A 72,089-nucleotide genomic window follows, 5' to 3' on the forward strand; every position below is an offset into this window, starting at 1 on the left:
TTAGGCTTATAAAATAGCTTTTTTAATAAATAGGCCATAGGCCAATTTTGTCAAGCCCGGCCTACAGCCTTGTAGGCTGGCCTATTTAATTTATTAAAATAAAATAATAAAATAATATTTATTTTATGTGGCAAAGACACAAAGTGTCAAATACCAATATCTCTTACTTTTTGTGCTATTTTATTTTATGAAAGGAAAACTTGTCTAATGTCTCCAAATTTTACATGTTGTTGCAACTTAATACCATGGAACAATGGGTACCTTGCTGGATTATGATGTTACTGATGAAGATCTTTCAATAATACTCTTCTTTCCCTTGTCTTGATGGTGATTTAAAGAATTTTAGATGAATGACATTCTCTTGTAGACTTTATTTCAGCATCTAGTAATTGTATTTTTCTTATTTTTTCCATTTCTTTGACTCTATTCCTCTATGATATACATTCTAGAGCTGAGGTATTATGTTGACTCTTTCTTATTTGTCATTTTTTTCTTATGAGAAGTGCTAGTGCATGCATGAATAGAACTTTCTTTGCTCTATACAATTATTTTTTTTGCTTAGTATATATAGTGGGAGGCCTACAAGGCCTGTAGGCCATGTCAGGCTTTCTTATTTTTGAAAATGGGACGGGCTTGGCCTACAAATAAAGCCTTTAATAGGCCAGTAGGCCAGAAAGGCTAATTTTTTTTGACGTAGGCTTGGGCCAGGATGGCCAAAGCCCAGCCCAGCCCATTTACACCCCTAATTCCAAGGCTGAGGATTCGTTCATGTTTGATCGTCTTTACTTGAGTGGTTTGAGTATTTTCTTCATGCAGATTACTGTATCATTTTCCACCATATTTTAAATTCTACAATTGTGTCAAAGAAGATTTTTGGTATTTCTAATGCAAAAAAATTCACAAGAAAGAACATCACATGATATGGTAACGAGTGCTCGCTCAGCTCCTCCTCCATTTTCTCCCTCTCCTTGTGTTCGTTTGGCATGGAGAATCAAAAGTTGATTTTGATTATTCCCAATTGATTGAGAAAGGAAATATTAAGTTTGGTGGTTGATACCACCCTACATTAAGACCAAACAAGTTTTAGATAGCTCATGGTTTGCCCCAAATGGAACCCAGAGCACGTGGTCAAGTCATGAGTTAGGAAATTTTGGTATATTTTTTGTTTTTATTTTAATGAAGCTATTTCTTATCCAATTTCAATGCGTGCTAGCTAGCGCACTATCTTTCTTCCCACTTCCCCTGGTCACAACTCACAACTATCTATAGCTTTCTCTCTCTTTTTTCGGTAAATGCTATCTATCGCTTTTTACTTATACATGGTCACAACTCATAACTAAGTAATAACAAGGTTTATCTAGCTAAAAATATTGCTTTAGTCCACTAAAAGGTCTTTTTGTTAGGCTTTCATTAGACCCTTTATTTTAATAGGTAATCTTTGGTGGGGGAAAGTGGTATCCACTACTTAAAGCTAATTTTTGTTCCTTCATGTTTAAAATAATATTTTTTTTTCTCTAAAAGTTTTCTTAAAAAATTAACTTTTTTCACTTTGAAATATGCTAAGCAAAACATTAACTTTAACTCATAAAAGCAAGTCATTTGGTCTAGCGTGGGTCATTAAGGAAGTCAATTTCTTGCGGGGTTTGGTTGACATTTGTCACACAAACAATGGTTGGACGGCTTGCTTATTAAAAGTTCCCCCTCATTGCTGGCATTGGCAATGGGTTTGAAATCCCTATCAAATATGGGAACACAGAGACATAAATTCCTAAGAACTAAACAGAATGTTGAACCTGTTTCCATTGTGGGTTTTGTTATGGTTCTTACAAGCTCAGTTCTCTTATGTAAGCAAATTAATCCCCCCCCCCCCCCCCCCCAAACAACAACAACACACACCAAAAAAAAAAAAAAAAAACTGAAACCAAAGGTTAAAAGGCATTTAACGTATACTTTTTTTTTTGGTAAGTAATTTAATGTATACTTAGAACAAAAAGGGTACTCAATAGGGTCCTTCCATTTACCCTATTCTTGATTTGGACTAAAAAATTAGGGATTATTATTTCTTATATTATATGAGATAATTTTATCTCTTATACACACATAAAAGTACGTGGAACTTATATGAGACCATGTAAAGATAAGGGAGAGAAAAATATAACACGAGCCTCACATATTTTTATGTGTGTATAAAAGATAAAATTATCTCCTACAACATAAGAAACATTAATCCCGTAAAAATATTGCCAAGCATAAGGTAAAAGGATCCGGGCAATAGAACTACTGACTACAAATGAAAGAAAGAAACAAGAATTTAGAGCGTCCCCTTCCCTTTTGTTTTATTGGTGTTGTAGATAATTGGTTACTTTATCTTTTTCTAAATCTTTGATTTTTTTTTTCCTTTATTGAACATGAGCATAGATCCCAATTGATTCTTATTATATTGTAACAAATTATTTTTATAAGAGAAATGAGAAAAAAAGTTAAAAAAAAATTTCCGTCACAAATAATAAAGAAAAAACTTTTGGCCACTTTTTTTTGTTCGAAAGCAGTGGCCATTTTTAATTCAATTAATTGCCCATTCTCCGAATATTTGTTAAGAAATTTCAGCGTCCAGTTGTCAACCATAACCTTTCCAAAGGCCCTTTTTTTTTCTAGGATAATACGGTATATGATATAGGGACATGTTATATTTACAAATTTTTTTGTTTGCAAACTACACTAAGTACGACCGGTCATACTTTAATTATGCAGTGTACGACCGGTCGTACTTAGTGTAATTTGCAAAAAATAATTTGTAAATGGATACAATCCTTATAATATAAGCCATTTTATTGGACAACATTTTAACAGCTATTATCATATTTTTCTGTTACGTGTAAGTAATTAGTTGCAATTAGTTACATTCTAGTAAGAGTTTATTGTTATTTATTGTCACGTGTAAAGTGTAAAGTTATTAATATGTAGTTGTTAGTAAATATAAGGCTGGTGTCTTGTAGAAGAACTCAAGGATACAATTGTGGGTTTCTTTCTCTGTCAATGAGCTCTGCTTTGACAATTTTTGCAGTTAGTTACATTCTGTTGTAAGTAGGAGTTTACTGTTACTTACTATCACCAGGGGTGTCAAAACGGGTTCACACGACACGAATTTGACACGACACAAATTTGACACAACACGAATACATCAACACTAACACGATACAAATTTTTATTTGTGTCAAAATCTTCAACACCGACACGACACGAATTTTTTGCGGGTTGACATGATACGATACGAATAACACGCAAAATAGGGGTCAAAACAGTAATTGACAAAAACATTTAAAAAAATGCGTCGAAATTAAAAAAAATTAAAAAATAATAATAAAAATTAAAAATTAAAAAATTAAAAAAAATGGGTCAACGCGAACACGACACAAATTTTTTACGTGTCATTTTTCCCAACACGAACACGACACGAATTTTTTTGTGGATCAACTCGAACACAAATTTTCGTGTCGTGTCGCAGGTCGACCCACGTGTCATAACTTATATTGACACCCCTGACTGTCACATGTAAAGTGTAAACCTACTGATATGTAATTGTTAGTAAATATGAGTTAGTTACAGAAGGCTAGTGTCTTGAATAAGAACTCAAGGGACTCATTGAGGTCATCTTGGAATAACACAATACAATTATTGGTTTCTTTCTCTTTTATAGAGCTTTGCTCTAACATTTTCTCTGTATTAATAATATGAAATAGAATATGTCCAAATTCTAGAGTAGAAAACTCTATACCAACCTCTAAATTAACATGTAAGAAACGAGTTGATTCATTGAGAATGAGAGTGCAATTTTTTGACATTTCAACACTAAATTGCCTTGGCGTCAGAAAAGAAATGAAGTTGGCATTGTCATATGTGCATTTAGCATGACACTTAACATGTTATGTATATGTCTATGTTAACTTTAACTAATATCTTCAAGACTCGATGATTAATTTAAGAGAAATATGTCTCTTATATTGTATGAGATAAAATTATCTTATACATATATAAAAATGGGTGAGACACTGAGACCCACTTTTTTCTTCTTAGTGGGTTTCACTAGCTTATTTATGTGTTACATGAGACATAATCATTTCATGCAATATGAAAAATATATTTCCCTTAATTTAAGATGAACATTCAGAAAATTATACTATTAATTGCCATAGCCAAATAGGGGAGAATTTCACACATCAATGATGTTGAGCCACAATTCACAATAATTAAATTTTACACCATAACTCAACCTGAACAGTTTGATGTTAGGTTTATGGTCCTTATGTCATTATGAAAATGGTGTTTGATGCAAAAAAAAAAAAAAAATTGTAAAACGAAAATATGTGTTATATATATGACAAACTATGAGTACATATGCAATAATGAAAATATTATAAAATATGCAAAAACGAATATCACAAAACCTAAAAGGAAGCAATAACAGGAAAGGAAAAAAAAACAAGTCTAGTGTTGGATAATTTGTCCTTAAGGTGTTTTTGCCTTCCCTACGGTGCTTAAGATTGACGAATAAATATATTCCAAAATAGAATGTGTTACGATATGATAAATCGAGATGTTCAATCAGAGATTGGTATATTAATATAAGATTTGTTTGCCCTCTCTCAGGTACCTATGAAGGAGATACCCTAGAGATCAACGAATTGTCGTGCACAATATTATAAACGACATAGTCAAGGCATGAAGTGTGTGCACAGTGAAAAGCTAAGAGAGAGGGTTTAGAGTGTGGTACTTTATTGATTTAACCCCTTATTTATAGATGAGTTACCTGACAGAAGTGGACTTCTGGGCCTCTTAGGAGTATTGAGGATCCAATTATAGATCCACTGCTGCCGTAGTAGAATTAGTATAATTAAAAAATATTCTCTTAATTCCCTCTTAGCCGTTAGCCGTATTGGGGCCTTCTAGAATGTGGGCCTTTGTCAGGTCCATAACAAAATGTATATTTCTTTTAGTGGTGACACAACTAATCAAAATTGCGTCGACGGAATGAAACTTACTTTAACAATCACACACATACAGAATGAAGGCAGGGTTGAGAAATAAAATTGGCAAAAAGTTAATTTCCATAACAGTATATGTCAGGCAGGTCCAAAGGAAGCCCGTTGCGAGGGACCACCACGACCAACTACACCAAGTGAGTCCGACACCATATCTCAACCCAAAACTTTAAGGCATTGAGTTCATGGATCCATCCACATATAGTGGATCAAGATTTACCAAGGTCTGTAAAGGGGAGACACCCTAGGAAACCAAACTAGGTTTTATAAAACCTTGAGATTCCTTATGGTTGTTCAATATGAGACTTCTTCCCACACACCCCTTCACATGGTAGTTAAAATCTTGGTTTATCACTACGTTTTTATGTTTTTATGATTTTTTTTCATCAAAACATTTTTATCAATATTTCATGTGCTTTTATGTTTTTACGATTTTTTTTTACGTTACGATTTTATGTTTTATGATTTTTTATCTCCCTTTTATTTTTACGTAAAATCTCGTTTTTAACTATTTTGCCCCTTCATATTTCCAAATTAACTCTTCTTATTCATAATAACTTCTATAACACATATTCATTTTTTAGCTAATTCTAATATGATACGGGACGGAACATTATTACTCACCACAATCCCAACGAGCTCGTGAACAAATTAAATATCAAGTCGCTACAGTTTAATATTTTTTTTTTTTGAAATATTCCAATCAGTTCATTGCTTCGCAACTAATTCGATTCGGGACTGGTCCATGATTAAGGCTTTAAACTCCTCCCAAAAATGGTATGGTACTGGAGATATTCGAACACATGCTCTCATCCCACCCACCTGCTTAGCTCCCATGAACTAACTGAACTACCACCATTGGGGCTACATTTTAATACCTGAAATGCTTTATTCTCATCTAAACACAGAAAGGGTTTTGGACAAATGTGCTTTAAATCATGGAAAAGCATATATAGTAGTAATGATTGAAGTTACTGATATTTAAAATCATGAGAAGAAGTGGAGAACGTGTCCCACACTGATTTTCTGTGTCTAATATATGTAAGTTGCTCCATATACAGGGAGTGGAAGCAATGATTTTTCTTGCAAAGTCACATCGATCATTTGGCTTCCTATAATTAACCATGACTCATGGAATGCAGCACCTTTGCTTTCAAGAGATTTGCTTTGCCTTTATTTATTTTTATTTTTGCGTTTATTACTTTTTCTAATTTTGTTTTTTCTTCTTTCATCATAAAATTAAGGGAAAAATATTTATCTTTTTAAATGACACAACTTATATTCTTTCACTCTCACAAAGAGGTGAGACTCACACCATTGTTTTTTTTGTCAACTCTTTCTCTTTCTTTATCTATCTCTTTCTCTCTCTTAAAATGACACAACTTTACATCCTTTAAAATGACACACATTTTTCCCTAAAATTAATGGGTTATTGCACATCAAAATGTCTTTATCATAAAGATATACATCATATGTACGAAGTGATACCTCATGGAATATAAAGTGTTTTGTAGTGTGAAAAGTGCTAAAAAGCTCTTATTTGAACTTGTTTAATGGCAGTCTGCAGTGGTCTGGGAAAGAACCCATGGATCAAAATAAGTGTAGTGGGACGGGAAAAATCAATAGTAAATATTGAAAGGAAATATAGAATTTCATTCAATTTTGTGCACAACTTTTATATAGATTGTTAAGAAATATAGTCACACATTGATTATATGGGCAATTAATGTGGGACTATATTTCTCAACATTAGTTGCCCATACAACCAATCTGGGACTATATTTCTCAACACGCCCACTTACACGTGGAAATTCCACTACAAAGAAAGTGGGAGGCGGTGAGATTTCGAACGCTCTGATACCATGTTAAGAACCTTGAGGTCATCACCCCAAAAGCTAGCTCAAAGGTTGAGAGTGCCTAAGGCCTTATAAACCTCACATTAGTTGCCCCAAAAGCTAGCTCAAAGAGTGAGAGTGACTAAAGTTTTATAAACCTCACATTAGTTACTTATACAACCAATGTGAGATTATATTTCTCAACAATTTATATTAACATAAATAATAGTCTTGCATACTATCATTGTACAGAAGTTTAAAGTGATCGGAAGTTTCTTTGAATTATGTATAAAATGATAGTTGAAAATTTTTCATTCATTAATTTAAATTTTGTGAAATTTTCTAGAAAAAATCCTATGTAATTATAGATTTTAATTTCGAGTTTTGTTAACGAGTATTTTAATAATATTGATCAAGTTACCAAAAGTGAAAAATATTCAATTCGATTAAATTGTATTTAACAATTATTAGTAAAATCCCTTATTTTTAAGTCTATGACTCATGAGAACAGTAAAAATCAAAATCAACTGCATGTGAGATACAAATTTAAGATATTTAGTTATTGGCTTTAATGTTTCTACGGTGAATGTAGATAAGTTATCTACATTTGCTTTCAAAACGACATCGTTTTGGGTTGAAAAATTAAAAAAATTATAATAAAAAAGACTATTATAACCCTGAAATAAATTATAATTATAAAAATACTTGATTTCGGCATCAAAACGACGTCTTTTTAGGCTCAATGTAGATAAGTTATCTACATTTATTGTAAAAAAAGAGAACCCTTAATTATTTACAGAAAGAAACGAAGAAACACTCTGATTTTCTGAATTTCGGGAATCTTGTAACGTTTAATAAAAGAAAAAAAGTTTATCATTTTAAATGACATAAATTTTTATTATTTTAAATAAAATAATTATTTTTTAGTGCATATTTAAGGGTTTTTATATTCTCATCTACAGAATTAGAAGGAAAAAGTAAGAGAGAGAATGTATAAAATCACTAAAACATATTTGTTTCACTTAAAATGATAAAAAGTTATGTTATTTAAAATGACAAATTGTAAAATCTAAAAAAAAAAAAATCAATCATAAACAATACTCCAACATATACATTTCAATCACAAATAATTATAAATAACACTCCAAAAATATATAAATCAATCATAAATTAATATCAATAACACTCAAAAAATATATAAATCAATCAAAAACTATCATATACAACACTCCAAAAATATATAAATCCACCATAAATTATCATAAGCAAAATTTTAACACATTCCACATGTGAATTTTTTTCTTTAATGATTATTAGGTAAATAATATTTTACTATTAACATATTAATTTTTACCATTGACATATTAATAATTTTTCTATTAATAGAGATCTCATGAACCATTAGCTATTGCTTCAAAATTGAAAGAAATCAAGGAGTGAAGCGTGTTGGAAAATTTAGAGAAACTCTTCTAAAAAAGAGGGAGAGAAAAAGAAAAGAATTATAAAGTGAGGAAATAAGGAAGATAAAAGTAAATATTAATTAAGGGTGGGGATAACTTCTTTCTTTCTAAAATATGAACTCCAAGAAAATGTTATTTTATTATTTATTTTACTTTCCCTCTTCTTCCCGTACTAACCAATTTCGATGGAATACCACGTTCCAATTTATTTTATGCTATTTATTTCAGCAATTTACATATTGTAATTTATAATTTTGCACTTAATGTTTGGTCAATTTATATTATAGCAATTTATATTTCTGCACATTATATATATATATATATATATATATATATATATATTAATTTATAATTTCTACAATTTACGATGTTACATATTACAAGTATATATTTATGTATATATATTCTTTTTTTTATACAATGGTGGAAATCAAACACATAACCTAATACGAACTACTCAAATCCCTCACCACTAAATTAATCATAGTGTCTTATATTCTAATTTATATTGAAGCAAATTTAGAATTTTACAATATATAATTACCATTTATGTGCATAGTAATATATATGCTGCGAATAGAGCCGTATATGTATAAATATTGTACATGTATTATTTAATTGTTTTTTCATTTTTGCATGGTCATTATATTGATATGTTATCTTTAATTTTTATGTAAATTATCACTGTAAATTTCATACTGTGAAAATTATCATAACTTATATATTTTTTAGATTTATTGTAGTGATATAATTGTTCTTAATTTTATTGTGATGTCAAAATTTCTGTAATGGTGTGTTATGAATTACAATTTCTTTTATAGGATACTTTTGGAGGTATTCACATTTTGTCTACCTAAAGAGTTTAAAAGATTCCTTATAAAAGATTATCTAAATATGTGCATGGTCAATAAACTCAGTTCCTTGAGTCAATGAACATATTCTTTAGACAAGATACAACATGGGGACATCCTTGCAAAATCCAGAGTACAGACATACAGAAAAATAAATCCATGCTTATGAAAATGTTATGGAAAATAATGTTATATATGTATTTGTGATGCTAAATTTGTTTCAAAATAGTATGATGTTAACATTATTTACTTAAAATCATGGATAATTTTTTCATACTAAGTTGTGAATGTAAATACTACACTTTTGCGAAAACCTTTTAAATTGTTATTTTTATTGGGATAAAAATATCATTAAATGTGTGTTTGCATATTTGAAAGACAAAGTCCAAAGTAAATGCTATGTGTGTGCAAGGAAAAAATATTAGGCAATAAAGTCTACATTTCTATTTAGTTGTGAAGTTCTGTTCTAGATCATAATTATATTTGGGTTGCAGCCAGTGGCGGACCCAGAAAAACATTTTATGTCTGCACATTTAGAGCGGGGGTTCAGGGGCACCGGCCCTTATTTTTATTTTTTTAAAAGATCATGATCCAATTTTTGCTTCCACTTCAAAAGTAAAGCTTTAGTGAATCAACTAAAGTTCTAAGGAAATAATAGATAATGATAATTAAAAAATAAATAACACTACAAAAGACATTTGTAAAATATAGTATAATTATAGGGGTTAATAGATCAAAACTCACATATCTATTTGATCCAAAGTTGACCACTTTTGTTTTATAGAAGATCATGAAAAATTCTGTGTGATTCTCCTCCACTCTTTACCTTTTTCCTTTCAATCTTTCTATTTTTATTTTTTTTACTTGGCCTGAATCACACATTCTATGTGAAAAATTTTTTCTCTAATTTTTTTATGTCTGCAAATGTAGACAATGGCACCCAAATGGGTCCGCCATTGGTTGCAGCATTTGTGTTTTATAAGGGTTATTTAATGCCTTATGTTTATTTAATTGTTTGTACTTGGATATTCTAGAATAAAGTCAATTTCAATAAAACTTGCATTCCAAATCAAGTTTATTTAATTAGAGTTCAAAATAAATAGGTAATGTTCATTGTTTGATAATTGAAGGATATTAAACAAACACTTTTCCCTTAATGAAATATGTAAATCTATGAGCAGCTTCCCAAATTGAATTTGAAATTGAGTCCATTTTTATGGCTTTTTTCAGGTGTGTAATGGAAAAAGAACACAACAAAGTAGAATGTGAAGCAATGCCAATTCTACACTTTGATACTAGAAAATTTATGTAAAAGACCATTTAAATCCAAAATTTTAAGTTGTTGAGTGAGACTAAATTAATAATTTTATATTTCTCTAACGCATCCCTTCATACTTGAGTCAATTAAGAAACTCCACAATATTTTATTATTTTTATTCATTGAATGGGGGCAGTGAGGATCAAGCTTGTGATTTCATTTTGTCACGTCGACTCTGATACCATGTAAAGAACTATTTCAACCCAAAAACTTAAGTGTTGGGTGACAGTACATTACTAATTTTATATTTTTCTAATAATTTATCTCTTCAAAAGGTTTTTTAAAAACAAAAATAGAGGGAAAGGAGGGGAAATGAAAAAAAAATTGAGGAGAAGGAGCTGATATATATATCCTTTTATAGACATATATATTGAGGTGAATAAGTTACTATAAAATATAAGAGTAGTTAATATTAAATAAGTTATCTGAAAGTCACATCATTACTTAAAATAATTAAATAATTGTTTGTTTTAATATAAAAAATTCACGCAATATTTAATGATCTTGATTTATTCTTCTTATTCTCGCAGCATAATCTAAAAAACAACGTATAATACATTCTCATAAAAGAATTTTTGTAGCGTATCTAGAATTTTTTGTTAAAGTTACAACTCTTAATTTAACTAAGGGTTCATTTTTTTTTTTACAGATAAATTGTCTGCATTGAGCTCAAAATGAAGTTATTTTGTAACGGAAATCAGTCTATTTTATAATTTATTATAAAATTATAATAGTCTGTATTAATATAAATTTTTAATCTTTTAACCTAAAACAGCATCATTTGAAGGTGAATGTAAATAATTTATCAGCATTAACGGTAAAAACATTAAAGTCTTAAACTAATTAAAATATAAAATACTGTCTTTCAAATTTTTGGGATGAAAGAGGCGATTGTACACCCTATTTCGTTGATCCGCCCATGTATCATAGTTAAATGTTACTTATATAAGCTATATTAAAAAAAAAAAACTCACACTTATAACACTAATAATGATAAAAAATAATCGTTACTAGTGCAAGAATCAAGGTGCTTTGCATCTTTCAAAAACTTCACGGTGAAGTTATTATTTTCGTATCTTCGGAGCTTGTCACACTAGACACCGTCTTGTCCCTTAATTAACATATATTATATATTAAACAATTCAAGTGCTTAAATCCTTTTTGAAGTACTTCCAAAAGCCACCTGTTCTCTTTTTCATCTTTCGCTCACGTCCCCACTAAATTCTATGATGATTAGATTGAATTTTTTATAATTTTTTCAGTAAACAAAAAACTATTAAGATATTAAGGTAGTGATTTTATAGGATAATCTCCTTATGCTTTCGAATAATTAATAAGCAAAGTGAAATGCTTAAGAATGTCAACCCAACACCAATTTAAAATTTACCTAAAGTACTGGTATGCGCATGCGAGACTTACTTTTCTATACATAATTATTGGCATAATTACTTGTTTCACCACTTAAACATGCACTTAGCAATTATATGTCTACTAATATAAAAAATTTACTAATTATTAAGATGTATAATAAAAAAATTTATTCACCGAATTACTTAAGCTTCCAAGAGAATTGATTATGTGACATGATATTAGAAATTGTGACAAAAAGTAATTTAAAGCCTGATATTCTCATTCTATTGATAAAAAATAAAATAAAATTTCGGCACAAAATAACTAAAAAAAATAGTATGTATTAAGCGCTACAATGTTTTATCCCTACCACTGGAAGGATCTTTTATCCTTGCACAAGCTCATCTCACTACATAGGAGGTGCATATGCCTCGCATATATATACAACGAGGCTCATTCGGCAAAACAGTCTGATTAGTGAATATTTTTCATCTATAGATATCTCATCTTCAGTCGTTGAAGGAACATCTTAAATTAATCTATCATTTTATTAGATGTTGATATGCTAAAATATAGAGTTACCGTACCCTTTACACCATCCTCTCATCACCCTTCGTCTAAGATATTCATGGTGACTCCCTCATATTTGATTCATACCACTGCTTCTAAAAGCACTGTTTGGTTGAGATATTTAACCCTAATTAGGGAAACAAATATAATCTCACCACTAAATGGTTCAAGTGTATCTTTGCCAAATTAAATCCTTATAATTTGTGTTCTAGTGATGAAGATTATACATGTAACAACATATTTTAACTAATAATGTGTATTCCTTCTTACAATGAAACTCACATATGCTTATATATATCTCGGGGTGATTACGTACGGGTCAGATTGGATCGAGATATAATCAAAATTAAGACTAAATAAACTGAGTATAAATGAACAGGTTGGATTAGTTTATACAAAATTTCGTTGCTCAACGCAAACTGACCCGATCACATCTAAATTAGTTGTGTTTGACTCATCAGGTTATGTTCATTGCAGCATCCACAAAATTCCAAAAAAAGAAAATTATGGAGCGAAAAGAATAAAAAGTATAACCTAAACCAATCAGAAAAGTGATTAAGGGTGAAGTTAATGATAATTAGTACATATGACTACATGGATATTAAATATACTGATTGAGATGTTTATGAATGTTCCAAGTCATGATAGCTAATTAACATCATTAAATGTGGAATATGTATCTGGACAAGCATTTTCTGATGACCTAAAAAGATTGCATATTAAATTGACTTATAATAGTTTAAAGGTCTCACTGCACACCATTTTATGAAGTTGTAATAAGACTATACAAATTATTGTAAAGTTATCCATCAAAATATTAGTTGTTCTTAGGTAAAGTAGGCCTAAATAATTGATCATGGAATGAATAGAGATGAATGCTTGAGTAGAAATCCACAACAATTCTCTCCCAACTTGCCGCCGGGGTCCGTACCAAAGATTTAATTAAATAAGTATATGTTCAGGTGAGGCAGATTCCATCCAATGCCAATATGCATTACCCCATTGTCATAAAACTTTGTGGTGGGGAAGGTTCAAAAATAAAAATTAATGGACAAAAATATATCTTTTCGAACATGAGCATGCACAATGCATGCGAATGTTATAGTATCACTTATATATTAACATCCCGCGTACTCTATATTAAACCACGAATTATATTAAAATTAAAGGCTAAGTATATTAAAAAGAAGAAGAAGAAGAAGAACTTAAGAGTCTGGCAAATTCTGATGGCACCAACTATTTTGCAAATTGCATAAAGTTCTTTCAAGTACTCATATTATTAAAAAGTTTATCGGTAACGAGAATATAATTTATAATATCGTTGAGTTTGTAGAAGGTTCCACGAAACTTCATAGAAAAGACGAGGTTGTGGAGAAGTAGATTCATATATGCTAACTGTACTATTTAAGTTAGGTTATTCTTGTATATATTGATATATAATAATTTTAAAAATGTTTTTTATTTTTAATATGAGAAATTTAAAAATTAATTTAATAAAATCATTTTTTTTTGTTAAAAAATGTATCGGTAGCTACTAAATACTTTTTATTTTTATTGTTCCAATTCTGAGGCATAGAAATAAAAAATATTTTTATAAAAAAATCAGAAAATAAAATGATTGTCATACACAATTTAACAAAAAATATACAGATCGCATAGCTTAATTGAACGAAGAAAATAATCATAAAAATAAAGGTAATATAAACATGTTATATTTTATCATATTTAATAAATGATGTAACGAGTGCTTAGAATTTTCATAGTAGCTAAAAATATTTTCTTGGGAACACATTTTTAGTGCTGCGAAAGTACCTATTTCTTTACCGAAAAAGAGAGAGAGATATGTATGTAAAATTAATGTATAAAGATAAGGATAGTATAAATATATTAAATTTTATCATATTTAGTAAATAATATATTGAGTGCTCAATATTTTCATAGCACTAAAAATATTTTCATGGAAGCACATTTTTAGTGGTAGAAGAGTACCTACTCCTTTACCAAAAAAAGAGAAAAAAGATATAAATAAAAAAACCACAAATATAAATATATAACTTTTTACAATATTTAATAAAGGGAAAAGTATTTTCATTTTAAATGACAGAAAGTTATGTCATTTTAAGAGAGATACAGACACAGAAAATTTGAATTTTAAATTAAAAAAACCATTCACTTTCTCTCTCTCATGATTTCTGTTTTTCTGTATCTATCTCTCTCCTAAAATGACATAATTTATGTCATTTAAAATAACAAACAACAAACCCTTTAATAAATAATGTATTGTGTGGTCGATATTGCGGAAGCATTGAAAATATTTTACTCCTTGAGCGTCGAGACGTCGAAATAATGATGCATTGGACATTGGACAATGATTGCTGACTGTAGATTCTGGGGTACATATGATTGTTCCATGACATAATGACCTAAAGCAATTTTGTGATAAGGAAATTCCTCTCCCTAAAACTATTGGTAAGGAAAAAATCTATTCTATTACCGATGTATGTACACTAGATTAATAATAGCATGTCATGGCACTTATTTTTGTACTGAAAAGAGATAAAAAAAGTCATTTTTATATGGGTTTTATAATTCTCAAGTTACATGAAAATTAAAATTTTATGTTGTTGAGACAAAAAGTATGTGGGACCCACATGTTAGAAAAAATTGTGTGTAGGACCCACGTCAGCACGAAAATCGAAAGGTGTGTAGGAAAGTTTCAATTCTCATATTGAATGAGAATTATAAAACCCTTTTTTATATTTATACTATATATTATTAGTAATATAAAAAAATGTTATATTTATAAATTTTTTGTTTACAAATTATATTAAGTATGACCGGTCATACTTCAATCAAGAGTGTATGGCTGGTCATACTTAGTGTAATTTGTAAAAAAAAATTGTAAACAGATTCTTCCTTCAATGATGTATAGTGTAAATATCGATATCGTACCCACTGGTTGCTGCTACCGTAGTACCTATGTTATTAAAATCGGTCAGGTCATTGACCCGGTTGAGGTACTGAGTCACTAGTTCAATTGCATGACCCGATAATTATATGTAATTTTATAATTTATATTAAAAATTATAAACATACTCTAATATCTAAAAAAATGATAAAAATTTCAAATATTTTAATATAAAAAATAAAAAATCACATATTATCCAATAAAAGATAAAATAAAAATATAATGATCGTGATACGAGGCCTTAGGTTCAGAAAATGACATCTCTAATTATAAATCAAATCAAAATTTTCTACATAGTGCATAATTAAGATAATATTAGTGTTGTAGGTACATAACTTATGTAAGTCAATAAGCAAAAAAATATTCAAATATGTCCATTATGATTTTATTTTTTTTAAAAATTGAATTTTTTTTACCTTACCGGGTTACCGATTTTCATGAAAACTGGTCGGATCACACCAATTCTGATACATGACTTATCATTGTTTCAACCAGACCGGTTATATGATTGATTTTTCAGTTTTCGAGTTTATCCGGCCTATTCGATCCGATTTTATTAATACTGTCTAGTACAGAAAATGTGTTCATTTGTAAGGGATTGGACAAGGCCATTTGCTGAGACCATCGGACTAAACATGGCCAGTAGTTGCCTTGGTTCATCGCCAAGCACATGATCTCATTTTCTTTGCTCCATGAATATATATTTCTTACTTAAAAATGAAAAAATATAAGATATGAGTGAAAATAAATATAAAAGCAAAGGTAATATAAACTTTTTATTATATTTTATAAAAGGAATATTAGTACTCTGTGTTCCTAAATCACAGAAAATAATTCCCAAGCACGTGCTCTTGCTTTGTTAGAGAAAGTTTGATGCGAGATTGACTCAATAGAATAGCTTGATCAATTTAATCCTAAAGTTTGTGGAATTCAGATTCAAAAGATTCGACAATAATCCAATTTTTTTTAATTAATTTCATCTAAATGTATGGCCTGCATGATAATAATTATTCACTAATAGTGCCTCTTGGATGGGGGAGAGAAACTATTCTAATCTCAATAAGCCAACCACAATACATATACAATATGAGAATATAAGTCTCTCAGTAATATTTGTTAACATATCCATCATGGAAAATTGATCAGAGTTCACAAATCCAACACAATTTACATGAGTTTGAGTGCTTAAAAAAACTCAATAACAAAAGTAATACAGCAGTTAAACCAATACATACTCCACATATCTAACGTTTAATTAATTTAATTTTATTAAGAGTAAAGTCTCTTTTGGGTCCCAAACAAAAAATACGGTCAGTGGCGGAGCTGGGTTCTAATCGGAGCCCGGACCAAAAAATTGTATGTGTATTTATTTTCTTTTAATTTTAGTTATTTTATATCATAATATATTTAAATTATATTAAATACAAAATACCTGAGCAAGAAACATAAAAAAGAATTATAATGTTATTAAATATTTTTTAATTTTACTGAATATATTTTTATTTTTTTATATAAATGGAAATGGAACACATAACTTAATACAACTTACCTAAATCTCTCACAAAATATATTTTAATTTTTTGATAGGGCCATATTACAATTTTAGACTGGGCCAAATTATAATTAATTATATAATTATATAATTATATATTATAAGTACAATTGTTAAAATTTAGTTCGGACCGAGACCACAATACGGTCCCCATTTTTGTGCTTTACAAAAAAAAAATACTCATACTAGTCTTTTTAGGTATTAAATTGAGTTTTCATTGAATTTCTGAAGGACCACATTTTCAAAGAACTGAAACTGTAGAGGGACCAAAAGTTGACTTTTTTTTTATAAGGGACGAAAATTGAGACGATGTTTTTTTGTTAAGGAGCCAAAAGGATTTTACTCTTTTATTAAATACATGACTATGGCGGTTGTACTTTTAGTTTGAATTCATTTGGTACCGACCTTAATTAGTTTGGAGTAAAAATATTGTTGATGTTCATCTTGATATGAGTATTATGTTACTTGCATTAAAATTCCATTAGCTCTGTGATTGGTAACAGCAACGGAACCTCCAAAATATCGTGGTTATATTGCTTTCGTTGGGGACATTGCTGAAGTTCTCTATCGCCATTGGAGGGTCGACATCACACATTCTCTTCGTCAAGCTAATCATTGTGCAGAATCCCTTGCTAAAATAGGGGCTAAAGCTTCCCACTACATGATTGTTTAGCATGGGCCTCCAACGGGTTTGAGTCCTTTCTGGCTGATCCTACTATATCAAGCCTTAACCTCATTCATTTTTCCATTGTAACTAAAAAGGAAAACAAAAACTACCTGTTAATTAGTGATTAAATTAACAAATGACTTTCATGATTATATCTCATCTAATAATTATTATTAAATTTAGGTGGAGGACAGACAGAGAATAAAATGACAAAGTGAAACATCAACAAAGTCTGGCACAGTTGGTAGATAGTTATGTCCTTTAAATATGCTGACAGAAGTTCGATCGCTGGTCATGTGTATAGAAAAGGCTTTGTTGGAGAAGTTGTACCCACGATCGCGTAATCTCTCCGCCTTGAGGGTAGGGTTGGCAAAAACAAGTCAACCCATCGGGTTGGCTCGTAACCTGCCAAAAATGAGCCTGGTTGGGTTGGCAAAAATGAGCTGTCAACCCGAGCAACTCGACTCGTGCCAGCTCGTGAAAAAACGAGGCAACCGGCGGGTCAAACGAGCTAGCTCGCGGGTTGAGGTTTTTTTTTATTATTATAAAAAATTACAAAATATAATATACAAAATGGACAAAACCCATACATGCTGTCATCATTTTTCTTCCTTCTCTAAACCTAAGTCCCTAATCTTCTCACATTCCTGCCATTTTTATATTATTAGGCTGTGTTGGCTCTGTTTGGTTCAAATATCTTACCCATTTAGTAGCAAGTGGTTCTGATTGTTTCTTGATGTTGATGCAAATATGTTGTGAAGAAAATTCAAAACTAAAATATTTTGCTTTTATTTCTCACTTTAAAACCCTTTGTTTAAGCTGATGGAAGCCACATAGCTGGTGCATTAATACTACAGGATCATTTAAATAGGCTGAAAACGAGTCAACCCGCGAGCAATTTTCGAGCCAACCCGCGAGCCAATTTTCGAGCCAACTCGCGAGCTATTTTTTCAAGCCAACTCATGAGCTATTATTTCAAGCCAACCCACGAGCCATATTTTTGAGCCAACCTTAACCCGACTCGGTTCGGGTTGGGTTGGGTTTTCTGACTCGTTTTTTTTCGAGTCAACCCTAACCCGACTCGTTTTTTCGGGTTGAAAGTGGGATGGGGCGGATTGGCCCGTTTTGCCAACCCTACTTGAGGGGATTAGTCCTTGGCGTAAAATTAATCCAATTTGGGAATTTATCATCTTATGTGTTATTTAACATGATCATGTCATGTGAGACGATCCTAACCATTCTTATGCAAATCAATGATGATGGGGAATGGGAGAGAAAAAATATATTAGAAAAGGGAGTGATAAGATCGTAATCGTTAATTTATCCATGAATGGTTAGGATCCTCCTAAATAACATGGTCATGTTAATTAACATATGAGAGGATCCACTCCCATCTAATTTTTGGTTGGAATTTTTAAAAATATTTTATCTCAAATAAGTTTAGATAAGAACTAGTTTTTTAAAATTTAGGTTATTACCAAACAACTTATACCTAAAAGCTAGCCATATTTACTTGAAAGGTGACATAATTTAATCGTTAAATTGTAAGTTCCATTATTATTGTTCTCAACATCCGTACATAAATGAATGGTTTTCCTTTTATATTCGATGATTTAAAGATAAATTGATATAAATCATTTTAAATGATCAAATTAAAGTTGCAAATACTTTTCGGGGGGAGTGAAAAGGATATATACCTTTTTTAATTTAAATTTATTAATATTTTATTACATAATTTATTTATTTTTATTTTTAAAATTCCATGCATCACATAAATATTAATTGGATGGAAATAAAATGAAAATAATATACCATATCAAAATTATACTTAAAAAAGTTGTTGACAATTCTATAGTTGAATGAACAATATATATAGGGAATAACATTTCTTTAGTCATTTGAGATAAATTTATCTTCAACCACTTCTTATAAATATGTATTTCGAGGAGTATATAGTTATAATATTAAAGTTATTTTTTTTTCTCTCTCTAGATACTTGTCGGCTGACATGAAGGGAGAAAAAAAAGCAATTTTAATATTGTAACTATATAATATCTATGGTACATAGTCATAAAAAGGTGGATGGAGCTTGGAGATACGTTTATGTCAAGTGAATGAAGAAATATTTTTTTCATAATCGTTGTTATATCGTGCTATCCATGTTGTTATACAAAAGCTAAACTTTTACATTTTGGGTTCACTAATTATTTTCATTCCTAATTGAAATATTTAATTGAAATATATAGACTTGCACAAACTAGGGTTGGCCTGGGAAATATTCCGCAATTAAAAATTGAGTTGAACTCGGTTGGAGACTTGGAGCCCACAATAGTTGGTCATCGTCCCTAGCTAGCAGTCCGCGTGGTTAAGGAAGCCCACTTTATTGGTTGATTTGGGCTTTTGGAGCTAACTTTTCGAGGGCCCCACCTCGGAAGTGAACTTCCCCTTCAACCTTTGTCCCTAACCGATTATAAGGAATTAGAAAATAATACTAATAGAAGATTAAGAAAGAAAAACGTGTTTAGGGGTATAGGCTTATAGACTAGGTTAGATTCTAAATCCAGTTCCCATTTGAGAGGGACTAACTCCTGTTACTAAACATAGTATCTTTTTCAATTTCAAAGTTAGTCCATTGTTTTTTATGAGGTTAATCAATCCCCTTGTGCCATCACATTTTTGTATTTATAGCTTTCGGCAATCAGTAATTGCCTTTATTAGTTCATTAATACTTAATTTCTGTATTATTCTATTATTTTGAACTCTTGGTGTCATGAGCACAAATCACAATCCATGTTTTTTTTTTTTGGTGAGGGCACAGCCCCAAGACCAAACAGAATTTTTTTTTTTTTTACATCAACGAGTGTCTAGTTCTGTGAACAGAGCTAAAATCAGAAAAATACAGCCGATGGAACATAAAAAACTACAAAATCATCTTGATCTAGCTTCAGAAGAGGAAGGTTTACTAGCCAGTCCGCACAAACATTTCCTTTCCTGTAAGTATGAAGTAACCTGACAGTCTAATCCTTTGAGAGCCAATCCCGTATTCGAGTCACTAAATGGGACTCACAGGAATCATCATCAGTTTTGGTGAGCAAAGTGATAGCATAAGCTGAATTACTCTTTAAAATAATCTTTCTCCAACCACCAACCCAAGCTCTTTCCAAACCTTTTAGGATACCCCACAGTTCAGCTATAATTGCAGTACAGTAACCAATCTTATAAGAGATAGCTTCCAACCACTTACCATCAGGACCTCTAATCAAGCCCACCAATCCATGTTTTTTAAATTCTAATAATATTGTTCCTTGAAAGAGTGTGCAGTGTAAATCTTGCAAATCTTTTTTTTCATTTCATATTGCCTCCCCCTCTCCGTTAGGGCCTCTTGTAGATTTTTCCTAAAACTATTTTAGTAGTGGACCTTTATTTAAAAAGAAAAAGGTAATATAATCATACTATCTTATATGCAAAATTCAATTACTCAAGTTGAGCTAATTTCTATAAATTTTAATTTATACATATTTGACCATGTTATCCAAATTTTATACTTTTTAAAATAATGGTATAAATAAAAATATAATTTAATTATAATTTACGTGTAATTAATTTAAAGTCTTTTTTATACTATTATTTTATTATATGTGTTGCGGCAGAAAAACTTTATTTAGTATTAAATCTCCTCAGTCTGACTGTCTATGAATGAATTTTCTTACAGTAATGGCCTTGAGATGGTCAAATCTTCTAAGATGTGACTCAAGAAGGGAGAGAGGTGTGCAAGGAATGTATCTTATTTCACTTCAATGAGCATGATAGTTCAAGTGACAAAAGTGAGTATATATAAAGAGGGTTTAACTTTTTCGCTTTTGTTACAAAAATATTTCTCTGCCACACTCATAAAAATAAGTGGGTCCCATTGTGAAGAGAGAATAAGTTAGTGGGATCCACTCACACAAAAGAGAAATATTTTTTGCAGCAAAAGTAAAAATATTTTTCTCATATAAAGATCAAACATCATTCTTGTTCTTGATAAACCTCTAGTTTATCTTGTTTTTATAGATTAAATTAATATAAATTATCAAAATGAACAAGTCAAAAACTAGGGTTTTAACATAAAATCATGAACATTATCTGATTATTGATTAAATAAATAATATTTGCTATTTTTCAGGGATTTGAAGATAAAAGGAAACAAATATGAAGATATGATAGATGGAGATCAAAACTAAAAGATATGAAGATCTATCCAAAGAAAATCAAGATTATCAAGTTGTTGAAGAGGAGGCTTTAGCCTCCAATCTGAAGCTTAAGCGCCCCAAAATTTGTCACTTACTCTTGAGAACAAACCTGAAGCCAAAGTTTAAGATCATGTTACTCTTTAGTCATCATTAACTACAAATGTTCTCACCTTTTTTCTCAAACTAGCATGGGTATCTACCATCTATTTTTGTTCGAGACTCCTTGCGATTAACAAATGGTTATTTGATTTGGTGCTACTCTATTAACAACCCGAAGAGAAACTCCAAAATTAATAATAAAAATAACATAAATATGTATTTCTCATTTTTAAAATACTAATAATTCATTGGTGATTTTTTTTTGTTAATCAATTAATTATTTATTTTCTCGACTTTAATAGTTTATGTAATGGATCTTATATGTTGGTCAATTCTCTAATATTCAGGTAGCGAAACATATCAAGAGGGTATTTCACACGAATTTCATATTTTTTATTTCATAAATAACGATAATAAAATAATCTCAATCTTAAAATTTTGAGTTATCAGTAGTTAAAGGATCAGACCTCACTCATTGGAAAATTTAAGAATAATAACTATTCAATTAATTATTTACAATAAGCTCATTACTAAAAGCAATATCATAGATGGTGTTAACCGAATATTTTTTACAATATTTTCATAAAATGTAAATGTAAATTCACACCAATATTTTTACAATTATCTAAACAACTCATTTCATAAAACATTACGGTCTGAATAAAACACTCAACTTTATTTAACAATTGTGAATCTGTTTATCAATTGTGAGAACCTATGATTATGTCATCCATGAACGTATCCAATTGATCATACACCTTACAATTAACCCAGACCTTTATGTTTGTAAATGGAAATCGAAATGGAAATGGATCATATCATGTGTTATTTAATATAACCATATCATGTGAAATGATCTTAACCATCCATGAATAAATCAATAGTGATGATTTTATAACTTTCTATCCCAATATTGATTCACCCCTGTATGGTTAGAAATTATAATCCTATCACATGATATGGTCATGTTAAATAACACATGAAAGGATCCACTCACACTATAAAATTATGATACTAAAAAGTCTATTAAAAGATGCCAAAACTCCCTTAAATAAAAGTCTAACTCCAGTTTCCAGGGAAAGGGGAGTGAAACACACACAAAAAGTTTCTATTATGATTCAATACGTATATGTATTTACTTTTCTTTAAGTATGCACCATTGCGACATTCTTGTTCTTCACCAATCATGCTTGTATGCGAGCTATCATGTGGGACTCACAAACTCCATCACCTCTCTTGGTGAGCAAATTAATTTGTTGACTCATTTTCTAGAATAATATTCTTTGAATAACAACTCTTTACTTACTCCAAACCTTTAAGAACTCCCTAAAGCTCTATTGTGAAAACGTTGCATTGACCAATGCACTATGCAAAGCTACTTAACCATTGATCATATGCGTCCTCATGACACCACCACTGCATTGAGATGGCGTCCCTCAATCAGCACAAAAGCGAGTAGTTCGTCAAGTGGAGCACACCATCTCTGCATTTAATTGGAGATCAATCTACAGTAAGCAAGTCAACCCAATGCACAATAACAAGAAAACGCATAAAAATGAGAGAGATGAAGAAGAAAAATGAGACACAACACTTTTTAACAAGGAAACCCCTCCCCCCCCCCACCACGCTAATGAGTAAAAACCACATGATCTATAGCAAAATTTTCCACTATAAGAATAACATGATTACAATAATTCTTCCCTGGTAAGCATTAGAGGTACACACTCAAACTTCACATTAAAATGGTGGTATACAAGGTTCTTCTTTGAAAGAGGTCAGTCACTTAAACATTTTTTTCAAAAAAGTATACTTACAATAGCTAGAAAAAAATCACATATGATTTTCATTCCTTTTTGTATAAAGGGAATGTGTAACACCCCGTGTTAACCCGGTTTGTTAACATGTCATCGTATTAAGCCACGCTTAATAAAATTTGCGGAATATTCTTTGTCTTTTCATTTATGACGTCATTATTCTTACCAAGTTGAATTACTTAATTCATTTTCAAAACATTGCCTGTAGGTAAATTGTAAAAGACAGCTACTGAAATACCTCATTAATTAAAATAACAGATATATGTCTCTAGTCACGGAACTACAACACGTAGACCGGACCAACTAGCAGTTTATACAACTCAAGCTAAAAGTACTAACAATATAGTGGCATGGACAACTCCCATGCTCACCCAAATAAGGCAACAAAGCCCAACAAGTCTCAACATAGCAACAATATAAAATCAAGCTAAAAATATAATATCAACAGATATATCCAGCATCCAACCATGTCAGCATAACATCATATAAATCAACTAAGCTCCGGCCTCCTGCCGTTAGAGGTCCCAACCCCAGCATTACCTGAACCTGAAATATGTGCCCCAAACGTGGGGTGAGATCTCTAAAAAGAAATCTCAGTAAGACAAGGGGCCCTCAAGGACTCTTCCGCCCCAAGCTCACTTACAAGTATAATATAAGTTCAAAACCACTAATTTCAATGCATGTTCATGTTTAGGCATATATATCATGACAATGTAATCTCTTGCTCAATGAGCTAAATACTATACTCATTAATCATGTGATGTATGTAAATGCGGTTCGACTGGCCAGGGAACAGGATAGGGATTATGCACGTCTGCGACCTATCTAACACAAGAGTCGCAGTCTTATGCCTTACACACCAGAGTCGCTGTCTGATCGTGTAAGTGACAACATCACTTTCATACACCACATGCCTTACACACCAGAGTCGCTGTCTGATTGTGTAAGTAACGACATCATAATCACACACTACATGCCTTACACACCAGAGTCACTGTCTGATTGTGCAAGTAGTCAACAATTAACTTAATACATCTCAGGCATATATCAATGCATATTACATCTTTCATAAAAGCATACCATGCATATAAACCACCCTCTCATGGAGGTCGGTGGAACAAACAACAGACTAATCTGAGGACACGAAAACTTACCTTGCAATATCTCAATCCAATGCCAAGAGTCCAATCAAAGCTCAGAGCCCAAAACACAGCAGATAACAATCTGATGTAAGACCAGCAAGCATATCAACAACAAAGCTCAAAAGCATAAACATAAAGACTACGTTTTTCCTTTTACGTTTTACGTCTTAAGGCTTCAAACAAAGCCACAATCCTTTAAACACTTGATTCTGACTTAGTTCAATTAAAACAAAAGTTCAACTTCATCAATCTAGGGTCCACAAACCCCCAATAGCCTACTGTATGAACAGTGCAGCTACTGTTCTTCGAAATCACTGAAACTTCATTTGATTTGCCACTTATTTCCCATCTATATTTTACTTTAAACCAAACATAGACTTTATAAATCTTACCTAATTTGCCTGGTTAAATTTTTCCAACCAAACAACTTTTTTTACATTTTCCTACCAAACTCACTTTCCAACCATTTTCCTATCAATTATATTTCCCTAGTATTCAAAAAATTTCTCTTCAACCAAACGCCCCCTAAGTGGAAAAAATTTAACATGCTCCAGGCCCACCATTTATTTAGTGGTCCCTTTACTATAAATGGAAAATTTTCTTTCATTTTTACCCTTTTCTTTTTGATTTTTTCTCCCTCTGTCCCTCTTTTTTTGGGAGGGACCACCATGGTCCCGTCCCACAAAAAATCTTCTCCTCTAAGTGGAATCCATCACTGTTGTTTCATCATCTCTTTCTTTTAAAAATGGTGTTGGTTAGATTTTGATGCTAGAGGAGGAGTAGCCACAGGCAAAGTTGGAGGAGGTGATTACAGTACACCAATGTATTAAAAAATAGAGTAAATATCATTTTTGGTTCTCAGCAAATTATATGATGCCCGCTTTATTCTTTAGCAAATAAAAAGGTTATTGTGGTCTCTAAGAAATTCAAAATGACCTCATTTAGTTGAAATTGTGGTCCCTCCCAAATTCAAAAAAGACCCACATTAATCTCTCAAAAGTACTAAAATAGGTCCACTTTGATATTTTTTCCTTTAATAATTATAATCTAATTTGCTTTTTTTTTTAATTCTTCACCGATTAGTTGATTATTCAAAAAGCAACACAAAGCCCGTAAATTTCTCCCAACGAAAATTTTAAATTATCATTATTTAAATTTTTTAGAGATATTAGTTATTTTTTAATTATATCTTTATTGTTTTATTTTTAAATAAAATTGAAAATATTAATGAAGTAAATTGATGATTTAATCAAATATAGTTATATTTTTAGAGGAAGATTATACTTACAACTTTTTTTTACAACCTCTTACAACTATATCTTAACACCGTTAATTTTCGCCAATCAACAGTTATCATTTATTGTGAATTGATAATTAATTAATGAGTTTAATTTGCGAAAATCATAACCGTTGATTGACGGAAATCAACGGTGTTAAGATATGGTTGTAAGAGGTTGTAAAAAAAAAAGTTACAAGTATAACCTTCATCATATTTTTAATTTAAAATATTACTTTTTAATTTGATACAAAAATTTAAACAATAATCATTCAAAAAAAAATATTTTTGAAATGGTCACTAAAGAAATCATTGTATATTCTCTTCGAGTACATCTCCCGAGCATCAAAAAGTCATCATCGGTAATAACTATCAACAATGTCAAGGCTTCTTTCTTCCGAGTCATCTACTTATATGGCCTTCGTTTGTGAACTGTTATTCACTTGATAACATTTTTCAATGATTCGGTCACTCATTGGCAATTTGGGGGGTTCATGGGCCTGTAATATCTACTATTTAATGAGATGCTCAATTTACAATAAACTCAAAATATTGCTTTCTCTTGACCCTACATTAATTATAGTTATGGTTTGAAAATCAGTATCAGTTATATTATTTTTATTTCAAAAATACGAAATGATTTTCAAAAAAGTTTAGTTTTTAATTTTAATTTTTCTTGTAGTTATAATTTGGCGCCATGGTTTGACTTGCATTGTGTAATTACAACTACTGAAAGAGGTTTTCTGAGCTTTCAGCTGTTTTGAATGTGATCTTGTCACCCGCAGCAGGTACTTTTCAGTTATTCATGAGAATAATCTCGGATGGGCCGTTTTTTTTTCTTTAACCTGGCTCCGTAAAAATATATTAAAAATCACACTCACCTTATATTTGTTTTTTTTGAAGTTACCCAACCCTAATTATCTCTTTGAGGTAGTGTTTGGTTGAAGGTTTATTTTAGGATTGATGGGAAAGTGTAGGTGGATATTGGAAAATACCACGTTTGGTTCAGGTTTTTTCAAGAAATACCAGACAAATATGATAGATGGAAAAATGACTTTTGTGTTGATTTTTGGATGAAATTCACTGTTACAGAATACCACTTGAGATGTGATATTGTGAGATTACTGGGGAAGTGAAAAAACAGATACAAAGTTTCTCCCAAACATAGATTTTGCATATTTAAATAAATTTCCCTGGTAATATTTGGGTTAACCAAACAACTTTTTTTACATTTTCCTATCAAACTCACTTTCCAACCATTTTCCTATCAATTACATTTCCCTAGTAAAAAAAAATGTCTCCCGAACCAAACACTACCTGAGACGAGTTGGCTCCCTCCGGTATCCCCACGAGCTTCGAATCTTTGAGCCGGCTATGAGACTATAAGGCCTTGGGCACTCCCACCCCTTGAGCTAGCTTTTGGGGTGGTGACCTCAAGGTTCTTAAAATGGTATCAGAGCCTCACCGTCTCCCGCTTTAAAAAGTGGAATTAAAATAAAAAAAAAGCACAAAAAGGTAAACCAAAGATGGGCCTGTGCAATTTCCACGCTTCTAGCCTAAAGGGCTCTTGCGTGAGGGGGCGTGTTGAGATATATAGTCCCACATTGATTGGATGGACAACTAATATAGCCTTTATAAGGCCTTGGGCACTCCCACCCCTTGAGCTAGCTTTTGGGGTGGTGACCTCAAGGTTCTTAAAATGGTATCACCTCAAGGTTCTTTACATGGTATCAGAGCCTCACCGTCCCCCCGCTTTAAAAAAGTGGAATTAAAATAAAAAAAAAGCACAAAAAGGTAAACCAAAAATGGGCCTGTGCAATTTCCACGCTTCTAGCCTAAAGGGCTCTTGCGTGAGGGGGCGTGTTGAGATATATAGTCCCATATTGATTAGATGGACAACTAATATGGCCTTTATAAGGCCTTGGGCACTCCTACCCCTTGAGCTAGCTTTTGGGGTGGTGACCTCAAGGTTCTTTACAACTAATCCGGAGTGCGGGGGAACAGTGATGGCTAAAGGTTCAGCCCCCTGCTCAAGAATGCATTCAGCGGGAATCGAACACATATCCAACCCCACTAACTCAGCGCCAAGTTACCAACTGAGCTGCACCCATTGGTGAATACTGTAAACTAAATTTATATAATAATTAATCATAATTTTCAAATAAATCCATTTTTTATATAGATAAAAAATACTTTCAAGATAACTGTTAAAATAATTAAAATCAATCAATATAATTAACTCTTTTAGGTAGAAAAAAAGTTGAAGATGAGGGAAGATTCTCTTCATTTCAAGGTTAGGCAAACTACTATAGTCCTAGTAAAGATTTATAATGAGATTCTTCATGTAATCGTTATGATCGAAAGGTTTACAAATTACAAGTTAAGTAATCACGTTACCTATATATAATTAACTTTATTAGTAATTAAATTAAACATAATACTTTTTACAAAAAAAATAAAATGAAACATAATATTATTTTACAAAAGAAAAATACGGGACGAGACAAGACAAATTAGCTTTAAACTTGCACCTACACTAGCTCGTTTAATGGCTTCCAAAAAAAATGTTTTTTATGTCTTGCTTATTTTACAAGTGTTTTTTATTAAAACTAAAGCTATTTAGATTTTTAAAAAATTATTTGATTTTAAAAAAAATATATTTGACTTTTGACTTCTATTTTTTTAAGAAGTTAAAAATTTTAAATTTTTAAAAAAATAGGTTATTTTCTTTTTTTATGATTTTCTTTTAAAAACAGACATCAACACAAATATTTTTATGAGAAATGCTTTTTTTTCCTAAAAAAAAGTAGCTTTTAGAAGAAGAAAAAAGTCCATTCAAACGGACAACTTGCCATACGAGTTGAATCCTTGCAAGTTGAGATTAAATTGCCAAACTTACCAAATAATTATTGTCTATTTGAAAAAAAAATTATTATAAAGATTATTAAAATTAAAAAATAATCATTGACTATCTTGAAAAAGAAAGTACCAAAAAATTATTATGATAAAGTTAAAAAAGGTAAACAAAGAAATATTGTAAAATTCTTCAAATAGCACTTGTGCTGCGAAATAAATAAAATAAGTAACACTACTCTAAATAATTATTTAAGTGTGCATGCTCGATTGTGTGTGCAGATGCAAAACTTATAAAAATATTTTTTAAGTGCGCCTAATTTAAAATGTTAAAATATCGAGTCCGGTGAAATAATCAAATACATTTACCTAGTGTGGATATTATGTGTATTATACCATTTTTTGTAATTCATATATTTTAGAACAGTGAAGATGTCTAAAATTGAGAATGATGACATTTATAATTATTCAATTAAAACAGAATCTAAATTGAAATTTTAAAATTCAATAATAATTTGTGCCATTAATGGAATTAAATTAAAATGTAACTCCTCTAAAGTGAGAAGTTCATTTTTAAGAAAAAAAAAAACAAATCTATAGCAGTTCATTTGAAAATCAATTGAATAAATCAATTACTTTATGAGTTATTATATATGTGCATGCATGTCATCATTACCTTAATTAGCTGCTAGTTTTTTAATTAATAATTATAGGATACTTTTTTTTCTCACTTTAAAGGAGTCAAATCTATAAAATTAAGTTACTCTCACTTAAATGTACTTTAATTTAATAGATAGAGTTATATGCAAGGTCAGAAAAAAAAAAAACAGTTATTATGTGTGTGTATATATAAATGGAAATAATAGTGATAAAAAAAGAAAATAAAATCTTTGACTCTGTTTGAAAATGGGAAATATACCACTAAGGGGATGACGTCTCGTCGGATACGATTCATAAACCAACCGGGCCGGGTCGCTCCCATTGACCAATGAGAATGATCACCACTTGATATCTTCTAGGTTATTGTCTGTTAAAACAACTTTTTAACTGTAATTCATATCCTCTTGGATTTTTTTATTTTATTTTAACCAATTGAAAGTTCTTAAAAGGAATAATTATTTCCTGCAATCTACCCTTAATCAAACTTTCAATCTCCATTCTCCACTAATGTTGACGAACTTAGTGACGTTGCATCCGGGGGGTTAAATATGCATAAATCCTGAACTTTAATTAGCCAACAAATCAATATGATTTCTATGTGTATTTAGTACTCAGGAGGTGTTTGGTAAAAAGAAAAATTTTTTGTGTGTAAAAATCGAAAATATAATTTTTACGTTCAATTTACGATAATATTTAAAAATTTAAAATATAATGAAAAAAATCTCGTACCAAACACAACCTTTGAGTTTAAAGTAATAGCAAGAAATATATAATATATACACACATGTAAATTCTTGTACGAACCAAAGGAATAGGAATATATATACGCAGAGAGAGAGAGACATCACCATCCTTCTCACTCTCTCTCTCTCTCTGATGAATGCTGATTTAGCCCCGTAGTTGGCGCTCACCCTTCCGCTTAACCCTCCTCCATTGAACATATATAGAGAGAGAAGAATATTCATTCGCACAAGTGGATAAAACCTTCTTAGTCCGCTCCAAATTTTAAGGAAATTTCTTCACGAGCCTAATCCTTCTTTAGATAAGAGAGGTAAAAAAGATTACCACTGAACTCATCAGCCTAAACCTTCAACAGAGTGAGACTAGAAAGAGAGATACAAACACCTTCTCTTCCTAAGGGGTTGCTCTGTCTTGAGCTCAACCTTGTGGTTAATATTTATATATATATATAAAGTGGAAAAAGTTTGTTTGTTTTTTTCATTTCTTCTTGATTGCATTATTGATGGACTATTGGCTGCGAGAAATAGAAGGAAAGCAAGCTCATGACCCTTTATTCATGGACAAAATGAATAAAAAGTCATCATCATCAGCTGAGAGATTTGTGTGGGTTAAGGGTCCTGTGATTGTAGGAGCGGGTCCTTCAGGGCTTGCAGCAGCAGCATGTCTCAAAGAGAAAGGTGTCCCGAGTGTAATATTAGAGAGATCTAATTGCATAGCTTCTCTGTGGCAGCTTAAGACCTATGATCGCTTAAGCCTTCATTTGCCAAAGCAATTCTGTGAGCTTCCCTTTATGGGGTTTCCTTCTGATTTCCCAACATACCCATCAAAGCAACAGTTCATACACTACTTGGAGACTTATGCAGAGAGGTTTGGTATTAGGCCAAGGTTCAATGAGACGGTCAAGCATGCCGAATTTGATCCCAATCTTGGGCTTTGGCGTTTGAAGTGTTGTAACAAGGCGGAGATGACGACGGAGTATTTATGCCGGTGGCTGATTGTGGCCACCGGAGAGAATGCAGAGGCGGTAGTGCCTGATATTGAAGGAATGGGTGAATTTGGAGCACCCATTAGGCATACAAGCCTGTATAAGAGTGGTGACGAGTTCAGAGGGAAGAGAGTTTTGGTGGTTGGATGTGGAAATTCTGGCATGGAAGTGTGTTTGGATCTTTGCAACCATAATGCTACTCCTTTCCTTGCTGTCAGAGATACAGTAAGAACTCTTATCTCTCTGCCTCTCTCTGAAAATGGTTTTACAGTAAAAAAAGAAAATAGAAAAAATTGTATGCAGGTTTTTTATTTTTTTTCTTTCTTTTTTCAAAAGTTCATGTCCCTCCTGATTTGGAATTTCTGATTTAATATGAAAAGGTTAGTTTAAGTATTGCAACAAGACAACCACTTTTTGATTTCTCCTGCTTTTTTAATTGGTTTTGTGACTTTGTCAAATTTCAAACTATACACAACTTGGTTTGCAAAACCCCAGATGGGGAACTTGTTTTTTTATTTTTATTTTTTGCTCATACAAAAATTTCAACGTTCACAAAATATAATGTTCATAGTTCTTAAATGAATGACATAATACGCAAGTAAGATACATCCACAAGTTTGGCTTTTCTAGTCTCACAAACTTCATACTTATTACAAAACTTTTTTTTTTTTTTTTTGGTATACAAGGAGGGCATATATAAACCCTCGGCTTCAAGTTCCAATGGATTGTTAAAAGATGATTCAGAAACTTTTAAATATTCTTTTGCGGAACACAAATCTTAAAACTTGATGTTGCACTTTCTTGAGATTCTCGAGCATGCGCAACATGGTGTGGTATGATTCATGAATTTTTGTACTCAACAGTTCTTTTTCTCTTCTTTTCTTTCCTCCCCCATGAATTTTCTGGGTCTCTTTTCTTTTCTTTTCTTTTTTGTACATAGAGCATGGCCTGCAACAAATTAGGCCTACCAAGGGCCACAGTCCTAGTACATGAGCTCCTACCTTTTATTCCTTTTTGACCCCACTTTTTTTTTTTTTCTTTGGAGTGAAGTTATTTGGTTTTACAATGAACTAAAAATTGTTGGGAATTTTGTTTGGTTTGATTAAGGTACACGTTCTACCACGAGAGATGCTGGGAAAATCAACTTTCGGGTTGTCCATGTGGTTGATTAAGTGGTTACCCATGCGACTTGTCGATCGGTTCCTCCTCATCGTGTCGTGGCTTATGCTCGGTAACACTGCTCGATTCGGATTAGACCGGCCGCGTTTGGGTCCCCTTGAACTCAAAAACCTGTCCGGAAAGACCCCTGTGCTAGATGTCGGTACCCTTGCCAAGATTAAAGGTGGAGACATTAAGGTACTTCCTCCTTGCCTTTTTATCAAATCAAATCCAACTTTTTTTTATTATGAGCCCAAATCTTTCATTTTTTGAGGGGTCACGAGATCTTTCTTAATTACACCATGCTTTTTCTAAAAACTAATAAGGATACGTTTTTTTTTTTTTTTTTTTCCCCTTTTCTTTTGCTTTTCACTAGTGCAACTTACATTTTCTTCTTTTTTTATATCCAATGAAATGACCCCTTTCTTTTCTAATCAAGATTTTCCATCATTGTGTATTTTCCAATCAAATCTTGTGGACAAAGCACAAGGTTTTAAGAATTTTTTAGATTTTTCCAAAAAATTAAAAACTAAAAACCCGAAAGTTAATCGACAAAAAAAATAAAAATATGTTCATCATTAATCATGTTTGGTGGGGTTAATTATTTTCATTAGATTAGTTGTTTGAAGTTCAAAATTGCTGTAGGTGCGTCGAGGCATAAAGCGGCTAAAACTTCGTACGGTGGAATTCGTAGATGGAAGGACAGAGAATTTTGATGCCATCATATTAGCAACTGGTTACAAAAGCAATGTACCCTATTGGCTTAAGGTATGATACATAACACACCTCCATTCTTTTTTCAAATATTAAATACAAGTTTTTAACTGGTTTAATTAATTTTTGAGTGAAGAAAATATGAAATAAAGACACCTACTCTGTGTGAATTCTTAAATTGATAAGAAGCAAAACAAACTAACATATTTGAAATGGTTGGTGTATTATGTGCAGGAAGAGGTTATGTTCTCTAAGGAAGATGGGTTCCCTAGGAAGCCTTTCCCAAATGGGTGGAAAGGTGAAAATGGGCTCTATGCGGTTGGTTTTACCAAAAAGGGACTACTTGGTGCAGCCATGGATGCCAAGAAAATAGCTGAAGATATTGAACGGTGTTGGGAAGCTGAGGAGGCAAAGCATAGAACTGCTTTTGCTTGTTCACTTTTGCCGCAATCAAATTCATAAAATTGATATTTGGTTTCGGCTAAGTCAGGGACAAGAGAAAAGAGACTTATGGTCATGGAGGAAGAGATTGAAGCGAGTACATGAAATGGAAACAGAGGTTTTTTTATGGTACTATCTATGCTATCATCACAATTCACACATGTGCTCAATGCTAGTACCAAATTGGGGCTCCTCCGATCCATGCATGATGCATGGAGAAGTGGGCAAAAGCGAAAGGAAAATGTGGAAGATTATATCCTATGGTGCCCTTCACCTTAATGTTTAATGGATTAATCATCATACATACGGCTTGGGGTTGAGAAGAAGATATTGAATTGAAGTTGAAGGAAAGAAGGCTTGACTTTCTGCAGAGAGATAAAGAGTGCCAGAGATAGAGAGTGTCTGGTTTGTGATTGAGAAAGCTGTGATTGCGGTTTAACCTATATTTTCTTTTGAAATATAGTATAACATTCTGATGTTTCTTTGGTTGCCTGTTTGGCTCTCTGAATGCTTAAAATTGTTTGGTTCGGGCTTTATCTTTTCTATTCTATGTTTTTTTTTATGAACACTCTTTGGATTTGGAGAAGAAAGCGAAAGTTCAATGAGTAATGAAGGAAAAAACTTTCTTAGCATGGGATGAAGTGCTAGATTATGTACCATTTTCATTACCATTTCCATGCAATTTCGTTTTCGAAATGATTTCATTCCAAGTAGGATTCAGGACCACCCTTGCTTTTCAGCAGAAACTTAAGAATGTGCGTTAGAAAACAGGCAGGACCAAATTAATTGCAGTAGAACTGTTACAATATTTATTACACATTTCCCCTTCTCACCTACTTCATTAAATTAACACAGTTCATAAGAATTCAAGTAACAAGAAGTGACTAGGACAAGCCATATATGTGGCTTGGCTTCAATAGCAACCATCCCCATTAACATTTTACCACTTAGCTCAGTATGCTTCAGCTTTAATTTAGCTCTAAAAAGTGATTTCATGCCTTCCGCTGTGCTTTGTCAGAAAGAAAGCAGTGTACAGAGTCACACAACCCCACCTGTTATGTGCAAATTGAGGAAAATATAAAAGTGATTAAGCTCTAGCTAGTCACGTTGATTTGATTTGAATCTTTGCAATCATAATAAGAAAAAGGGTACTATTTAACCAGAAAAAGAAAAAGGGTAACAGCGTATGGGGTCAACGTCAATCTAGTGTCAAACTGTCAAATCTGGGAGGTTAGAATCGCAATGGATGGTAGATTGTGTTTATTCCTTTACAAGACTGGTTGACAGTGCCCAAATTTATGCTTCTAAAGAAGCTACCATTAATTTTACTTCCCCAACTTCGATTTTACCCCAAATTTAGCCCGACACTGTGTGATTTCAGCATGACACCCTCCTTAGAAAAATGAGTAGTCATATCCTTGTTTCCCTTTTTTATCCTTGAGTAATTACATTGTTATTTATACATAGCGGTACATCACTCACATAATTCATACTAATAGTTGGGTGAAATATAATAATAAAATAAAATTAGAAGTGGTGAAGATAATTATGTAAATTTTGTGAAAAAAAATATATACAGATAATTTTATTTTTATTTTTATTTTTATTTTTATTTTTGCTTTAATCACCTTCTAAGGAGTAAAGACAACTTACAGAGTGTTCAGGGAGTGCCGTCCTCTAATATTCAATTTTTTTACTGCTGAATATTGGTGCTGCCTTGTATCACTAATAGTTTAATTTTTACTCTAATTACTCTTGCCTTTTAAAAATGTGTAAATTTCATTATGAATCAATTTATAAGAGAATTCTATTGCATTCTCTCTCTCTTTTTGTTGAAATTGCATTTTTTTTAATAATGATATTTAAATGAAAATTTTGAGGATTGTCTTTAAATTAAAATTTGACATTATGCATGTAAGAATAAGAATAAAATGGTCTGTTTAATTATGATTTTTTTTTTTTGAAATAGGCTAAATTTGAAGGACAAAATGAATTTGAAGGTGACACATAATTTAAGACCTATTATACAAACTTATATATATATATATATATATATATATATATATATATATATATATAATAGTATCAGATTACATAATGTTTAATTATTAAAAAGGATGTAAAGGCAACCAGGCACTTGTGATTGAACTAAATATTTTGAAATTTTTTCGTATGATTAAAAAAGTGCATTTTATTCTTGAATAAAAAAAATAACATCCAAAAAAAATTACTAGTCAGTTGAGAAAAATTAAGTGCATTTTTATTCTTTATATATTTTTGAAATGTATTCTGTCCTATTAATTTTTTATTTGTTCCCTGACTTTTTTCAGTTACTTGAGCAAGTATTTAATTAATTTCTCAATTAAATTACAACAGTTTAAACTTAAAATGAGTCAAGCATTTTCTTAAAAATTAAAATTGGATAGATAATGAAATCCAAAAAAACTTAAAATATGTAAATTAAGCATTTTATCAACAATTTAATACTATTTGGTTATGATATAGAAATACATGTAATACTTAACTATTCATTAGTTAAGTATTTGTAAATGAAACATTTAAGATAAAATCAAGTACATGCGCAGGAGTATATCAAATAATTCTTAGTTTGTATAGCTCACTTTAACAATGATCCCTTTGTTTTAGCCGTCAAACAATGTAATATCAATAAAAAAAAATTTAAAGGTCAAATGCTTATACAAATAGAAGTAGGATATTCATACTATCACTTTTTTCCATTACCATCCACTATAATTATGTACTTTAGGGAAGTATATGAATATAATATTAAAATTAATTTTTTTCTCTCTTCACGATATTTAAATATTATTCACAATATTATTTTCTTTAAACAATTATAAGAAGTCTAAATAATATAAATATATTTGTAAATATGAAGTACTATTGAAATTGATACACAAAATATTAAATTGTATAAGAGATCCATGTTATGTTATCCAAGATAATAATAAAACAGTTCACCAAAAAAAAAAGATAATAATAAAAAATTATTGAAAGAGGAAAGCCCTAAACAAATTGTTAATTTATATGCATTTTTCTCTTCTTTATTTTTGAAGTGTATTATATAATATTAAATTTATTTTGATTTATTGAATTGAAATTTAATTATGACTACTATATTTGATGAATTCGTCTGATTGAATTGTAATTCATTTTAAATAATTGCTATATCTCATGAATTAGATAATCATGAAATAATTACTATATTTGATGACTTCAATGATTTGAGTTGTTAATTGTTGTAATATAATAGTAATTCGTTTGATTTAAAATATAATAATTATTCAATGGGAATATTAATTTGAATTTGCTTAATTGAATTGGGAGAAATTGTTTTTAATTGATTCATTTTTTTTGGTAAATTAATTGATTCATTTAATTTGTTTGATTAATTGGGTTTTTATCCTACTCAATTATAAACAAATGCAATAAGGATACCCAAAAAAAATGTAATTATTACTATATTAATTGAGCAGTGAAATTAAATTTCCTTTAATTTTATTTTATTTATTTATTTATTTGACTTCTTAATTTCTTTTTTATTAATTTTGTGAATTAAAAAAAACTATAATTAATATTAATTTTTTAATTATTAATAAAAGAAATAATATGAAAGAATTAAGTTGTTATATAAACTTGTTTTTAAGGAAAAAATGATTGAGTTTATCAGGTAACATGAGATTTGCATGCAGGATTTTTTTTTTATAATATTATATTTAGTATTACTCTAGTACTGCTGTAGAAAAAAAAATTATGAGTAATTTGAAATTTCAAACTAAAAAAAATATCAGGAATGCATTTTTTATTTTTTGGGAACCACAAACCTCTTTTTTAACAAATTAAAGATCCTTATGTTTCACCTTGCTCAGAGTTATTTTTTGTTTCTGGTTGTTTGTTTGTTTTTGTTTGGGGCTTCGCCCCTTAATGTTATAAAAAGAAAAAGAAAAAGATCCTTACGTTTTTTTTCGATTTTTTTTTCAAGGTAACAGCCGCTTAAATTATTTAATTAACTAATGACTATTACAGCGCCAAACAGACTTACACATGCTTAATTTTTTGGTTTAGATGTACCAAATAATTTTTTGTTGTGCCATAAAAAATGCTTAATTTTTCAGTAGCACGTTATTGTAGAATCCTGGTGATTTGTTTTTGTAGGTCATTTTTTGAATTAACAACTTCCAAGTCAAATGCTGACTTCTGCAATCAGATTCAGTTTTGCAATCAAAATATCTTCACAAAGTTAAAAAAAAATCCCAAACAATCAGGAATTGGATAAGAAGAAATATCCGATCCATTTTCGTAGAGCTATTTACTCGATCACAGACATTCCTGGAACACCTCTAACAAAGGCACAAAGAGTCAATTTTGAATTTTTCCTATCTTCTTTAAATTTTAGTCAACTACGTTTATTTTAGTGAAAAAAATCCATATATGGGACCTTTAAAAAGAAGAAGAAAAGAGCCAATGTGATCAGAATAAAATGAGTTTAACAGTCGGTTTAATGATTTGTTCATAATAGGAGTAAAGGAAAAAGTACATAAAGTCATTTTAAATTTGAGGTTTTTTTAACTAACATGCACCTTCTAATTTAATTTTGTTCCAATTGGTTTCTAAACTCTAAGAATTGTTATAATAGTTCCATACGATAATTTGGAGTTAACTTACTACCAATGAATAAATCTTAAATGTTTATCCTGTAAAATTCAAATAACTAATTCATATTCTTCATCAAAGAGTTTGAAGAGACGAAGTTAAAGTTGAAAGCGCCTATTTTCAAAAGACAAAGCTTAGGATGATTGTCTATACTTTCTAAGCAAAAATAACTCACTGATCGAGACTCGCATTATAGTTACTTGAAAAGACGAAAATAGAGGTTGAAAGCTCTATGCACAGCAAGGACAAAAGAATAAAATATCTATATTAGTAACCTAATCCTCAAGCTACGAATATGCACTAGGAGTCAATAATAATGGATTAGTAACCTAAACTAGCGAGCAGAATCTTAGTCCCTCGATAAATGGATTAAGGAATGTTTGGTTATAACGGTAAAATTTCAGATGATGTGAGGCAGTGAGGGCTGTCTTATATTTGGGGCCTATTTCGCCTATCCATTGTGGTAGGACTGTTGGTTCTTCAGCCCAATGTTGAATCCCAGTTTAGACCAAACCTTATATGAAAAATTACATAAAGATTACAACCATAAATCTTTTGATTTAATTTCAAGGGTTATCAATTTATCTTTATATATTTAAGGGTTTATTTTTTCTGTAGTAAATGCAGATAAGTTATCCGCATTGAGCCCAAAACAAAGTCGTTCTGAGGCAAAAATCATTATATTTTTATAATTTTAATTTATTTCAAGGTTATAATAGTCTTTATAATTATAATTTTTTAATATTTCAACATCAAAACGATGTCATTTTGGGAGTAAATGCAGATAATTTATATGCAGTAACTGTAGAAACATTTTTCTGTATAAATAATTAAACTATTTTGCCTGATAGTTACTTAAATTTCTTAATTTAGTTATTTTTAAAAAAATATACATGTCATTACTTTTCAATTTTGAATTTAAAATCTTTTAAATTAATTATGCTTATCTTCTTCATAATCTTCAATTTTTTTAATTTATATTTTTTCTGTTATACCTTAATTGATCAAGCGTATCTCTTTTATGATTTGAAATATTTTCTTTTCGTTTATTTTTTAAATTTCATCTAAATTTAAAATTGTAAATACAATACAATTGGTTCTTGCTAGTTTGAGTACAAACAAGTGGTTATTTTATTATTATATACATACAATCTTATATATTAAATTAGAGTATATTCTTAAGAGTGGCTTAATTTCTTAATGTACTCTTCTTAAAAAACGACACATTGTATTCTTAACTTTTTCTTCTTTTAAAATTTAAATTTAAATTTTTAAAATTAATCATGCATATGTTTCACATGATTTTAATTTTTTTTTTTAAGTTTAAATATTTTTTCAATCTATATATTTGAAATCATACCTTAATTAATCATCTATATCTCTCTCATAATTAAAAAAAAAATTAATTTTTTTTTAAATTTTATTTTGTTAGTTTAATTATAAGCAAGTATATAAATTATTTTCTTAATAGAAAATATCTCATGCATTGCAATATCACATTGTTAAAAAGTATAAATTCAAAAACTAATTAAGATATTAAATATAAGGGAGACGTATATATATATGTTTAATAAATCTATATACAATTTTAAAAATATAAACAAAAATATAAAAATATTTAAAGTTATGAAGAAGATATGTAATTGATTAAAAAAATTAAAACTAAAAATTAAAATAAAAAACTACAAAGACATGTATTATTCTTCAAAGAGATATAAGAGATTAAATCACTTTAAATAAAATCTACTATAATTTGATATATAAGGATGACTTGTATAAAATAAAAAAATATTGTATTTGTAACATTGTCACATTTCTAACCTTAAATGGAATATTGTTGTAAACGTGAAATGCTGCAAAAGTTCAATTATGAGCCATACATGATTCTGTGCATGCACATACACAGTAAAGTGGATATTGGGTATAACACGACGTGTACTAATCATGTAGCGGAATATTGCAGAAATTGACAATGCATATGCTTCTGTATGTACATTACAAAGATGGTAGGTTAGGATTTTTTTTTTTTTAATTTTGGAAAAGATTGCATAGATATTGATTGATCGAAATACACGTCGAAAAGTTGCCTTATTATACAGCATCTTTAATTAAGGAAATCAGAAAGAGAGTTTGGCAATTGATATGCTACCCATAAAATCATTAGCCATCTTATATTGTTCCCCTCTTTGGGCCTTGAATGTCATCAACTGTCCTCTCACTTAACAGTTCTCACTTATCATTGTATGACATCTATCTCCTGGCTCGAATATTCTTTCACAATTAATAATGTCATGCAAATATAAAATTAAAAATGAAGATATCTCTGTTATCAAAAAAAAAAAATGAAGATATCTCTTCACGTGTCAAATTTATTTTTTAAAATATCTACAATATTAATTTATATCAAGTTATATATATATATATAGAGGTAGGATCCTTTGACACCGGTGTCAAATTTGAAATTTGACACCTTATCTAAGAGTCATTAGATCAAGAAAAATTAACGGTGTCACATGCTTACAAATAAGAGCCGTTGATTTTTCTTGATCTAATGGCTCTTAGATGAGGTGTCAAATTTCAAATTTGACACCTCTGTCAAAGGATCCTACCTCATATATATATATATATATATATGGAAAATACTACTCTCATTTTACATGAGATAGTTATCTTATTTTCTCTCACTTCGAAAATTGCACTCCTTCTTTTTTCTTTTTCTTTTTAATGGTGGGCTCCACTTAAACTCTCTCTATAGCATGAGAGAACTACTCTCATGTAACATAAGATTAATATTCTCTCTCTATATATATATTGGTATATAATTTAATAATTCTCCACATTCATTTTTTAAACAAATTTGTACATCTCTATTTCTTTCTTTCTTTCTTTTTCTTTTAAAATTTATAATAACTAATAAGGATGTCGATTTACCAATTAGATGCATGAAATTATAGAATAAATCGTGGAGGCAGTGTTACTAAATCTAATCAACTGTTAATTATAGTACGTTCAATTTTAATTTATAAATATTTTTAGAGAGATATAAAATCATTAATGTAGCATTATTCAATGTCTTAAGATTTTGAGTTAATTTGTCATTTACATGGTATTAGATCTGCAGTGATCAAGTGATCCCAGAGTTCTATGTTCATCCTCATTTTGTAGTGACATTTAAATAAGCAAAAGGTAAGATTTTTGCATGAGGGTGTATGTTAAAGACATATAAAAATATTAATGTAGCCTCAGTTAAACTCTTACGGTTTTGGATTGAATTAGTTCTTTATCGACTGAATGAGTATTCATCTAATAATTATTTTTCTAAAATCAAGTCACTCAATTAATTTTAAAGTGTTAGCAAATTTCTCCGGACAAAAATAACAACCAAACAAAAACTTTCAATCAAAGGGATTTAACCTTGCATCTTTCTTTAACAAAAGCTAAAAAGCTAACTAGCCTTAACTCAAGTGGCATCAATCTTTTTGGATACTACTTGGTAGCGATGTGAATCTTACATATCTTATCATAATTATTTTGCATATGCTTTAAGTAACTTTCTTCATTCATGCGCTTAGATTTCATACCTTGTATAATATAAACAACCGGCCAGCTTCTTTAATTTTGATGTTCTACTTAGAGTCAAAAAATATGGAAGGTATGAAACAAAAGTTTGTATATATTAGATTCTGTCCCCGTAAGAAGATATGTTCTAAGGGATAGGTTATTGTGCCTACTCCCATTTTGCCTACCTTTACCTACTTCTCTCAACATCGTTGGATTACAATCTCAACGGTTCAGATTCAAAAGATAAATAAAACCCTTTTACTCTTTTTTTCTCTCTCTAACTCTGCTCTTTCTCTCTCTCTCTAACTCCACCCTTTCTCTCTCCTCGCTTGTGTGCGATGAAGAAGACGCGCAAGTCTACATTTTACGATTACGAAAATATTCTTCATCATTTGTCCATGCACTTGTATTCTGAGAAGGGCTGAATTGGAAAAGAACAAGTTAATTGGAGTATATAAATTAAAGTGATAGAATTTGCCAGAGCATGTTAGGGTTCATGTAGCACGTTCCGTCTCAGAATGAAATTGATAACTTTGTCCTTTTCCCATCTTAGGGTGGTTTCTGTATATTTGGATTTTTGATTTTGTTGCCTTTTTACGGCGGTGTTGCTTGTCGATGACTGATGATTGATCCCATCTTTGTGCAGAATCTAGGCCTCGCTGAAACCTAAACCAACAGAGATGGGAAAGGGCTTTTTGATTCCATTAAATAGACTCTCCCTCTCTCATTCCAAATGTGATCTAACAAACGTAGTGTTAAACGATTCGATCTGGTTTTATTTACCTTTGTTTCAACACAAACAACCCTAATTATTCAACGCCCTAAATTATGGCTTATTTTCTTCTAAGGGTAACAAAAGCAGAGTACTGTAGAAATTTGTATTTTCTTCTTCTTTTCTTCGAGGATGATAATATTGGATACTCAATTTTGAGTTTATGCACGAATACTTTGGTGTTTGCATCTTTCGAATCTTTAATAATATTTGTCATTCCTGGTTTTTTTAACAAAGAAAAAGATGATGTCGTATTATTTGTTCTTGCTTGCATCGTAGTTCTTTTTAATATTTTGGTTTTTTTTTTTTTTAATCTGTGGATGTTAAGGCATGAATTCTACCATGGATTTTGTTTCTTAGCAACGTATCTGGTTTCCAGTGGGGAGAGATATTTGCAAGTACGTTTTCTTCATCGCAAGCAAGGGAGGAGAGAATAAGGGTGGAGACAGAGAGAGGGGGGGGGGGGGAAGAAGAGTGGAGTTAGAGAGAGAGAGAAAAAGAGTAAAAGGGTCTTATTTAACTTTTGAATCTGAACCGTTAGATGAGATTGTAATCCAACGATGTTGAGAGGGGTAGGTAAAAGTAGGCAAAAGGGGAGTAGGCACAATAACCTATCCCATGTTTTAATACCTTTAATTAATTCAGTACAAAAAAGTTTAGAAAAAATAAAGATTATTTTAAGTTTGAAACATGACACAAACACAAGTTTTAACATGAGCTTATAATCATATTTAAAAATAACTTGTATTAATCGAATTCCTTTTTCGTTGATGGTGATGATTTCATTAGTGTGTCTCTTGTATTGTTTTAAATTCAATCTTTTGTATCTCCGTTCCCTTTATAAAATTGAATTGTCTTCAAATAACTTGAAATTGAACATTCACGGGCTTGAGGCTCACTAGATTTTAATTATAGGTCGGGTCAGTTTTTGAGATTTATTTTATTTCAAATTTTATCTGACAATTAAGTTTGAATCCCTTTCAAACTGACAAAACCCAACTATGCAGTTAAGTGTTATGATTGGTTGTGTAGAATCAAGTAGTATAAACTATTGATTTGGACTATCTTATGCTTTGTTGTGCAATAATTAATTAGCATAAACCAAATCAACAATCGGCATAGAGAAGTTGCAGAATCTATACGTACCTCACCCATTTGTCCTCGTCAATGTCTTCTTCATGCTACTACAAGAACAACTTTCACCGAAAGCATACGGTCTTTCAATTAAGATTACTTGGCCTAATCTACCTTCCAAAAGATATACGAGTACTCCTATAACCACTGGCCGACCCACTTGCGGGCATAAAAATTTTCATTTTAGTTTTTATTTTTATTTTTTATTATAGGTATTTATTTATCTCTTGGTTTAATATATTTATATTAGAAGTAAATATCTTTTTAAGTTCCTAACAAAAAATATGGTTCCCATTTTAGTTCCTTACAAAAAAAAATTAGTCTCGAGGTCCTTAAAAAATTTAAAGTGGATCAATTTAAATAAAATGTCCCTCATAAATTCAAAAAAGACCTACATTAGTCCCTCAAAAAGACCAAAATGGGTCCACTTTGAATTTCATAGGGATCAGGTGACTAATTTTTTTATAATGGACTAAAGTGGGGACCGAATTTTTTATTAGGGACCAAAAATGATATTTATTCTTATATTAGTTAGCAACGTACGGAGATGATTAAAATAACGTAGCAACGCAAATTGATTACAGAGAAAACTTATTCTTCCTCCCTCCTCACGTACCCATTCTCATGCTCTTTTCATCCTTTGTTTCCTTTTTCATTTTTTTAAAAAGAGAGGATTGATTGCAGGTCTGACATTCTAAAATAAGTTAATATCTAGAGACGAGGCGTTCGCTATGATTTTGCTTACTTTCTGTACAGGTAGTGTTGACTTTTTTATTCACCACTATAAGATAGAATGATGATGTATGAATATACTGGAATATATTCTCATATTTGTTTTGGAGGATTGGTAAGATTTAAGAAAGAAATAAGTGGTTAAACTATTGTCTGCACCTTGTTATGGAAGCAACTAGATTATGAGCGGGTTCAAGCGTTAATTTAAATTTTCTTTACAAAAAAAAAAATTCGGGAGCACTGCCTCCGAACCCCCGTCACTAAATGTGCGGACATAAACAAATTTTTCTAGATCCGCCACTGCCTATACCCACCCCATGAATTAGCAAAGAAAACAAAAGATCCTTTAAGAAATAACCTAATACCCACTTGAGGATTTTCCATTAAATTGATATCAAGATTTTTGATTAAAGCAAAGTGCGAGACTAAATGTAAAGAACCATCTCAATTCAAAATATTAAGGTGTTAGGTGAAGACTTTTTTATTAGTTTATATATATCATATAAAGAATCATTTCAATCCAAAACCTAAAGATATTGGACGATGACTTTCGTAATGATTTATATTATTATCTAACACTCAGTTTTTATCAACCACCTTGAAGCAACTGCTTTAGATGGGATTTTGAACAAAATGGGCATCTACTTAAAGTGTTGCACTTAGGAAAACCAACAACTAAGGTGGTCCTGCCTAGGTGTGTAGCATCCACAAGCTTGATAGGGCAATTCAGAATGTACATACATATGGTGCACATGGAAGCTAATCAGTTTAATCAGGATTCAGGACCATATTGTTTGATGGATTAAAAGGCCTTAATTGTATGTGGTCCAAGATTCCAAATTATTGATTATCCTAACGGCATTGATGAATACGTCTGGATTTCCCTGTATGGACCATTATATATTTTCTGACTTCTTCATTCTTATTCACTTATTTTCCCAAATTTTTTATACCTAATTTATTGTTCTTTGAAATTTAATTGGTGGATCAGATTATATATATTCTTATTAAATGGTGGCTGGGAGGAGTCAGCATCAAGTCAGATGGTAAGCAATTATTAGTCAACGAAAAAAGTCATCCATCAAACAGTCCAAATCTGCGATTATGGTTGCATCAAATGATTGGTCTTCTTTGGAATGTCTGTCGAGGAAAATCAACATTATATGAACCTCCAGTCTTCTTATCCGTTATTTTTATTTGTGAAATTGACTTGCGAAAAAATAAAATTTGCTACCTGGGGGCAATAAATGATATGTGCTCGCACAACAGGTAATACGCTAACAAGTTAACAATTAAAATATAATGAAACTATCACGAATCGAACTAATCACGAAGTAATAAATTAATTAGAATATCTCAAAAATAAAATAAAATAATAAAATCACCAAAAAAACATATGTATTAATATTAGAATGTTGTTCCAATTTAATTAGTAGTATCAAATTTGAGTTCTGAGTGAATAGTTAAAAATGTAGTAGAAAAAGTTTGGTTTATATCTTTTACAATTTGATATCTAACTAGAGGTAAATGGTGGCTTTTGGATGCCAACCTTGTTATAAGCCTACTGTTAAACAGGCAACTGAGTTAGCCCATTAATTTGACTATAAGCTGACAAATCATATATATTCATTATTTTAGGATACTGACATATTTTTATTCAACGTAAGTAAATATAAAACCTTCACTCTTAATTTTTCTTATTACTTTTTTCTAACTGAAATTTTCCCTTAACTGAGTTAAGACAATTTGTTGATATAATTATTTTTAAATTTTGTAGTTGTACTAATTATTCTGAAATATCCTTCTAGATTTATTAATGTAAAAAAGCAGTTACATTATTTTGGGAGTGTGCCTGTGTGTGTAATGTATAAGAATCCACCAATTGAACCATATCGTCACATGTTTTTGTACAGACTCTTGCCACTTATTCGATGAGGAGTGATCTTATGTGCAGGGTAAGCAAGTGCTATAATTTTTAGAAGAATATACAAAGTACAAGCACTGCCCAATAATTTATACTGTTTCATCGTATGTATGCAATATCATCGTTTGATTTGAACGAACGGGGGTTGGCTCAAGTGATAAAGTATTTGGGTTCGCTTAAGCAAGGACTCGAGTTTGAGATCTTGTATATGCATAAAATTCTCGCTGGAAGACTCACCTGTCAATGCTAAGTAACCTACCCGGATCGGACTGGACATAATCGGGGCGAAGCTCCGGAAACCAGTGGAGCAATCCAAAAAAAAAATCATCATTTGCTTCGTCTAGACATAAGAGTCGTTTTCTTGTTTTACCTTTTTCTCCTTCCATACAGATACTTCGATGAGTTTTCAACGAGAGTACGGTAAACGAAGTTATAATAAATAATGTGTCCATAATAATGAGATAATTAAAGTAAAATCTAATGATGTAGAACGCCAGCGAAGTAGGGAACACTAATTGTTATGCTTTTGGGTTTAGGAAAAACACAAAATAAAAAGTACGCACGAGTTACTTATTATATGCTTTCTATTGCTCGCATCAGGTCCACCCGACACCGAATCTATAAAATATCTATCGGTTTTTCCTTTTGGTACCCATCTATGACTCTGTTGCCTATGAATCTAACAAGATTTCAAGAGATCTAAAAAGTAAAAGCATTCATTCTCTTACCTGTAACAACTCAGCAACTTGCATCCATATTTTCATTTTTTTCCCCCCATGTTTGAGGTACCCCCTACTTTAAGAAAAAAGAAAAAAAAAAAAAAAAGAGCTTAAAATGCGGTGAGCGTGGATCGAACACGCGACCTTCAGATCTTCAGTCTGACGCTCTCCCAACTGAGCTATCCCCGCTGATGGATTGGATTGTAATGAATAATCATAATATAGAATTTTCATTTAAAGGATTCAAGTTCTTTTATTTTTATTTTTAAAGAAAAAAAAATTAAGCTGTTATGTAGAGTCCAACAGTAAAGCCCAATACGGCCCAGAAGTTTATGAAACCGCCGCATCCATACCCGAGTCCACACCAAGTTCGAATCCACTAATAATCCAAAACCAAAAAAATAAAAATTAAAAAAATAAGAATTCCCTGAATCAAACAAATAAACCCTACTTTGATTGACGCCATAACGGCGCAGCACGAAAAGCTTTAGCCCCAAACATTTCATTTTAGGGTTTCTGCAACTAAAAAAATGGTAATCTATTTTCGCTTGCAATAACTTGTGTTGGATGCAATGTTAATTGTGATTAATTTTGTGTAATTCTGTAACTTTTGGCAGGGCAAAGGAACTGGAAGCTTTGGGAAGAGGAGGAACAAGACGCACACACTCTGTGTACGATGCGGACGCAGAAGCTTCCATATCCAGAAGAGTCGCTGTGCTGCTTGTGCTTATCCAGCAAGCCGCGTCCGAAAATGTAAACAATCTTTTTTTCTCTTATTTTATTTTTATTTTATTTTTTTAGAAATAGATTTCTGTCTTCTATTCAATTTACAATTGGTTCATATATCACTTATTTATTCAATCGTTGTTGGAATACACACAACTTAAGAATGACTTTCCTGTAATTGTTGTTTTACTGATCTAATTATGATTTTAGATTTTTATTCAAGTTAGGACATAGCAATGAGAAAACTATACTTTGTATATCTGTAGTGGGTGATAGAACCATGATCTACCTCTTAACAGAGATTGATACATTGTGAGACTGTGTAGTATGTAGAACTGGAATAATTAACAAACTCTTTTTATTTTTATTTTGGATTGATCCATTCCATTATGAGATATCCATCCAACTCGCCCATGAATGCATTTTCCCAATTTACATGTAAATGAATCAGTGTTGCACTTCTTGGATTGATAGCAATTCATGTGAAGATTGGTTACACATATAAGAAGTCTATTTTACGAAAGGATTGGATTGGTTATACTTATATGTGAGATCAGAAAGGATAGGGATAGGGATGCTTTATTTAGAATTTTGTAAAATGGTGTATGATGATTGTCCTGACATAAAAATTTTGAGGGCTGTTGGGTACTGGTTTCATCTATCATCTGGGTTTATTTATTTATCGTGATCTGCTGTTCTTCTTTTTATCATTGATTCCTTAAGAACTGTGAACTATTGACATCTGAAGCTACCTTGATCTGTAGCACATATTATTTGCGTTGAAGTTATGGCCTTTGCTTGTTCGCATTTGCAATTGTCTTAAAACTTTTATCATTTATGATGTTTTGTTAATTTCTTAGTTGATATGATATTTTCATTAAACTCAAACTTCTTGGTGCATTCAAGTTATTGATGAGCTCTCATTTATTTGTGAATTCAGACAATTGGAGTGAGAAGGCCATCCGAAGAAAAACCACAGGAACTGGCCGTATGAGGTACCTCCGTAATGTCCCCCGCAGGTTCAAGACTAACTTCAGAGAAGGTAAATCATGTTCTTCAATCTGAGCTATTCTTTTGCTTGTTTCCCCCCTGGTTCATACATTTAATCTAGAGTTGCATGGGTGCTAAATGCATATTTCACCTTTATTTAGGTACTCAAGCAACCCCCAGGAACAAGTCCGTGGCCGCATCCTCCTAAGAATTTGAAGGGTGATTTTGTATGTTTTGTTTTGATCGAGTTTATGAGATTCCTGTAACGAGATTTGAATCATTACATATTGAGTTTTTTTCACTTTTAAATCTTAAGTGTTTTTGGGAAATTCATTAGTAGTAACATAAATTATGTTGCGTTCCTTATTTCTAATTTCTTATCAAATGAATTTTGTTAAAGGTGATTCAGATTAAAGCTCGCAGTTTTTCCATCTATATTAATATCAGGAACTTGTGAACGGGTTAAGATGTTTGTCTCCTTTTTGGAGATTGATAAGGCTGTTTTCATTGCAAAATTATCTCTGTTTTAATTTCATTAATTAATAAGCTTATGTGTTGGATTATTTGATAAACCTTCTATTGTTTTTACTCATCATCGTCGCATTTAAATGTCGATTTCAAGTGCTGCTGAATCTTGATATCATTTGACATGGGTCGCATATTTCCTAGTTGCCATGGCCTCTGTCTGTATCCGTATTTACGCTAAAAAACAATTAATGGTAATCGGTAGGATTTATTTCCTTGATTTTAGATAGATTCCTTTAATTTTCGTATATAAACATGCTTTTTATTTTCTACATTTTAGGTTTATATTTACCTAGTTAAGCGTTGCATAGAAAATGAAATGCAAAAGTATTTTGGAAAATAGAAAGTAACCAGAAGTGAGAAAATGAGAGAAGAATTAAGAGAGAACGGATAAATGACGAAGAGGAGAAATATTAGGAAAATATGCGGAGAGTTTTATTCGTTTCATAACAAGATATTTATTTTTATTCAATTTAAATTTTATTAAATTTAAAATGGTATATATGTATTTATTTTTTAGAATTTGTAAAAAAAATTAATGCGGAATAGATCACAGTTGATTTGAAATTTGTATTCAAATATCAAGATAAAAATTATCAGGGAATTCTTCTGATTTAATTTTTTTTTATTATAGTAAAATTAGAGTTTTTTTTTTTTTTAGAAATTCATCGATAAAAAACCTTTACAGATGAATAAGACGATTACAACAATTCAACTTTTAAATTTAAAAATGAATGAAATGTGTAAATATACATATTAAAAACATGAGAAAAATATTTATAAACGACAATAATTTTAGTTAAAATAGTTTTTTTTTATTTAATATTTAAATTAAAACAACCTCTTATCTTTTTCCACCATTTCTATTGTGTAACTATTTCTATGACCAGTCCAAACGCGGTTGTGGGAAACCGAAAATTACAAGAGGGTAAGCCGCTTTTCCTCAAATAAACACTTTGTTTGGGGTAAATATCAATGTCCAGCATAAAAGTTAGTAATTGTATTCTATGGAACAGAGCAAGTGGAAGACATAATTAGCAATGATGGGTCCAACACCTCTAGCCAATGTCCAACGGATAAACAGTAAAGAGGTGTGTGTGTAATTTTGAGTGGTGAAAGTTTTAGGATATTAGATTGCAAGGGTGAGCAATATGAACTGTTCTGCCTCTCCATAGATACTATAGCAGTATATATACAGCCTTTCGGAACCGTTATGGTGGTGTGGAGTGGCCATAGAGTAGTTAACCCTAAAGTGGTGATCATAGGTACTGTTCTGAAAGGTTACGTCATGGGTGCAATCCCATGTCCCCGGACTGTCAGGTTTAGCCCCTGGCCAGCGAGGTCCTATTAAGTGGGAAGACCAAAGTCATTTCTCGGGTCAAAGCGGGATTTGGGATGATCCCGAACACACTTCAAAACCAACAAGCAGAAAAATAGAAACAGAATATACATCTAGACACAAACAAAAAACAGTGCTTTGCGGGCGTGACAATAAGGATGAGCTGGGTTTTCAAATGTTTTCGCAGCGTCTATTACTCGCAGTGCGCATCTGTTCACATTACTAACTGTTCTATTAACACCAGACCGTTGGAGGCAGAAAATTTTAAGTGGCCCAACCGCTTCCCTTCAAATAAACACTTGAACAAAACAATGAGGGCAGAAAAAAGCAAAAGTATAGCGTATAAAGGGAAAGGTCTGTGGTTGTAACATTTCTGTAAGCTATATTTTTGTTTTCATGACAAGACCCTGCTCCACCCTTCTCATCTCTCCCCGAGTGGTACTTCTAATGTATTTTATAATGCTTCTAATGAATTTTTACTCCAAATTGTATATTAATTTAAATAATTTCGATATAATCCTACCTAGTGCATAAAATATTGCGTTTAAGAAAAAGAAGGCGTGTGAGCAAAATGCAAAAGGAACCTACCAAAATTGTTGTTCCTTTTGCGTTTACGAATGAAAAGTTAAATACAGGTAGAATTCCATACCTAATGTTCACACAAGTAATGCATTCAGGATACTATCTTCCAATTCTCCTTGCTAAGAGATAATAATAATAATAATAATAATAAACTAAAACATGAAAAGAAGGACAAGAAGAGATTCAATGGAAGACATCCAGGAGAACTGAACTCAGCATATCACCATGTCCATCACAACAGATACTTCTCAACAACAGTCCGGCCAAACTTCTCTTGGACATCCCTTGGCGTTTCAATCTGGGAGAAACAAGAAATGCCACATAAAATATTACAGTAAAAAGCTATTTGAAATATTTGCATTGCAACATCAGCAAGAAGAGTTAACTAACCGCATTAAGTGCTTTGAAGACAGCCTTAACTGTATTATGAGGATTTCTGGAACCAACGACCTATCAAAGACAATAAAACTCAGAGCAAACACAAAAATTGTAGGACCATCTTCAATACACTGATTTTATTGGGCGATCAGTTACCTTGGACTTGACATTCTTAAAACCAGCTAAATGCAGAATGATTTGGACTATTCTGCCAGCTTTCATGCCAGTTGTAGTGGGAGCAGGCCAGAGATATACCTATGGTATAATGCACGGATGGCATGAAATCTATAATACGATATACAGAATAAATATAGGCAGTACAAACTCAATCATTATTCATTGAAGACAAGTAAAACAAAAAACACATGCAATTATTTTTATAGAAGGCGAAATTTCATGAGATAAATGGGGGAAGTAATACTAGAAGAAGGATAAAGAATTGGCTACCTTAGTCTTTTTATAAGACGTTTGTACTGCATGTGCAATTGTATGCTCCTCATGTCGCTCTACATAATGCAAATTCTGAAAGCATTTCTCATATGCCTGATTGTAGTCAAATCAGCCATTAATTCAATATGCTATCAAAAGTCAAAACATTAAACTGCAATAAACATAATGCACATAGGTTTTTCTTTTGAAGTAAAAAATATAAGTACTTTTATGCTGATACTTGGTGTTTTAGCAATATTTTGAAGGTTAATACTAGACAGCATACAATGTCAACGAAATTTAAAACATTATTCAAAATCGGATTTCAGACTATAGCCTGGAAAATTAAATGCACCTAGTGTTTTAACAATCCAATCAAATACTTTAAGAAAAATAATAAATTACATAGTTAGTTGAAAATCGACAATAACACCTGACGGAATTCGGTTTTCAGTTAGAAAACAATACAAAACACACATTTGGCAACTCAAGAGTTATGAACAATAAAAAAAGAAAAATGGAAATTATTTGGATAATATTTAAAATAATCAAACCAGAACCAGATATGTTAATAGAATTAGTATCGAGCTAGTTGAAACAGAAAAAAATTGAAAGAAATTTGTGTTTAATGAATAAGATATGTAATGTTTAATAGTATCTTTCTATCAAGCATTACTGCCCCTTGGTCAGTGCTTACATATTTTCACGGTAGGATTGCGCTATATGTGTGGTTTGAGCTCAGAAATGGAGCAAGAGTGTCTCTCCATGCCATGAGGATCCTTGGATCCCATGAATAACAAAAATATCCGGACCTTAGTTCAGTGGGCTTATCACAGGTCAGTAATGCTTAATAGAAAGAAAGTGCTGGCCAAGGTCAATAATGTTTAATAGAAAGGAAGTGCTAGCCAAGGTCAGTAATGTCCAAAACAAATGAAAGCAATGGCCAAGGTCAGTAATGTAGAATAGAAACGTAAGCAATGTGTGTGTGTGCGCGCTGCATATTTATAAGTTATTGTATATGTTAGAGATCAAAATATAAAAGGGTGTATTTTTTGTGAGTAATTACAGCTGAATGAGGTCCTCAAAACTAGTGAAAATGTTATTCTCATTACTGTTTTTTTTCTCTGACCTCTCCAGGGAAGAGACCCTACGGAAGACTGAAATGCCCATCTGAAATGCCCATCTAACAGGTGGAAGGAGCCATATGGCTTCAAGTAGTCGACTGTAATTTAATTATAATGTGTGCTGTAATGTCCTATATGCATATCCAGTTGTAATTATTTGCTGTTTGGAGGTTGTAGACCAATATGTATTGGCATGAACTTCAGCATATCGAAATACCACTGATGTAACACTGCTTTATGTATATTATATGTTGTACAAGAAAATTAAAGAATTTTTTTGCTGTGTACTTTTCAGAATTTAATTAGGTAATATGTTATTACGCATGACACTCCTATACTAGTAAGGGGTGTTACATTTGGTGGATTTACGGGATCATAAAGCATATTTTTATAATCAAACATTTTTTAATGACAAAACAGGAGTCACAGTCACTAATCCCAACACCTCCCACCAATTATGGACCAAATATCTCAAGGATTAACCACAACCTATGTTGATTTAACATACAGTGCCAATAAAACTGGCAACGGAAAAAAGTTACAACAGACATAAATCAATACTTTAATAAGCTTGAAACTACCAGGAACGGAAACAAAAGTAAATCCATATCTCTACATATATATGTTGGGTAATGAAATTGTGAAACTTTTCTACATTGAAGTTGAACACAGAACGATTAGAAATAATCCACTGCCAAACCACCTTAAGGAGAACTTGAAAGACCTAATAATATTTTGACAATACCTTCTGAAGAGCAACTGGGACTGCAGGGCCTTTGGCTTTTGCATAACCGACAACACCATTAAAGTTTCCACAAGCCATAATAGCAGTGTACTTAACAACTTGTCCTCCCTATATCAAGAGATTCAAAACAAATTAACAAACTAACAACATACAACAGAGAGGGGATGAAAGCAGAGAAGCAAGAACAAATTTGTAGAATACCTTTGTGACTTTACAAGTTCGGTTCATATCTATCAATGTTACATCAAAACCCTGGCACAATATACAACAATCCAAACAAAAACAAAATTGTAACTCAGCTTTATAAAAAGCAAAAATAAGTATATGGGAAAGTTAACAATAAAATCAGCTCACTTAATATATTATTAAAAAGGAGAAAAGGCAATAAAATAAATAAGACTGAAGCCAGTTGAAATTGTAACCCCACCCCCACCCCTTCTTCTTTTAATTATTGATATTGTTACTTGTTCAAACACAGGAGCTCTGCATTCACCAGGACTGATCACGAATATTATTTTATTCCACTATCAAATCATCCCATCTAAATTCCTTCCAGGAAATGATTCCAAAACCAAACATACCATAAGTCAATTAATTTGTTTAATAGGCCAAGAAATTCTTCTTCGTTAGTCAAAGAGTGGAGGAGGGATGTGTCTCACATTTTTTATTCACGCTTTTAACAGACGTACATACAGATAAAGAAGTCTTCTTTCTATGAGGAGTATAATAGAAAAAGTGGCTAGGCCAATAAGTAAAACGAAAGGCGCCAATAAAGTTTTGCACCGAGGTTAAAGATTGGATGTAAAATAATAAGGCACCTATTAAGTGAGTTTGTCTCTGAAGTGAACAAGTAAGAGTGTATCCACCCTTCGTTTAATTTAAAGTGCATTGTGTTCTTAACCCACTAAAATTCAAGGATTGATACACCCTTATTTGCTCACTTTAGTGATAAACTCACTTAGAGAAGCCTCACTCAACATAAAATATGGAGAGTATTACACATAATAAGGTAATCAATGATATGGTCGAAAACACCACGACAAAATCAGAGAATTAGGCATGTATGTAACTACCTTCCGGTAAAGAGGCCTTCTTTTCTTCTCAGTTAACTCATTTCTCTCCTCTGCAAGATCTCTGATCTCTTCCTCTAGAGCTTTACCCTTCTTTCCAAATGTATATTCAAGTTCTGCTAGCTTCTGCTCAAGCTTCTTGTCAATAGCATCAAGTTTGGCCAGTAATATGTTGTCTTTTTCTTTCATATCATCAAACTCATCATCATCATCATCATCAACAGCGGCATTATCTCCTGTTCCCTTCTCCTTTTCAAAGCCAGCATTTTGCAGAGCATCCTCAGAAGGCTCCTCCTGTTCAAGTTGAATGACGCCATAATTGGCAGGGTTATCAGGATCATAAGCTTCCTTCCACTGCACCAATCTCAAGGCCCTATTAAGTTTGTGCTGCAGAATGAACTTATCCTTTTGCTCAGTTACTACTTTGAGGCGGTTCATGAGCTCCCCAATAACCCTGTACTCAAAACGGAGCCTTAAATGCTTCTGTTCAAACTTGTCAATTCTGTTCATCCACTTGAAAGCATCATCAAGTGTGTCGGCATCAGTGAAGTTCTTGAGCAAACCCTCGTGCTTCTTGAATTTCCTCTCGAAATCATGGATCTTCTTCTGGAGGTCTTCATTTTCTTCTTCTTCTTCACTATCAGAATCAGTTGCCTCTTCGTAGCGGTACAATTCACTGGGGTTCTTGAGGTTCTCCTTTTCAAGCTTCTTAATGAGTGGGCCCACGCCCATGTAGTCCTCTTCACACTCAGCATCAATGTCGGCAGTATCCAAACCTAGCCTTAATCTCTCATTTTTCTCTCTGAGCCTATCCTTCTCCACCTGAGCCAGAAGGTCCTGCACTATTCTGGCATCAGCAGTAGTAGAATAAAAACTCTTCCCAAGAAATGGGGAATCGGAGGATAATGTAGTGCCTGCACACCTCAACTGCGATATCACGGAATTTCTGACCATATCGGTTGCACTTCTAAATCTAAATATCTGCCTAAGACTGTGTCTTCCATATTGAATATAACCCATTCAGATTGATGCCTCTCTATTCTCTGCGTCAAAATTCTAGAATCAAAGCAATTGCATTGTGAGTTTAAGGAAATGAAATTTACGTTGCAACTACACAATGGCAACAGGACGAGGCAGGGGTGTGTAGTAGTTCCCCACCCCCATGAAGGAAAATCTGCCCCCACCCCATACCCGCACTGGTACCCGCCCCTGATTCCCCTGCAGGTTTGACGGGTACCCATGGTATTCATAGATATCCATTAAATCGTCAAAATTAAAAAAAGAAAAAGAAAATCTCAAAAAACATAACCATAGTTATCAAATGCGGGTTGCGGTATAATTAAAAGGAGTCCTATGCATGAACTTGCTTTATACATATATCACACATAGCACACATATGAATGCTAAAAAATTAAGACATTCATTCATGATTAAAAGGATCTAATTATCTAAAAACTATTAATGTGGATCAACAAAATTGGAATAAAAAATAATTTGAATACAAAAAAAAAAAGTTGAACAGAATCAGTTCAACAGACTTGGATTTGAACAGAATTGGATTGAGAAAAATAAAGAAATATGGATCACAAAGCAATGTTCAACAGAGTCTGTTCTTGCAAAAATAAAATACCTTTTGCTTCAGCTTTCAAAAATGTCACGAAGCTGTCTTCACTCTTATTATGTTAGAGTACTCAGAATTTTTGTGAAAAAAATCCATATAACTTTAGATACTTGCATGACATAATACCAGTGTTCGAACTCCAAATCAATGTTAAGCAAAAACAGAGACTTGTAGAAAACAGAGAGAAAAATTTACCAAAAAAGAAAAAGAAAAGATAACGGAGAGAACCTAAAGCAGAGAGAATCGTCGATGGTCTCCGTTCGCCGTTCACCGGAAGTGGGCGCTGCTGGTCGAGTGAGTTTAGGTTTTTTTTCGATGGTTTGACGCAGGGAGTGAGCGTGTAGAGCTAGTCAGATTACAAATTAGGTTAAAAGACAATTTAACCCTTAAAAACAAGACTGTTAGGTGATTAAATGCAGGGCAAAAATGGATTTTGGATTGGTAAAAAAACAATTCAAGTGACGATCACCTTATGTAATTAAAATAGCACATCATGTTTAACCCGTTTTAATATTTATAAAAAGATTTGATGTTTCTACGACAAGTTATTTATATTTATTTTAAAATAATATTATTTTATGTTGAAAGATTAAAAAATTATAATAATAAAGACTGTAATAATTTTAAAATAAATTATAATTATAAAAACATTTAATTTTCTACTCAAAATAATATCATTTCGAATTCAATACAAATAACTTATCTATACGACAGAAAAAATGAACCCTTCATAAGATTAGGAAATAAAATTTTGTGCATAGGTAATGCGCTTTGAGGGAATTCATTCTTATAATGGAAAAATCTCCCGTTTGTCCAATTATTTATTTTTTTAAAATTGTAATATCTGATTCTACTCACTTAAACGCAGATTGAATTTATGAGATTATCAAATTAAGTAGTGTGGGTTTTAGAACAAATATGTTTAAAGTCACATTTAAGGTACAAAAACAAATTTATAAGCTTGAGAAAGTGTTTTATAACATGCCATTGAAAATCTTGAAGTTGGCAGCGTAACCAAAACCAAGCTAGCTGATATCACACAAAAAAAAAAAAAAACCAAGCTAGCCCAATAGCAGGATTCGAACTCTTGGCATTAGGCTCACATATAGTACTCAAGAGTAACTCCCTATCTGTATAAAAAAAAAAGAGTACCTCCCTATCTCACTTCCTATAGGCTCTTAGGCCTTTTCAGCAACATTATTTATCTATATTACTTAGAGTGGGTTTTTCACCTCGCAATAGAAGGAACACCGACCAAAATAAGCTTTTGACCAATTTTTTACTTAAATGTCATGCAAATAGTATTATTTTTCAATCTGTTATGGGGGCAAGTTCGCTACTCGGTGTAGCGAACTCGGTTTGCTGACGTGTCACATTTCTAGTGGATAACAAGTATTAAATTTAAAAAAAGAAAGTAAATACCATTTTTGATCCTCAGCAAATTTAACGATACCCGTTTTAGTCCCTAACAAATAAAAAGGCTCATCGCGGTCCCTAAGAAATTCAAAATGGACCCATTTTAGTTCTTTTGAGGACTAATATGGATTTTATTTTAATTTGTGAGAGACTACGATTTCAACTAAAAGGGTCCATTTTGAATTTCTTAGGAACCACGATGGGCCTTTTTATTTGCTAGGGACTAAAACGGGCATCGTGAAATTTGTTGAGGACCAAAAAGGGTATTTACTCAAAAAAAAAAAAAAGGTATGGAGTTCGCTACCCCATGTAGCGAACTTGGTGTCTACTAGAAACGTGACATATCAGCAAACCGAGTTCGTTATACCGGGTAGCGAACTTGCCCCCGTGACAGATTGAAAAATAACACTGTTCACGTGGCATTTAAGTAAAAAATTTGGTGAACAGTGACATTTTAGTCCTTGTTCTGCAATACAACATCTATGAATAACTACCTCCCAGTTATAAAAAAAATGGTTGGCGCTTAAATGAAAATTATGATCTGTTACCGGCCAAATGGGAGTTTTTTTTTTTTTTTTTTGGAAAAAACAAGAACAAAGAGCAGCTAACGAGCTACTCTGGGGTCCCAACACCCATAATATCATTACAAAGTATGTTACTACATCCCATAGGTGGGTTAAAAAACAACTGAACATTATTTTCGTTAGATGAAGTTTTATGTGCCATCCAATCAGCGATAGCGTTTCCTTCTCTAAGCGTGTGCTTGATCTGCACTATCCAGTCTCTTCCAAGGAGATCACAAACTTTGTTTCCAATGTGAGCTAGTGGATGATCCAGCTGACCATCTTGCTCTATAAAATTCAGGACTTGGATAGAGTCTCCTTCGATAATGATGCTTCTGAATCCTTGATCCCAAGCAACAGTGAGTCCCAAGAAAAAGCTCCATAGTTCTGCTCTGAAAGAATTTCCTTGCCCCAGATTTTTTGTAAAACCTATTTCCCAATCTCCATTCCAAATCCTTATCACCCCACCACAACCGGATTTAAGGTTGCCATTTGAACTAGCTCCATCAACATTCACTTTCATCCATCCAGCCAAAGGAGGATTTCATTTGATCACTTGGTTTTGGGTTGCATTTTGCTGTAGCCCTCCTTTCAGCATTAAGTCTTTGGCAGCAATATAGTTCTCATAGTGACCGAGAATGCTTCTTGTGCTCCTCTGAGTATCTGGTTTCACCCCATTGAAAATAAAATCATTTCTTTCCCTCCATAGGCTCCAACAAGTCATGCCAAAGAGGAGACACCAGCTTCTGTTATTTGTACTATCAGTTTTCAGATTATCATTTATCCAATCTTCTAAAGGACTCCAACAGAAAGGTGTCCACTTCTAAAATCTACATTAACAATTCCATTAACAGAAGCTATTTCACATTACCGTATGCACGAGCCAAAAGGGTAATACAAGGCCCGGGCTCAAGGCTTTATCAGAACTTTTTCATAGTGTCAACTTCGTGTATAGACCAAGGAAAGTTGTTGGAGCAGCCCATATAACAAAAACACAAAATTGAAACAGCCATATGGTTTAGGATCATCTTGGAAGAACAGGTTTCGTTGTCCATATTTACGATACGTTAGGCCCTTTACAAAGACTAGTACAAATTAAGTGTCACCACTCACCACCGCTGCTCCACGTGCCTAAATTATATGGTTAATAGTCATGTATGTGCTAGTGTTGTCAGTGTATGTCTGGGATGCGTTAAAATATAAAGAACAAAGGAAAATCAAGAATTACTGATAGATTTGAAAAGTACATAAATTAACGAATGATATCTGATATCTAATTCTTGTCACTGTCGTCCAAAGAGAAAAATGCTAAAAGTTTTTAACATGGATGTTGCTTTCCGGCCGCTCTCCTTGCAGGGGTGTGTATATGCAGGGTGCCTGAAAAAGTAAGGGTATTATGAAGGTTTACCGTCACTAATCGTTTTCCATAAAGTGATACTTCGGGGGAGAGAATAAACTCAGAAACCTTATATTATATAATGGATATTATTACATTGATAATAAGGTGGTTTAAAATATCAGAAGTAATAGAGTGCAAATATCATTTCTACTTTTCAGGTGATAACAGCCACTTGTAAAGTCCAAAGCACACAATAAATGGTAAAGTATCAAGCGTAGATCTAAAGGAATTTATTTATCCAGCTTTCATGTCACTTGCTTTAGGCCCTGTAGGTACTTGGGCAATACAGAAATCGCACATGGAATAAAGATAAATTGATAACCAAATAAGCTGATAATCAGACAAGTCTATCTGGAAACGTGTATCTGAAACGATAAATATGAAATATGACATGATATTTTGGTGGCCATAAAAATGCATTTCATTTGAGACTACAAAAATTGTTAATCAATTTAAACCCATTTCTCTATTACTATAAACATGAAAAATTAGACGTATTTAGAACTTGAATCATCTGCAGGTGCAGGAGAAATATATAAAGTCCCCTACTAGTCGGCACCAAGAAGAAAAAACATAAAGCAATTCAAATCTATAGACACTTAAGGATTCCAGATTGACGTACATGCTATTTAGGATAGTCTAACAACGGGATGCCATGTTTCTCGAAACTAGTGCTTGAGCCAGTAGTTCCGGAGCTGGGCCATATGCAGGAGTATCTCATCACGACCCTGATTGGTGACACTACTGGTCATGATCCAAGGAGGCACTGTTTGGAAGAAGCCACGTATCAAGTCCTGAAAATCATTAACATTTTCTTCTGGTCTCTTGCCTCCATTTTTCTTCTTCTTCCGCTTGTCACATTTGGTGAAGATTAATGTCATTGGGATCTGAAAGAAAAAATATATTAATCCTGCTCTTATTACCAAAAGAAATGTTTATCTCTGCTCTGTTAACTTTTGACCCAGGAGTGCAAGTCCCATTTTGGCTAGGTGTGAGACATGAACTACTTTATTAAGCTCCCATTTAAAGTACAGAGCAAGAGGCTCTCCCTGCCTTTATGCCTGGCCTTTAGGAGTGCACTCTCCTCTACATCAAGTGGCCGGTTGTCCATCTTGGCGTAGATGGACCGCTCCTATCAATACAACGTGATTGACATAGGAGTGTGAATCCAATATTGGCCGAGCGTGATATAAGACACAGCTCCTATTTAAATAGAGGCTATCTGCTCTTAACAGCCTGGTATTTAGGAATGGGCTCTTCTGTAGAATCTCTACATCAAATTTTCTTCAAGGCCTTTATTGACCTCGGTTCATAATGACATTTAAATTGCAATGACCGATGTAACTGTATTCTTATTTTGTCCTCAAATAGATGAGTTCCTAGTACAAGTTGTAACTGTATTTTATTTGTCCTATTATAAATGAGTTCTAGCTGAGCAAAACCATCTCTTTTATAGGTGTCATGAAATTAAGAACATTTCAGCGATTTAAGTTTCCATAACTGAAGTGTAATATTCTCAGTATGACACTTCTTACGTGCACAATATCTACAGGATATAAAGATGAAGAGCTCAGTGGCAGTAACTCAGATGTGCTAATCAACTATTATTTATAAGGAATTCTGATAGACCCCTTTACTGAGCCGTATGCAACAAGAAAAGGGATGAGAAAAGAATGATAAACACACAAGGCTGAGAAGGACAAAATAGAAAATAAAGGGAATATTCAGGTTGTTAAGTCTAGAGGATAACTGGATGCTGAGCTGGCAAGGAAGAGTGGGAGGTGGGGGAATTCAATTAGGGATAAATGAGAAAATAAAAGAGATGGATGGGGAGTGAATGGTAGGCATGAATTGAGTAAAGGTTAGGAGAGGGATGGATAGAGGCTCTGAGTCGGCAGACCTCTAGTATTGTTCTTTTCTGCAATTTTCTGTTTATGCATTTCAATTTTTAGTATCTGTGTTGCTGTAAGGAGCTAGTCTCCTCAGTTTTCTTCATTAATAGAAATACCAGTTCCATCAAATTCTATATAGAAATATGTAGTCTGTGGCTGAAACTAGACAGGTAAAGATAGGAAGACAAAGATGAACCAGACAAATCTATACAAGTCAAGTCATGACCATCAGGTAGCAAATGCAGGATTTATAGGAAACATAAAGCATGTAGCTTCATTAAAATGTTTGCTACTGAAGAAAAATCGATACGGTACCTGATTCTGACCCAACCAACTGGCATAATCAAGATCAATTTTTTTAGCAGGAATGCTAGCATCTATTAGAAGGAAAACCGAAACTAAGGTTGACCGGTTAAGGAAATAGTCCTTTGTGAATTTTCCCCAATCTACTCTAAGCTCCTGCGGCGCTGCTGCATACCTATTGAAGATAACAAAATGACATATAATTGTCATTGCCTATAAGAATAATAGTGAACAGGATTAAATCATTCATCAGTAGTTGTCCTAAAAAAAAAGCACAAACTATATATATATATATATATATATATATATTTTTTTTTTTTTAAAGGACCTAAAGATAAATAAAATGTCATAGCAGAACTTGAGCTTTTCAAGAACTAAAGTAGATAAAGTAGCACGGAAAAATGTTTATAAAAATCAGAAGACAACACCATATAAAATCATTTCCAATATTGCGTAATTAATCTATCAACCTAAGAGATGTAAAAATACTGACACTCAAATTTCATAAATAAGATTTGCACAATATACTAGTCTGTCCATATCAAATATATAAATCACTTTTTGCAACCATTAACAAGTAGTATAATAAAGTAAGACTTTGAGAGCACAGTGGAACTGAGTATATATAGTAATACACCTACCCATATCCAGGCAAATCAACCAGATACCAGCTATCATTAATCCGAAAATGGTTAATGCATTGTGTCTTGCCTACAAAAAAATTTGAAAATAGACGGTTTAACACTGTCAATGAACGCATAGAGCACAGAAAAAGCCAATTACCAATACGTTAAAAATCCATTGAATTTCTTCATTATGTCTCAAGAGCAGGGTTAAATATGTTATTAGTAAATGCCTAAACATACATAAATCTCAAATGAAATATGTTAATTTCAAATAGCAGAAATTAATAATGGAAGTAACATAAAGCATAATGACTAACCAGGTTTCTTTGAAGTTAAGGCGAGCTTCTTGCGGCGCACGAGGGAATTGAGGAGCGATGATTTGCCGACGTTGGAGCGTCCAACGAGAGCGAACTCAGGGAGGCCATCGGAGGGGCAATCTTCGGTTCTCACGCTGCTTTTGACAAAATCGGCTTGCGAGACCTGAGCATCAGTGGCGTAGTTACTCAGCAATATGTTGGAACCTTTCAAGATTCTGGCACTGTCGAGAGATACTTGAGTCTCCGGTGGAACAAAGAGCTTCTCGAGGGACAACTCTACAGGGGGGAAAGGGGTTATGGTAATGGGTTCTGACTCTGAGGTGGTGAGAGTGGATTTTGGTGCATATAAAAAGATATTTCTAGAAGCAAGAAGAGAGAGTGAAGGAGTTGAGGTTAAAATGGGAAAAGGGAACCTTGGGATGTGAAGAACAACCATCTCCCTCTTTTTATTATCCCGCACAGAATAGAGAATGGCTGAAGACTGTACTGTAGAGGCAAGCCTCACTGGTCGGTGACAGACTAGGGAAATATCTCAGCAAGATAATTTGATTTACATGGAGATATTGTTATGAGATTAATTTTAGGAATATCATTTCAGCGTCCGCGGCAGAAATGATATATGCGATTTCTCTTACATTGATTTTCATGTTTTTTTTTTTAATTTAATAGATCCAATTTTTTGTGTCAGTGACAGTCACAGATATTATTTTTCTGCCACTTCTCCAAAAATAATAATCCCTGTCTCCAAAAAATAAATAAAAATGATAACCCCTTAATTTTAAGATACTGTTACGGACCTTATAATGGTAAATTTTTTCTAAAATAAAATGAAAAATTTCACAATTATACACTCAAACCTCCTATCTCTTTATTGTTATATACATATATACCATTTTCGTTGGCTTTATAACCTTTTGACCCGATCTACTTCATAAATATCGGCAATCCACATTAATCACCAATCACGATCCGTCTGTAATTCTATGAAACAGATACTATTAACTATCCTATTACTTTGTTCTTTTAATTAGCAGGCTCTCTCGAATTATTTTATGAGTGAGAAAGTAATAGGACCAAAGGGAGTTTATTTTCCTCATGCTGCTGTTTAAATCGAAGAAGTATGAGCAAGAGGAAATTGCGGAATTAATCTGTTTATCTATTATTAACCATCTATGCATTTATTATAATTACGAAATATAAAAGTCTAGCTACTATAATTATTATGTTGCCTTTTAAAAATATTAATTTTTTTAATTATTAAATTGATCAGAGTACCAAAGTATAGATATGTTTCCGTTTGGTAAAATATGTTGATCTAATAGAGACAAGAAAAATAGTGGTATAGAACAAAACTCTAAGGCTTTGTTTGGGAGTTGATTTTAGGAGGGGAAGGAAAAAGAATGGAGGGTTTTAGAAAGCCCTTCCCTTGTTTGTGAGTTTAAAAAAAGGAGGGGAAGAGTTTAATGAATTTTACTAAACCCTCCAAAACCTTCATTCTTCTTAAAATTAAAGTTCCCCCAATTTGGAGGGTTTGAGGGGAAAATTGTTAAAAATTATTTTTTTACCCTTAGCATTAAAATGTTAAAACTACATAATTGTGAATCATTTTTAAATGCGATATTATTAGAAAAGTCTCAAATACCGACAGAATTTATTGACGAAAAATATTTCATAAAAGTTAGTGATGAAATTTTTGATGAAAATCATATACGTCAAAAATTTTTCGTCAAAACTAAAGACAAAATTAGAGACGGAACCAGATTTTGCCACAATCACTAACATAAATTTTGTACGAAAAAAAAAATCCAGTCAAAATTATTGATAGAATCTAAATTCTGTCGAAACTTTTAACGAAAATATTTTCGTCCAAAATTTTGATGAAACACATTTCCATCAAAAAGTTTTGACGTAAAACAATTACGTCAAAATTTTTTACGAAAAATATTTCCATCGAAATTTTGCGAAAAATATTTCCATCAAAATTTGTGACAAAAGTTATTTATGTAAAAAAATTTGATGAATTTTTTTTTTTTTGTTACAATTCTTTACGCAATCTAAAGTTTTCCAAAATATTTCACAAAAAAAGATATTCATCGAAATTTTTGACGAAAAATATTTCCATCAAAATTTTTAACGAAACACATTTCTATCGAAAATTGTTGACGAAAAAAATGTCATCAAAATTCTTAACACAATTTAAATTTGACCGAAAGTTTTCGACGGAAATATTTTCGTTAAAATTTTTGGCAAAAAAAAATTTTGTCGGAATTTTTAACGAAATATATTTCCCACGAAAATTTTCGACGAAAAATATTTCCGTCAAATTTTTTGATAAAAAATATTTCAATCAAAATTTTCAACGGAACACATTTCTGTCAAAAAATTTCAACAAAAAATTATTTCGTAAAAATTTTTGACGGAAAATATTTTGACGGAAAAAATATTCTGTCAAAATTCTTTACAAAATCTAAATTTCGTTGAAAGTTTGAATGAAACATTTCCCTCAAAATTTCTAACAAAACAATTTCTGTCAAAATTTTCATCAGAACACATTTCCATCGAAATTTTGAACGAAAAATGTTCCGTCAAAATGTTTGAAAGAATTCTTTTATGTTTAAAGCATCTGATGGAGGAAATCATTTTCAACAAAACTTTTGATTATTTTTGTAAAAATTTTCATCGGTTGAAAAATTCCGTCGCTTTTCGACGAAAAGTATTCCGACGATTCATCGTTTGCAACGTAGAAATTTCATCAAAAATATAATCTTTTTTGGTGTTGTGAAAAGTACATAAATAATTTTTTTAGAAATTTTAAATTTAATTTAATTTAATTTGTAAAGTATAATAATTATATTAATTCTAAAAAAAGGGTAAAATGGTAAAAATATCTCATTGACTCTCCATTATCCTCTCATCCTTTTTTTTACTCCCAAACAAGGGAAGAAGAAACCCTCCAATTTCCTCCTCTTTCTTCCCCTCCCTCCCCCTTGGATCCCCTTCCTTCCCTTCCCCTCCAAACTCCCAAACAAAGCCATGACTTAAGGAGAGATTTTAACATAGTAACAATAATAGCAATCAAATGTAGATGGAGAAATGAGACGGCCAAAGTCACACCATATATATGTTGATAGAGATTCCCTTCAAGTGCACAAAGTATCATATCATAACCATTTACAACTTTATGTGAGCCTCACTAGATGCTAGAGGTGTTAGAGATTTTCTATAAATGCGCAAAATGTAATGCCATGATTATTTTCAACTCTATAAATTTCACTAAATATAAGACCGTGTGACACGTAATATATAAAAGATAATGCGTGCATGGGAGATATGAGGAAACACGTGTACAAATAAGCCATGTGTTTCACGTGTTAAGTAATAGTAGACTTGCTAGGTAGAAGGCAATATGAGTTGGTTGGGCATGACAATCTAGCCAGTTCAAAATATTATAGTTACTTCAATATTTTTTTCATTCTATTTATATTTATTTTCTTATATTATAATTGCTTGATATATTTTAGATAAAAGGTATTTAAATATAATTAAAACTGAGTTAGAAAATTATTTTTAAAATAAAAGTGTAATAATATAAAAGTTTTCTGTCTTACAAAAATCCATTTGATATGTTAAAACAAATATAATAATCTTTTTTATTTAAATTATGTACATAAAATTAAAAGTATATATTTAAATATTATTATAAATAAACAAAATAAAATTGAATTGTATAATTATTAAAGTTTAAATATAAGTCTATATCATAATTTATAAGATTGTAATTATGTTTAAGTTATTTTATCTGAATAAACTTTTAACCAAAACTTTCGAGATATTTTACTATTTTTTTCTTAAAACAAATTAAATAATTTATTTTTGGTATATTAAGCTTTCGCAACTCCATGTATGTGAAGTTCTCAACTAATTTGATTACAAAACATGAAAATTGATGTGGATTATTTTTCAATTGAACATGTTATAATGGAACCTTAGCAGTTGCTCCTGGTTGTTATATTGGAAATGGAGTTGACGGGATTAAAGTGTATTCCCGTTATCACTTACACGTTGTCATGCATCAGCCAATATTTAGATCTCAAATTTGAGATACATATATTTTGCTTGGATTTTTCAGAACTAAAATGGTAAAAACTAACTTAAATAAAAAAAGATGTTAATAAACATATTCAAGAATTTCAATAACTACGACATCGAATTTGATTTAGTGATAAAGGGATTTGAGTAATTTATATTAATTTATGTGTTTATTTTCATTATTATATTAAAAAAAATCTCAATAACCCGAATAACGAAAGCTGATATTTTTTTTTAATATGAGTGCCTTTTGTTTTCTCTCTCTCAGGAAACATGTCTTAGAAACGCAAATAGATCGTTGCAAAAAAACGAAACGCAAATAGATAGAGGCAATCAGATCTTGCCACTTCAGCTTCTCATACGTCGAAAGTGATAGCAGGTTTTATTATTATTATTATTATTTTGAATGAATAATCCATTAATATATAGTACACGAAAAATTGTAATTTCGTTTTACAAAAAAAAAAAATTGTAATTTCGTTTTACAAAAAATAAAATAAAATTGTAATTTCGCAAGCTCCTCTTTCTAAATTACATGTTACCAAATTGGAACTCCATTCTGTACTAAAAAAAAAAAAAAAATTGGAACTCCATTGTTGTTAAAATTTACAAGCTCCACCAGCACTGCAACTACAATTAGCTATCATTCTTCCGTCTTCATTCAGATCTTACTTTCTCTGAAGAAGAGGCGATCTAACCCTGTGTTTGTTGTAGTCAACTTCCAGTGGCCATGGCTCCACCACAACCGCAGTCTCAGCGATCTCCCTCACCGTCGCAACCATCCGGGTCAGTTCCCAAATCTCTTCATCTTCCTTGTTTGCGTATGTGTGTTTTTTTTTCTTCTCTATTTGAATGATTTGCAATTTCAATTTGGACTCATATACGGAAGCAATTGCATAGCAATTTCCGCCCTTTGGTTTTTGTCAAACACGAAGTTTCGTGTATTTTGGTTTTATCTTGCAAGACGCCTTCAATTATTTGAATACTCACATTACTAACTTTCGCTAGGTTATCCTGAACATTTAAGATCCAATGCCGTTGAGTTTTGTCCAATTTGGCGTACAATGTGAAAACTACTGTACTCGTGTGATATAACTTAAGTTCTATATACACCGAGCTACAGGACAGAGTTTATTGTCTTGCAGATTCATCAACGATGCGTTATCTTTTCCATTTCAGAAACTTGTTTCTGGAATAAGGAAAGGAGTTATGTTAGCTTCATTGAGTTGGTGCATTAGCTATTTCTGCCCTTTTTTATTTATTTATTTTTACTTCAAATGTGACTTCGTTATTTGTATTACAATTCTCTTCTGTCCATGTTGTTGATTATTTCGTCCTCTAGCTCTAGATATCTTTACTTCGAGTCCTGACATATTGTTTAATTTAACCAGGAAGAGTGAAGTCTCTGACCTGAAATCACAGCTCCGGCAGCTTGCTGGGAGCCGGGCTCCGGGTGCTGATGATTCTAAGAGGGAACTCTTCAAGAAGGTGATCTCCAACATGACTATTGGTATTGATGTCTCATCTCTCTTTGGTGAGATGGTAATGTGCTCGGCTACATCAGACATTGTTTTGAAAAAAATGTGCTACCTATATGTTGGGAACTATGCAAAGGTCAATCCTGATCTTGCACTTTTGACGATTAATTTTCTGCAAAGAGATTGCAAGGACGAGGATCCCATGATTCGGGGACTTGCGTTGAGGAGTTTGTGTTCACTCCGAGTCGCAAACTTGGTGGAGTATTTGATTGGGCCATTAGGGTCTGGGTTGAAGGACAATAATAGTTACGTCAGGACGGTGGCAGTTATTGGGGTTTTGAAACTATATCATATATCAGCTTCTACGTGTGTTGATGCGGATTTTCCTGCAACACTGAAGCATTTGATGCTTAATGACCCGGATACTCAGGTGAGGATTCCATTTTTGTGGTAATTTCATCCTCAAGCTATGATAAATCCTAACAGTGCCATTCAACTTTCTAAAGAGTCAAGAGTTTCACTTAGAGCCAAGATAATCCACATAGTCCAATGATTAATGACTTGCAAGCAAATAGAGCTTAAAAAAAATACTATGCTTGATTTTGTTTTGGTTTCTTGTTTGGTAAAGAATGCATTCATTCTCTAATTTCTAAATGATCATTTGACTAAATTATGTTTGTGTCCCTGGATGATGTCTTTGGACATTTACAAATGCACATATCATGTTTATAATTTTGTTGTAAGAAAAACATGTGTGACACTTGTATTGAAAAAAAGATTGTATGACACTGATCACTGTTTGATTAGGATACCTCTGTAATAATATACTCTAACCAGTTTTGTTTAAGGTAGTTCATTTTTTTATTTGGTCCACCTGCAGGTAAATCTAATTTATTCAAATGAGTGCTTTCAATTTGAACGTAGTGCAATTTCTTTGAGCTATCACAATTTAAATGGGCTGGTCCCTTGAGGTCTCATTTTTAATAATACTTTGTTTATTTAACAAGTTAAATGTTTGATTTTTAGTATAGAGGCATGTATTTGTGCCCTTTTTAAAAAATCAATTCATTTCATTAGAAGTTATTTGTTGTTTGCTATTTTTTTCCTTAACATTTGTTATTATGGTAAGCACGTTGACTTTGTAAGGTGTTTGTGAGCATTATTATTATCATACCCTGCAACATTTTCTGTGACTTCTACCATCTTCTTCTTTATAGCTTCTTTGGAGATAATTTGATTTCCTTAACCTTAACTTTCAATATACAAGATTGAAGCTGATGTCATTTTGCTTTTCATGTCTCTTTTCTTATGGGTGTAATCTGTCATCACTTGTGTATTAAATTTATTTACATATTTAAACTGAATTTCTACCATCTCTAACTATTATACTCTTTACTTCTTAATTTTCCTTTTTATTCTTTTTATTGCTATTCATTTGTAATTCAGCTATATATCAAAATGACAACAGTATATTATTTCAAAAAAATAAAATAAAATGCCAGTGACCAAATGAATTGTAGTTTGCATATTCATGGTCATGTTTGTTTCATCAGGTAGTTGCAAATTGTTTGTCTGCTTTACAAGAGATTTGGACATTAGAGTCAACCACATCAGAGGAATTGGCCAGGGAGAGAGAAACTCTGCTTAGCAAGCCAGTTGTATATTACCTTCTGAATCGGTAATCTTTCACAAGTAGTTTTCTGCTCTCTGATGCCTTGATGAACTCTCCTTGGGAAAGCCGTGGTGCTTAATTTTTTATTTTCCTTAAAGAACAGTACTGTTTGATTTTTGAAATGTTTTTTCATTAACAATATATATGTGTGTGTGTGTGTGTGTGTGTGTGTGTGTGTGTGTGTGTGTGTGTGTGTGTGTGTATGTATGTATGTATGTATGTATGTATATTTCTAGCATTCATCAGTTCTTAACTGCCCTCCTCTAGGACTCCCTTTTAAAGAATTTTTGTCTCTTTCTATTGCTTGTGAAAAAAACTTATACATACCATATGATCTGCCCTCATATTAGCTTCTTTGTCCTTGTGAATGAACAATATAAATCAATGATATGTAGTATGATTGTGGGAGTAAATGGTTGGTTGAGTAGTTTCTTCACAAATGTGAACAAGAATGTTTTATTACTTTATGCTAAATGCTTACTGTGGTCATATTAGACTGTAAAATTGGTATTCTTTGTGGCAGTGGCAGACATCAAGATAAAAAGCAAGCATCTGTAGTTTCTTGCAAAATACTAATTTGAAAACAACTTATCAGTTCCTTTTTTTGTCACTTGCAGCATTAAGGAATTTAGTGAATGGGCACAATGTATTCTGCTGGAATTGGTGGCCAAGTACATTCCGTCAGATAGCAGTGAAATATTCGATATAATGAATCTCCTTGAAGATAGACTCCAGCATGCAAATGGTGCAGTTGTCTTGGCAACTATTAAAGTATTTCTACAGTTAACTTTGTCAATGGCTGATGTTCATCAGCAGGTATGTATTGATTTGTGTGAAAAATCTCATTCAAACTCCCTGTTTTTCATTACTACAGAATTTTTATATATGGTGATTGTGCCATACAATAAATTCTCTAGTCTGGATCATACTTGTTTTGTATCTAGTCTACTAGTTCACTGAATCATACACAGAGGACATGTATTTGGCATTTAGGTTTTTCAGCTGTAAGATGGTATTCTTGCATGGATACATATAATTGGGTTAGAGAGTTTTGTCCTTAAACTTAGAGATGCAAGTGAACTAAGCCATTTGTGAGTTCCTTGTGTTTGACCTAGCTTGGTTCAGTTCATTTTAGCTTCTTTATTGTATAAATAAGCTTGAGCAGTATGTTAAAGGTGGTTTTGTTAATTCAACAAACTTTGATTTGATGCCTGGCTCATTTAGCTCATGAGCAGCTCAATTATTGTTAACTTATTTTTTTGGCTCTGTTTCCTTGTGTTCTTCTACCTTGTTTCCGTGTATGGTTTGTATTGATTTCTCTTCTTTCACTGCATATTTCTGTCTTGTCCCTTTGGTTACATCTACCTGTCTCACTCTTTTTCCTGGATTCTATGTGCTTTTCTGTTCTGTTTCTCTACTCTTGGATGTTCTGTTTGTATGCATTTTTATAATCTGTATGATTTCAATTTCTTGAAAACATGCATAAGAACCAAAGCGAAGGCAAAATACCAAATTGAACCTAATATATTTCCTAGAAATTTTCTTAATTCCTATCCTGACCAAT

The 72,089-nt window shown here is 31.9% G+C and overlaps 5 protein-coding genes and 1 non-coding gene across 8 annotated transcripts in view; 3 read left to right on the forward strand and 3 right to left on the reverse strand.

Moving 5' to 3' along the window:
- The first annotated feature begins 30,929 nt into the window (after positions 1-30,929).
- LOC133286007 (indole-3-pyruvate monooxygenase YUCCA6-like) lies at positions 30,930-34,020 on the forward strand. Its single transcript, XM_061483339.1, has 4 exons — positions 30,930-31,637; positions 32,520-32,768; positions 33,216-33,338; positions 33,519-34,020. The coding sequence occupies exons 1-4, from the start codon at positions 30,930-30,932 to the stop codon at positions 33,744-33,746; spliced, it is 1,308 nt and encodes a 435-aa protein (XP_061339323.1). The 3' UTR covers positions 33,747-34,020.
- Positions 34,021-47,357: 13,337 nt separating this feature from the next.
- On the reverse strand, positions 47,358-47,430 carry TRNAF-GAA (transfer RNA phenylalanine (anticodon GAA)). The gene has a single exon. It is a non-coding gene; the product is annotated as a tRNA-Phe (tRNA).
- Positions 47,431-47,667: 237 nt separating this feature from the next.
- LOC133286034 (large ribosomal subunit protein eL37z) lies at positions 47,668-49,389 on the forward strand. Its single transcript, XM_061483373.1, has 4 exons — positions 47,668-47,774; positions 47,859-47,994; positions 48,908-49,009; positions 49,119-49,389. The coding sequence occupies exons 1-4, from the start codon at positions 47,772-47,774 to the stop codon at positions 49,163-49,165; spliced, it is 288 nt and encodes a 95-aa protein (XP_061339357.1). The 5' UTR covers positions 47,668-47,771; the 3' UTR covers positions 49,166-49,389.
- Positions 49,390-51,435: 2,046 nt separating this feature from the next.
- Positions 51,436-57,092, reverse strand: LOC133286027 (small ribosomal subunit protein uS5m). 3 transcript variants are annotated; one of them, XM_061483359.1, is made up of 8 exons: positions 56,999-57,092; positions 55,153-56,205; positions 54,281-54,331; positions 54,080-54,187; positions 52,229-52,324; positions 51,938-52,036; positions 51,794-51,853; positions 51,436-51,701 (listed from the first exon to the last, which is right to left on the reverse strand). In XM_061483359.1, the coding sequence occupies exons 2-8, from the start codon at positions 56,167-56,169 to the stop codon at positions 51,636-51,638; spliced, it is 1,497 nt and encodes a 498-aa protein (XP_061339343.1). In that variant the 5' UTR covers positions 56,170-56,205; positions 56,999-57,092; the 3' UTR covers positions 51,436-51,635. The 3 variants fall into 3 exon arrangements, with proteins under 3 accessions (XP_061339343.1, XP_061339344.1, XP_061339345.1); XM_061483360.1 differs by having other exon boundaries at positions 55,153-56,192; positions 56,999-57,050; XM_061483361.1 differs by lacking the exon at positions 56,999-57,092 and having other exon boundaries at positions 55,153-55,991; positions 56,072-56,185.
- A 2,903-nt stretch (positions 57,093-59,995) lies between these two features.
- LOC133286031 (GTP-binding protein At2g22870) lies at positions 59,996-63,790 on the reverse strand. Its single transcript, XM_061483371.1, has 5 exons — positions 63,287-63,790; positions 62,985-63,054; positions 62,356-62,518; positions 60,771-61,035; positions 59,996-60,126 (listed from the first exon to the last, which is right to left on the reverse strand). Exons 1-4 carry the CDS (start codon positions 63,720-63,722, stop codon positions 60,817-60,819), a joined length of 888 nt encoding a protein of 295 aa, XP_061339355.1. The 5' UTR covers positions 63,723-63,790; the 3' UTR covers positions 59,996-60,126; positions 60,771-60,816.
- Positions 63,791-67,972: 4,182 nt separating this feature from the next.
- LOC133285998 (beta-adaptin-like protein A) overlaps positions 67,973-72,089 on the forward strand; it is a 10,532-nt gene continuing 6,415 nt past the window's right edge. Inside the window, exons 1-4 of the mRNA XM_061483330.1 lie at positions 67,973-68,161; positions 68,767-69,283; positions 70,407-70,531; positions 71,143-71,341. Coding sequence (XP_061339314.1) covers positions 68,106-68,161; positions 68,767-69,283; positions 70,407-70,531; positions 71,143-71,341 — 897 coding nt within the window. The 5' untranslated portion in view covers positions 67,973-68,105. The remainder of the gene's footprint in view (positions 68,162-68,766; positions 69,284-70,406; positions 70,532-71,142; positions 71,342-72,089) is intronic.

The sequence above is a fragment of the Gastrolobium bilobum genome, unplaced genomic scaffold (assembly GCF_033153095.1).
Source record: "Gastrolobium bilobum isolate Gb01-03AN ecotype WA unplaced genomic scaffold, APGP_CSIRO_Gbil_v1 utg1863, whole genome shotgun sequence".
NCBI classification, from domain to species: domain Eukaryota; kingdom Viridiplantae; phylum Streptophyta; class Magnoliopsida; order Fabales; family Fabaceae; genus Gastrolobium; species Gastrolobium bilobum.

Coding starts and splice junctions, on each gene's coding strand:
- LOC133286007 (XM_061483339.1), top strand. CDS start 30,930: ATGGACTATTGGCTGCGAGAAATAGAAGGAAAGCAAGCTCATGACCCT. Junction 32,769..33,215: donor TTAAAGGTGGAGACATTAAG/GTACTTCCTCCT, acceptor AAATTGCTGTAG/GTGCGTCGAGGCATAAAGCG. Junction 33,339..33,518: donor ATGTACCCTATTGGCTTAAG/GTATGATACATA, acceptor TATTATGTGCAG/GAAGAGGTTATGTTCTCTAA.
- LOC133286034 (XM_061483373.1), top strand. Junction 47,995..48,907: donor AGCAAGCCGCGTCCGAAAAT/GTAAACAATCTT, acceptor TTGTGAATTCAG/ACAATTGGAGTGAGAAGGCC. Junction 49,010..49,118: donor CAAGACTAACTTCAGAGAAG/GTAAATCATGTT, acceptor ACCTTTATTTAG/GTACTCAAGCAACCCCCAGG.
- LOC133286027 (XM_061483359.1), bottom strand. CDS start 56,169: ATGGGTTATATTCAATATGGAAGACACAGTCTTAGGCAGATATTTAGA. Junction 52,037..52,228: donor CGTCTTATAAAAAGACTAAG/GTAGCCAATTCT, acceptor ATTATACCATAG/GTATATCTCTGGCCTGCTCC. Junction 51,702..51,793: donor TCTTCAAAGCACTTAATGCG/GTTAGTTAACTC, acceptor TGTTTCTCCCAG/ATTGAAACGCCAAGGGATGT.
- LOC133286031 (XM_061483371.1), bottom strand. CDS start 63,722: ATGGTTGTTCTTCACATCCCAAGGTTCCCTTTTCCCATTTTAACCTCA. Junction 63,055..63,286: donor CTTAACTTCAAAGAAACCTG/GTTAGTCATTAT, acceptor ATTTTTTTGTAG/GCAAGACACAATGCATTAAC. Junction 61,036..62,355: donor GTTGGTTGGGTCAGAATCAG/GTACCGTATCGA, acceptor TTTTTCTTTCAG/ATCCCAATGACATTAATCTT.